Here is a 60,948-nt window from a genome sequence, read left to right as displayed (position 1 = left end):
TCCACGGAAAAGAAATGAACCCATGTTCAGATAAGAAAAGAAATTTCCAGAATGAATACAAGAGTAAATTGTCCAAAAGCTTTTTGTTAGGCCATTGTTAGCCTAGACGTACACCATTTGTTAAACTGTATTCTTCACAAGTTCTTCTCCAACCCACCGGCACAACAAACAAAGTAAGTGATAGAATACACTTAGAGGATGGAGGACTTAACCAGGGCAGCACAACGATTAGAAGAGAAGGGAAACAAAATATTATGTACATGCATCTATCCATGCTGCAAAAATATTCTAGAGACATGGAAGGCGAAAGCGAGACACCTCTCTCCCATTCATCATCGTCTTCCCTGTGACTTGCGAACTCTCACTGGCTCGCAACCGACCCGTCTTCCTTTGAATTTGCTTGATGTGGCATGAAGGGTATATGCCATCGGATTTCATGTCAGCACATTTAAACTGGCTAGTTAGGTTATGTGCATGATCTAGCCCCCCTGTAAAATAGTGGTTATGTGCAAAACCTACTCTTGTACTTCATCTTGTGAATTGCGATACAGTTAGTCCTATATTGCAATAATCTTGCATGCGGCCAGTTTGCTGCGCACACATGGAGTTCACCGGAAAAATTACGCTAGATTTATTGACCAACTTATCTTGTGAGGAAGTCACAAGTCGTCGCTCGATCGGTGCACTTGGCTTAAACAAAATCCGAATCTTTCAATCCGCTCGATTGTAAAAGCTCCATTAGCTATGATGAAGTCCACGGTTCTGTAGATCGGATCTAACCACTCCAATGCATGCATGACGTATTCATCTTGTACAGTATTCGTGAAGTACGGGTCTGTACATGTTACGTACTCACAAGATGATAATAATGTGGATATATTTCGTAAATATCAAGCACACCAATGTTTGACCTCCGGCTCCTGGCACCATAAATACGCAAGCGATCCAGTCCATTTAGCATCGATCCATCCCAGCACAGCACTTTGCTAAGTGCTAACCTCACACAATGTCTACCACTAAGCTTGTGTCGCTTAGCTTAGTTCTCCTCTTCAGCATTGGGTTAGCCAGCGCAGCCAGGATAGCTAGATACTCTACTTCTCAAGGAACAGGCACCGGAGGGGGGCAGGGTGGCGGAGCCGTGAACGGCGGCGGTGGAGGAAGCGGGGGTGGCCAGGGAAACGCTTGGAGTGGGACCGGCGGATCCCACGCTAGCGCTGGAGGCGGCGGCAGCGGCGGCGGTGTGGCACGGCCAGGTGGTTCTGGGTTTGGCAGTGGGTACGGCGGCGGCTCAAGCTCCAGCCAGACGAACCAAGGGTCGTGGCCTTATGGTGGTAATGGCGGGAGCTCAAGCGCTGGTGGTTCCGGCGGCGGCGGCGGTGGTGGAGAAGTAGACGACGACGAAGACTGCCCTGCTGACTCCGCTGGCTATGGCACCGGTGGTGGCACTGGGTCTGGCTCTAGTGAGGCAGATAACGGTCACACAAATGCAAACGCCTCTGGTAACGGGGGCGGCGAGGGTGGTGGTAAAAACGGTGGAACCGGCGGCGGCCAAGGCAGTGGAAACGGTTACGGTGATGCGAACCCTTAAGCTATTTCTTCACGCAAATAAACGCGAGCAAGCCTGCAAGGGCGCAAAGCCGCAAATTATTTTCTTTCACCGCTGTCTCGTGCCATTTTTACTTTTTGTGATTGTTTTTGTACGTTTCTATGTATTACGGCAAATAATAAAGTGAAAAGTGTATTTTTTCCCCGTCACTCAACTACAAAAATTAATGGACAGACTAACCCTCCAACTTTCTATGGATGGAGACATTACCAGTTGGATGAAATCCTAAAACAACTAATTTACGTATATGAGAAGTAGTAAGAAACAACTTTGTAGCTTTAAGGGCAGTCGGGCATGTTTGCTTCCCCTGAAAAAACTGACCAAAGACAACATGTCAATTTCACAAGTTTTAAATAAGTAAAACTAGATGAAACATGTAAAGTCAAGTGGAGTACTATTTGTAAAGCACTCACATCTCAAAGTTTGCCTTGATGATTTGTCATCTTCTTGAAACATCAAGCACGTCTTCAGTATTAATGGTAGAAAACATGTCTTGTTTCAACCTTTAAATCATTCCCAGCTTGTCCATCATTGAAGTCTAAGTAGCAGCACAAACAAAAGACCTTTTTTTCGAAAAGGAGGAAAACCCCGCAGGCTCTGCATCGATCAATGCACACAACCATACAAACAAAAGACCTATTGCATCTTGTCACTATACTCAAGCCAACTGTCATATTTCTTAAACCAATTTTGATAAATCTTCGTTGGCCATCTCCGATAATTTTTTTTTGCGAAGATGGCCATCTCCAATATACCTGAACGACAATTAATCAAATTCAGGAGGGGGCATGTAATGTGTCCCTTGGCTAAATATCTTCTCCTAATCTCATCTTATTTCTGATTTTCGGTGTATTCTGAAATTTTGTTCCGATCAGCACTCAGCAGGATCATAAGTACATCTAAATCAATTTCTCTCTGAATACTAGTAGTAGCAAATCGAAGGCTTTGAGATACTAGCACTAGCAACATTTGATTGCTTGCGTTGCCTTAATTGTGTCTGCATCATCATCTTCTGACGGTCGATTTCTTTTATGAAAATACTGTTCCATGACCCAGCTAGATGGCTAGATCAATTAAGGCTCTGGGTGAATCAACACATTAGGGCTAGAAAAGATTTGCACAAAAGGAAAAGGATCAGCTGATCAGGAGTTGTGTTATCATACCGATTTTGATTTCTGAAATCTGGATTGCAATTGCCGGCTTGTCGCTGACGCGCTGCTCTGCTGACTCCTGTCCGCCGGCGTCCGGGCGAGTGGGCGCCTGGGCGATGGGTGAGGAGTTATGGAACGGAGGGAGCAGGTGTAACCGTTTTGGTTAAGCGAATTGATTTTTTTAGCGAAAGCACGGTCTTTATTAATCAATTGAAATAGGTACAGCTAACTCATCCCAGGGCATAGATAGCCACAAAAAATGACCATGCTGAAGAGAAAGAGCACTCTTAACTAAAAACGACCCTGGGCGGCAGCGGTGGTCTGCCGTGACGGCAATGGTCACTACCAAGGTTCTTCAGCACGGTCGTTTTTGAAGCAATTACTGGCCCTCCTACTCTTGAGGCACTTGCTTGCTGTGAGGCTCTAGCGCTGGCCAAGGATCAAAAGGATTATAGAAGGATGGTTGTTTTTAGTTAAAAGTGCTCTTTCTCTTCAGCACGGTCGTTTTTTGTGGCTATCTAAGCCCTGGGATGAGTTAGTTGTACCTATTTCAATTGATTAATAAAGACCGTGCTTTCGCTAAAAAAATCAATTCGCTTAACCAAAACGGTTACACCTACTCCCTCCGTTCCATAATTCTTGTCGAAATATTATATGTATCTAGATGTTTTTTAGTAATAGATACATCCATATTTGGGCTAATTTGACACAAGAATTATGGGACGAAGGGAGTAGATTAATACCTGTATCAGACCTTTTTTTTCCCCAAATCAAGGTAGGGCGGGCGCCCCGACCTCGCCCTACCGAGAGCTCCACCCATGTATGGGAGGATCTCAAAGCTTTATTGTGTCACACTTTGACTAACAATTATTCAAATTATATTTAGTATTTGTATATAAAAGTTATACCATTAGAAAGAGTTTTTCAATAAGAATCCAACAATACATCTTTTGTGCCGCAATAATCTCATATACCAATGTATTTTTGGGTCAAAATTTGACATAAAATTCTGTGTGGGCCTTATATACCCAAGCAGAGGGAGTACCCAGGAGGATTGTAGCCGTTGGCTGTTATAGAAAAATGGCCAGTTCTCTGTTAGATCTTTTTACAATGTTTTTGGTTGCTAAACAGGTTGCATTCCCTTTTAAATACTTCTGGAAAATAAAACTTCCCCTCAAGATTAAGGTGTTCATGTGGTTGATTGATAAGAATAGCATCTTGACTAGAGATAATCTTCTGCATAGGGGCTGGCAAGGCCCAAAGGATTGTGTTTTTTGTGGAGCTAATGAGAGCATAGATCATCTTTTTTTTAGATTGTCCAGTAGCTAAATTCATCTGGCGGGTGGTTGGTTGCACGTTTAGTATGCATCTATGTCAGATATTCATACATGGTTTGATTAATTCAGTGGTACTAGTCGGCAAGTTGTAATTGTTGGGTCATCTGCTCTCTGTTGGTCCTTATGCAAAGCTAGAAATGCTATTTGTTTTCAGAATAAGTTTCCTGGTGATCTCACTAATTTAGTGTTTTCACTGTGTTATTGGTTGGACACCTCATCCTTATTGCAGAAACCTAATATGAAGATGCGGCTGTTGGGAGCTTCAGCTACATTGAGGAAGGTTGCCATTGATGTCTTGAACAAATCGTATGGTTGGCACTTATGCAAGCAATTGGAGGCTGGGTGATGACAAACTTTTATTATTGCTGTTGAAATTTGGTCTCTTGCTGGACATGTAATAGAAGTACTCCCTCCGATCCATATTAGTTGTCGAAATATTACATGTATCTAAACGCTTTTTAAACATAGATAGATCCATATTTGGGCAAATTTGAGACAATTAATATGAATCGGAGAGAGTAGCAAGTTTTATGGTGTTGTTTGTCGTCCAGGAGTAACTGGCGGCTACTTTTATTATTCGTTGAACTCAGGTGACATGAACTGAACTGCTTGATTTCAATAAAATCGGCTTGCTCCTTGTTCCACAAAAAGAGGTAAAAGCTTTCTCACTAGCAGATCCAGGAGTAAATGGGTTCAGCCCAGATTTTTTTTGTTAGGTTCAGGGTCAGGGTTTTCCTGTATTCGGGTTCGGTTACGGTTTTGGAAAACGCTGACAAGAGGTGAATTATGTGATCGAACTCCCGACCTGAGACCCGTTGGCACAACCTGATAAGCAACTTGGGTCACGAATATTTGTTAATACTTGCTAGGAAACAATGTTTTTTAAAGAAGAAAGAAGTCCATATTTCACCCTCAAATGTATCTCTTCGGACGCATAACCCTCTGAAATCGAAAACCGTCTAATTTTAACCCTTAAATCCTCAATACCAGATAAATTACACCATTTAGGGCATGTACAATGGTTGATAAGGCAGTCATTTCTTATGTGTTCCATGTCATTTAAAAAAGACAAGAAAACATATTATACAATAGGTCATCTCTTATTGCCTTATCTTACAATTAATGGTTAGATGTATAAAAATAAATAAATAAATGTTAAGAAAATGTGAAATTTAGTGACTTTTTTTTGTCTTATCATTGTTGTGAAGAGATCGTCTCTTAATTAAGAGAAGGCTTGTGTCTTTCTTAATTTCTCTCTCTTACACGTCAGATTTTATCCTATGTGCCATCGTTAAGAAAAGGCTGACACAACCCCACACGCTCTTAGCGGTTTCTAGGCTGACGTGGAACATTTGAGGCGGTTTAGAGGGTGATTACGCATGTTGACTTTTTTTTATCACTGACGGAAGGAAAATTAGGAGCTCAAAGCGGCCTAAAGAGTCGTACACAGGCCGGAGGACATACATGCTAAATGCCAATCCGGTCAGGTGCAGTGAAAAGATGGGCGTGATGCAAGGCACGGCGACCATGATTACCCTCGTTGAGTGTTCCTTCGAAACCCATCTAGCGATTTCTCCGGCTGCCCCCAAATCCCTTTGACCCGTCTTTCTCTCCGGCGTTGCCTAAGGCTGCAGCCACCAAACCAGAGAACGAACAACAACGGAAGGTTGTGGCCATGAGTCCAGGATAGCTCCAGGCTGAAACATTATGTTCAACCACGACGGCGGGAATTGCCCGTGGAGACGGAGCTAAACCATGGAATTGTCAAATTTACTCAGATTAAATGGACAAGAGGCAGAGAGGGACGTGCATATGGGAGGAACCGAGTTGAGCTCCGGGAGATCGAGGTGGCGGCGGCAAGGCAACCGGAGTCGGGGAAGAACGGCAGTGCGGTCCGTGAGACGACGAGTCATAGTGGATTTGTTCATCTCTCATATCACAAGCGCGCTGCATCGGACACCCTCTGAGCGCAGCTCCGGTCAAACTGCTCTCATCCGGATGAGATTGATCGGAGGAAGAACCCAATTTGCTTTTATGTATTTTTCTAAGGGGAAAAGGAAGCAGTAGACAGGGTACATCTGGAGCACCGCTGGGAGTAGCCTGGGGGAACAGGCAAGCCACGTCCGGCTGAGGGGAGAGGGTGGGGGCGCAGGCGTTCGAGGCGGCGACCCCATGGCGGACGACTGCTGGAGGAGGACCGGAGCGAAGAGAGCTCGTCGACGGTGGGCTGCGGCCGAGACAGAGCATCGAGGGGAAGCACCGCCCAGCTCAGAAGGTCGTCGTGGAGCTGGGTAAGCTGGCGCTTGAGACCGGGACGCACTGGCGGAGAAGATCGACGCGGCGGCGGCGGGCAGTCGGAGCTCGGGAAGACGACCACGCCGGCATCGATTCCTTGCCCCTCCGGTCAATTCCTTCGGCTGGGAGGCTCAAGACCTAGGCGGAGCTCCCGGGCTTTGCATCTCGGAGAGGGCTCAGCGGTAAAAAAAACGAACATGCCTAATCACGTTATAAACTGTCTTAAATGTGCCACCGTCAGTTTCGAAACCGCTAAGTGGGATTATTTATCTGGTATTGTGAATTTCGGGGTTTAAATTGGACGGTTTTCCACTTCAGTGGGTTATGCATACATTTGGGATGAAATATGTACTTACTTCTTTTAAGAAGGTTGGGTTTGCTAACTTGGGCCTATTTTCTTTTGGGCTTTTCTTGTTTGGGCCAGTTCTGATCAGCAGGCTGGGGCAAACGACGGCCTAAAAAGAACAGCAAAGCAAACTACAATTCTCAGAAAAGAAAAGCAAAGCAAACAACAAGCCGGCCGGCGACCCGCATTGCCCTAACCATTATTTGTTGAGTACTCTTATTTGTTGTCCAGCAACACAACGCTAATGTATTGTTTCATGTATATTGCTAATGATTGAATTTATGTGTGACAAAAAGATTATGTGTTGCTAAAAAATTCACGTCAAATTTGGTTGATTTGGTTATAACTGAAACCGAACCGAAATAAAATGGTTATAACCGAAACCGAACATTATTTTTATATGAAACCATATTAACCGAACTATACAAACTGTATAAACCGAAAACCGTATTAACCAAACCGAAAACCAAAAGCACACACTGAGTTCATGGATCTCATTACCTGTATATTGCTACATGATCATCAAAAGATCAGTAAATTTCAGAAAACCACATCTTTGGGGTTAGGGTATCACCGGACCATACTTATGACTAATAATTTCACAGAATCACAGTTGTTGGAGCAGGCGCATGCCTTCTCACATAACCCATATCGGATAATTAGGGCGTTTGACGGTAGGTGGGACCCACTAGTCCGGTGATATGTCGGAGGGGATTGTTTTCTTGTCAACACGTCAGCTTCCACCCCACCCCAAAGTGTTGAGTCCAAGCCAAAATGTCAGCAAGAATAGGTACAACACATTTGTAATCCGTCTGGCATTTCACCTGACAAGTACCTGTCGGAAATGTCAAACACTCTTAATTACCCAATTTAAGTTCTGTGAGAAGGTCTGCCTAAAAAACTGTGGTTTATGACACTATTAGTTATAACTGTGTTCCTCTAAAACCCTAACCCCAAAAAAATGATTTCGTGAAATTTACTCGACGATCTTTAGTGTCGTCTAAACCCGATCAGTATACTGTAGTTCCGCCCCTGATCCTGACCATACTGTCTCTGACGTTTAGCTAGCTTTCTTTGAGTAAATTATTAATCAATTATGTGTCCGTAGATTTCCCAACACAAGGACATTGTTGCATTTTCAAATCGTATTTTTATTGCAAAAGGAGGGAACATGTCCGGTGTCTGCATCGTTTGGTACACACAATCACACAATCCCATATCATTAAGAAGTAAGCTTTGCCAAGCCTATTGTTACCATATGCTGGGGATTAGCAGAGTACGTACTATGGTAACTTCAAACAAACTGCAATGGAAATCAAATTATAAATTCAGCAACATTCAAGCACTAACCCATAGATCATTGCTCGGCATGGAGGGAAACATATGCAGCAATATATATGGAGTAGATAGCTCCAGACACACATAAGAAAGTGTCGTAATCCTTTTAATTTGAACCTCAAGCCTGACTTAAGACGGTGTTTTAGGCCCTGTTAAAGACCTCTATGCTTACCTAAGACAATGGCTTAGGTCCCCTGAAATCCTTTGGACTGCAATACCAACACCAACACATTGACACCGAAGCCACTCAACTATTCTTTCACTATTATCAAATGTGGGATACACAAGTTCTTCTCTAGATAGCAATAAAGGATCTCATATAACAAGATTTGAGGCTCAAGATTTAGGGATGGAACAATCACACCAAAGCATGGTGAAATCACAACTTGAAGGAGACAATAAGCTGAATCTGAACTTCACTTCCTTGGCAGGAACTCACTTTGTTTGATTGCAAATTTCTTCATTCAATTTTCCTCTTCCTCCCCAATGTATTGGGTTTCTCTTTTCTTCTCCTCTATTCTCCCTTGGAGGCTAACATGAAATTTTCCTCCAACCTCTTGGTGGCTGTTGGATGGGGGCTAAACATCCCACGTTCACTCATGTTAAAGTCCAAAACGTCTTTAAATCATAACCCTATAATGGATAATGCCCCCCATCTTTTCGGCTTCAGCTTCTCCAGATATCAGCTTCAGGTGAATCATAACCCTAATGGATAATGAACTCTTGCACATGTTAATTTGGGCTGTCTAAAGGCTTTAAATGATCATCTCCTTGTAGCTTTCGTGTGGAGGATTTTCAACCAACATGTCACCTATCCAGGTAGAATAACTTTCGCTCGACCGTTTTCTATTGTACTTAACCCTAGCGCCCGCTGCATTAGATAGCTTTGCTTTCAGTTGGAATAAGCGGTCAGTGTTACGAGCCTGTTTGCTCACTGACTTAGTCATTTGCTTAGCGTGTAATTAGGCGCGGCTGCATCTGCTTCGTGGGATGGCACGAGCTCCGAAGGTGTAGCGGCATGACCGGCACGATCAGGCGTCATGGGATGGCATGGCAGTTAGGTCGAGCGTGGCCTGGTTTCTAGGATTGTTGGTTCAGGAAAGCTACCTGCCAACTGAATAAAAGGAGGAGAAAACCGAAAAGCTGCAATCAGTACGCAGCGCAAAATCTTCGTGTATTCTGTTTGTTCTGAGTGTTCTTCCTCCTTGCGCGTGTGTGTTCCAACAATTGGCATCAGAGCCGTTAGGTTCTGAGGAGTCGCCATGTCTGCCGACGGCGAACGCGCTAGCCCGGCGGCGGCCATGGGTGGCGACGCGCGCTCCGTTACGCCGCCACGAACACGGCCGTGTCCCCAGAGCCGTGGGCGGAGCAAGGCGCGCCATGGAGGCAACGGAATCGTCGTCCACGAGCGCACGGTGCAGGAGCGCATCGTCCCGAGCGGCGCCATTGTCTGGCCGATGCTCAACCCCACCAACTACGCCGAGCGGTCCCTGGTCATGCAGATGAACATGGAGGTGAGCTACATGTGGGACGCTGTGGAGGGGCATCCTGCGAGCGTCCGCGACGACAAGCTGGCGCACGCGGCGATCGTCCGCGCCATGCCGCCAGAGATGGTGAGCACGCTGGTGGTCAAGAGGACGGCCAAGGAGGCATGGGATACGGTACGCACCATGCGCATCGGCGTCGAGCGCGTCCAGGAGGCTACGGCCCGCGCCTCCGGACGGCGTTCGAGAAGATTGAGTTCCATGACGGTGAGGCGCTGGAGGCCTTCGGCATGCGCATCACCACACTCGTCAACAACCTGCGCACCCTTGGCGACATTGTTGAAGAGGTAAAGATTGTGCAGAAATTCCTCTGGTGTGTGCCTGCGCAGTACATGCAGATCGCCATGTCGATCGAGACTCTCTTAGACCTGAGGACGCTCTCGGTTGAGGATCTCATCGGTCGCCTGCGCTCTGCTGAGGAACGCTACCTCAGTGGGTGCATGGATGGAGCCGGGGGCCCGCAGCTACTGCTCACGGAGGAGCAGTGGAACGCGCGGCAGAAAGAGCGCACGCAAGGCCAAAGCTCCGGTGGCAAGGGCAATCGCCGCCGTGGGAAGCAGCAAGATCCCAGGCGTGGCAACGACAACCGCGGCGCCTGCAACGGCAAGAACCAAGATGGTGGCGCGCAAGGCGGTGAGCGCGACATGTCCACTGTCAAGTGCTACAACTGCAACAAGTATGCCGGCCACTACTCCAAGAACTGTCCCGAGCCTCGGCGCGAGCGCAAGGAGAAGTTGAACCTAGCACGTGCTGATGGGGACGACTCCGAGCCGGCACTTCTTCTCGCCACGGTGTGTGCGCCTACCACGACTGCAACCTGCGACCGCGTCGAGCAGGTGCATCTCAACGAAAGAGATCCCAGGCCAAGGCGCTGAAGACTGGCGAGAGCTACGACACCGCCTGGTACCTTGACACGGGTGCCGGCAACCACATGACCGGGCGGCGTGACATCTTCTCGGAGCCGGAAGGCACTGTCAAGCTCGGGTACGGCTCCGAGGTGCAGATCGAAGGGAGAGGCACGATCCTCTTCCAATGCCGAAATGGCGAGCACCTAACCTTGTCGTAGGTTTACTACATCCCGCGACTACGCAGCAACATCGTTAGTCTTGGCCAGATGGACGAGATCGGCTACGACACGCGCATACGGCACAGCTTCCTCAGTCTACGTGACCCTGCTAGCCGGCTCCTAGCCCGTGTCCAATGAAACAAGGGGCGCTTGTATGTGCTGCGCCGGTCGCTGGCCAGGCCGGTGTGCTTGATGGCTAGCGGCGATGACCCGACGCGGCTATGGCATGGTCGCTATGGCCACCTGAACTTCTGCTCGCTGCGGGAGCTCGCACGCTCTGACATGGCAACGGGCATTCCCCTTGTTGAGCCGGTGCACCAGGTGTGTGATGGCTGTGCGCTAGGAAAGCAGCATCGCCTCCCGTTCCCGCAGGTAACGTCGTACCGCGCCAACGTAATTCTGGAGCTGGTGCACACGGACTTGTGCGGGCCAGTCACGCCGGCTACTACAGGAGGGAATCCGTACTTCCTCCTGGTGGTTGATGATCACTCCCGGTACATGTGGCTGGAGGTGATGAAGACCAAGGCAGAGGCTTTCGCCCGCTTCAAGAAGATTCAGGCACGAGGAGAAGCTGAATCGGGGCGGCGTCTTCTGGCGTTCAGGTCAGACCGAGGCGGCGAGTTCAACTCGATCGCCTTCCGCTAGTACTGTGATGATGGAGACATCAAGCACTGCACAATGGTGCCATACACGCCTCAGCAAAATGGTGTCATGGAGAGGCGCAATCAGACGACGGTGGAGATGGCTCGGTGCCTGCTGAAAAGCATGGGCATGCCGGCCACATTCTGGGGAGAGGCGGTGCGCACGGCTGTGTACCTCCTCAACCAGGCTCCAACGTGCAGCGTCGACGACATGATGCCCTACAAGGCATGGCATGGGCGCAAACCTGCCGTGCATCACCTGCGCACGTTCGGGTGCGGGGCGCACGGCAAGCGCCTCGGCCCTGGCATCGACAAGCTGGCGGACAGATCAACACCGATGGTGTTCGTCAGCTACGAGGATGGATCTAAGGCGTACAGGCTCTATGATCTGGCAACAAATAACAAGCTCCACGTGACTCGCAACGTCACGTTCGAGGAACGGAGGAGATGGGACTGGACGCCAGGGCGCGCCGCAGACGTGCCTGCCCCGGATGAACACTTCGTGGTCGTGTACAACGGCGGCATCGGCGAGGGCGGGACGACGCCTTCCTTCTCCCACGCACGACGCCACCACGTCTTCGCCAGACGTCGCTCGCACGACGATCATGTCGGATCCTCGAACGCCGTCGCCTGGATCCGTCGAGGGCGGCTACGCCACGCCGCCAGCCGACAACTACGAACGGCACGACCTCAACCACACTCCGCCACACTATCGCAAGGTAAAGCATATCATGGCGGAGCTTGACGATCGGATGGAGCATGCAGGGCTTTGTCTTGTTGCTGCAGAGGAGCCATCCAGTGTCGATGAGGCTCTGAGCAAGGCTTGCTGGAAGAATGCCATGGACGCAGAGCTCGCTGCGATTCATGGCAACGACACCTGGGAGTTTGCCAAGCTCCCGGACGGGCACCGCGCCATCGGCCTGCGTTGGGTCTTCAAGGTCAAGAAGGACCCGGCTGGCAACGTCATCAAGCATAAGGCGCGGCTCATTGCGAAGGGGTACGCGCAGCGGCAAGGCGGGGACTTCAATGAGGTGTTCGCACCGTGGCGCGCATGGAGACTGTGTGCCTGTTGCTGGCGCTCGCGGCGCACACCGGCTGGTCCGTCCATCACATGGACGTGAAGTCAGCCTTCCTGAATGGCGACTTGGCGGAGGAGGTCTACGTCCATCAACCTCCTGGCTTTGTTGACGACAAGCACGGCAACGAAGTGATGTGCCTGCGCAAGGCGCTCTACGGACTACGCTAAGCGCCACGTGCCTGGAATGCGAAGCTCAACGCGTCGCTGGCATCCCTCGGCTTTGAGCGAAGTCCACACGAGCCCTGCTGTGTACAAGAGGAGTTCGGGGACGTCTGTTCTCCTTGTTGGCGTCTACGTCGACGATTTGATCATCACCGGCACGAACGGCAACGACATCACAGCGTTCAAGCATGAAATGGAGCGCCTCTTTGACATGAGCGATTTGGGGTTGCTATCTTACTACCTGGACATTGAGGTGGTATGGGCAAATGGTGCCATCACCTTGTGCCAGAGTGCCTATGCCGAGAAGATCATCGAAGCAGCCGGCATGAAGGGCTGCAACCCCTGCCACACGCTGATGGAGAACCGGCTGAAGTTGTGCAAGGGAGATTCCGGGGGAGCCGTGGACGCTACACGGTACCGGAGTATCGTCGGGAGTCTCCGCTACCTCTGCAACACGAGACCTGACATCACCTATGCTGTTGGGATTGTGAGCAGGTTTCTGGAGGCACCTGCAGCACTGCATTGGGCAGCGGTGAAGCAAATCCTCCGCTATGTCGCTGGCACGGCACGATCTGGCTGTTGTTACAAGCGCGGGGGGAGTGCGGTGCCTGAGGTGATTGGCTTCAGTGACAGTGATCATGCCGGCGACGTCGATGACCGGCGAAGTACCACTGGAGTTGTCTTCTTCCTCGGCACAAGTGCGATCACGTGGGCATCGCAGAAATAGAAGGTCGTTGCCCTCTCATCCTGTGAGGCTGAGTACGTGGTGACGGCGTCAGCAGCGTGTCAAGGCGTCTGGTTGTGCAGGTTGCTCGACGACATCCTCGGCAACAAGTAGTCGACGGCGAAGCTGCGGGTCGACAACATGTCGGCGATTGCTCTCAGCAAGAATCTAGTGCATCATGAACGGAGTAAGCACATTGATCTCCGGTTTCATTTCCTTCGTGAATGCATTGAGGGCGGCAAGGTGGAAATCAGTCACGTCATCACCGATGGACAGCTTGCCAACATTTTAACCAAGACGCTGGGCCGAGTCAAGTTCATAGAGATGCGGCAGAAGCTCGGTGTCATGGAGATCGTCAGTGGGCGCAAGGCTTAGGGGGAGCTTTGTTGTACTTAACCCTAGCGCCCGCTGCATTAGATAGCTTTGCTTTCAGTTGTAATAAGCGGTCAGTGTTGCGAGCCTGTTTGCTCACTGACTTAGTCGTTTGCTTAGTGTGTAATTAGGCGCGGCTGCATCTGCTTCGTGGGATGGCACGAGCTCCGAAGGTGTAGCGGCATGACCGGCAGGATCAGGCATCATGGGATGGCATGGCAGTTAGGTCGAGCATGGCCTGGTTTCTAGGATTGTTGGTTCAGGGAAGTTACCTGCCGACTGGATAAAAGAAGGAGAAAACGGAAAAGCTGCAATCAGTACGCAGCGCAAAATCTTCTGTATTCTGTGTGTTCTGAGCGTTCTTCCTCCTCGTGTGTGTGTGTGTGTTTTCCAACATTTTCTACTGGTTGCACCCATAATTTTAGATTGTCCAAAGGCGTGTATTTATATACCACATGTGTTTCAAACGTCAGAACTAATAGAAGCTAAGCGAACCGAAAAGGAGCTAGCTAGTGTTAGTAACACTCCATATTGTAACGAAACAATGAAAGATCGGATATTCGGATCTCGTCAAATAAGTTGCATGGGCAAATTAATTGGCAACTAGCCAGGATATGTTACAGTGTCACTTGCCCACCTTCTCGTTACTGTTCGATTTAATATGCAGGTGAATCGAAAATCTAGGTCTACTCTATCGGATACTATAGTTTTGGTGCCACCGTATCCACGTCCCGTTGAGATTTCTGGTCCGCGGCGACGCGCTAAACCTGAGGTTGCCGCATGGGTCGATCGACAGCCCAATCCGTGCAATTAATATCAAGGTCAACACTCTGGGTCGTCGTTTACCAGAGATTAACTTAACTCACCGAGCTGCAGTGCTTAAAGATGAAGGCGGCGCTAGCTACAGCTAGAGGCCTAGAGCTGAAACTGCACCGACGGAGCACAGATTGATCATTAGCAAATAACAAAATGCACTTTATGATTCGGCCAGATTCTACGAGATCTGTTGGTGGTATATACAGTAAGGCTCTACCTCCTACATTTCTTAAAAGTGGGCATATTAGATTTCATTAAGACAAGACATTGACCTCAAATTACTACGTTAAGATACTAGTGTATACTATTCACCCGGTTTTTCCTTTTCCGCACGAATTTATGGACTCGGAGAGAAACCAAGCAACAGTACTAACTTCAGACCCTCCATAGTAGATCTGCATCAGTTAATTAATAGTACAAGTTGAATAAAGAGAGAGAGGTTGCACGGGAATTTCATACAGTACAATGTCAAGTCGTAATGCAATGCAGTAGGATTATGTCTGAGAGTCTGGTTTGTAAACTGAAGAATTGTACTTCGGATATTGTCATGTTGGACTCTGATTACGTGGTGGGTGCAGTGTCCAGTTTGTGTTGAGCTTGTACTGTTTTTCCTACCGGGGCAGGTTAAGCTTACTGCTAGCAGGTTATCCATACAGATTGAGAGCAACTGCTGTGCGATCGTCCACTTATAATTTATATGCAATCACGAACAGATCTGTTCAAAGGCGTGTACTTTTGGACCATGCATGTGCGTTTCGAAAGTCAGAACTAGTAGAATCGAAGCGAACTGAAAGAAGGGAGCTAGTGTTAGTAACTGCATATTGTAAGTACACAATGAAAGATCGGATCCCGTCATCTATTCACCCTCTACTAGTAACCTTCTCGTCACCTTCGTTTTGGGGTCCTCGTTGTATATATGTAGGGGAGCCGGAAATCTATCGGATACTATAGTTTTGGTGCACCGTATCAGATCTCTCCTTGTTCGCGTAGTCGATCGTAGTTACATCGAGCTAGAGTGCTAGACTAACCTACTATACACTGCGATCCTCAGATTTCTGACCCGCGGCGACGTGCATATATTTCTGGCTAAACCCGAGGTCGCCGCATGGGGCGATCGACAGCTCGATCGGTGCAATTAATATCCAGGTCAACAATCCGCTTCGTCGTTTACCAGAGATTAATTAACTAAACTCGCCGATCGAGCTGCAGTGCTTAGAGATGAAGGTGGCGCTAGCTAGAGCTGAAACTGTTAGAACTTAATTATCATTAGATTAAACATAAACATGCACCGGTAATTAATTAGGGACTAATAGAGGAAATAAGGGGTTAATACATGCGACGGAAGAAGAGGACGCCATTGTAGTGGAAGTAGCCGAAGCAGACGAAGGAGTCGTATGGGTGAGGTAGCGGCGTCCCTCCGGCCTGTATCGGCACTGGCCAACGACGGGAGAGGATGCCGTAGTTCGTGGCCTTCCCGAGCACTCCAGCAGCCTCATAGATCGGTGGGGTGAACAAGAGTTGTTGGGATTAGACGAAATCTCACGTGAACTTAGGTCAACGAGAGAGGGCCGACTAATCCCTTTTTATAAGGCGCTGTGTGACGGGGGGCCAGAACTATCGAGTCGGTTGTCACCACCCCCGATCAGGGCGTGATCCGTTCGGGATAAGGCTCAGAACGTTGGTTCGTGGGCCTTATCCTCCCGTGCGTCTGTTTTGGTCAAAGCCGAGATCAACCAACATTCTCCCCCTTGATCGTTAGGCTTACTTACATTCGTCCTTTTCCACAGGAATGTCGTACCAAAGTAAGGTGTTACAATGACCGATAAAATGTCTTTGAAACTCAATACCTATAGTATAGCAGCCTATTTCCAAAGATAACCTTTTTTTCTTATTGGGAGTGGTTCCTTTTATTGGTCTCTTAAAATTTCCAGGATCATTCGGCTTCCAGTAGTCCCATGCCGGCAACATGATCACGAAAAATACTGGGTGGTAAGCCCTTGGTTAGTGGATCCGCAAGCATATGAGTAGTGCTGATATGCTTGACATCAATTGTTTGATCCTGGATTCTATCTTTCACAACATGATACTTTATATCAATGTGCTTGGCAGCAGCACCTGACGTATTGTTACTCGTATAGAAAACTGCGGGTTCATTATCACAGTACAACACTAGTGGTTTAGAAATGCTGTCTACCACTTTAAGTCCGGAGATAAAATTCTTTAGCCATACAGCCTGCCCAGTGGCCTCATGTATACATCTTCATTTCAATCGCTATTTAGAAATGCCGTTTTGACATTCATTTGATGTAGGTCTAGATCATAATGAGCCACTAATGCCATAACGATTCTAAAAGAATCCTTGGATGACACAGAAGAAAAAGTCTTCTTGTAATCGATTCCCTCTCCCTGTGTAAACCCTTTTGCGACAAGCCTTTCTTTATGTCTTTCGACATTTCCTTTGGAGTCATATTTAGTTTTGTAGACCCACTTGCAGCCTACCCTTTTAGCTCCATTGGGAATTTCTACTAAATCCCAAACATTATTTGTGTCCATAGATTTCAACTCGTCCTCCATGACAGTTACCCATTTAGACGAGTTTTCGCTTTTGATCACTTCCTTATATGAGGATGGGACCTCCACCTTTCCAACATCATTTATATCCTCACTCATAAAAGTGACATATCATCTGGGATGGCCTTCTTTCTTTCACGCTGTGATCTTCTCACAGGAGGTGATGGTGGAGGATCATTTTCTGGTTGAGAATCCTCATTTTCTTGGTCTCCAGTTGGCTACGGACCATCTTCTGTTTCAGCATCTCCATTTGTTTCAACGCCTGAGTGATGAACCTCAGGTTCAATATTTCATGTCACGTTAATATTTCGTATTGGGAGATAAATCTCTTGGATGGCCGGGGACGGGACACATACCCGTTTCTCCTCAAGATTAATTTTCCTTATTTCTGTGACTTCATTATCCTCAAAAAATATCGCTTGTCGGGTCTCCACAAATTTAGTGGTGTGACCCAGACAATAAAAACGGTATCCCTTTTTCCTATGAGGGTATCCAATAAAATGGCAACTTATCATTTTTTGTTCTAATTTCTTAAGTTGTGGATTGAAAATTCTTGCTTCTGCAGGGCAGCCCCACACACGCAAATAGTTTAAACTCGGCTTCTTTCCCGTCCACATCTCATAAGGTGTGTCTGGTGCTGACTTTGTTGGAGCAAGATTTAATATGTGCGCAGCTGTCTTTAGAGCCTCCATCCATAGGCAAATTGGCAAACTTGCATGACTGAGCATACTTCGCACCATATCCATGAGCGTGCGATTGCGACACTCAGCCACACCATTTTGCTGAGGTTCACCAGGCATTGAATATTGGGCAACAATCCCATTTTCAGCTAGAAATTTTGCAAAAGGTCTTGGAATTTGCCCATAAGGAACGTGCCTTCCATAATATTCTCCCCCACGATCAGAACGCGCAACTTTGATCTTTTCATTTAATTGATTTTCAACTTTGGCTTTGAAAATCTTAAATTTGTCCAAATCTTCAGATCGTTCGCGTATGGGTTAAATATATCCGTAACGGGAAAAATCATCCGTGAATGTGATAAATGAATCGAACCCGTCTACAGACTTAATATTCAAGGGTCCGCATATGTCAGTATGAATTAATTCGAGGAACCGTGAGGCTCTTGTAGCTCCCTTCTTAATCGTTTTTGCATATTTTCCTTTAATGCAGTCAATACAGTTGTCCACATCTGAGAAGTCTAATGGAAGAAGTATTTTATTTTTAATAAGACGTTCCATTCTCCCCCTCAAAATGTGGCCTAAGCGACGATGCCACAATTTCGAAGAAGTACTTGTGTTTTTCCATTTCTTCTCAACATTGCATTCATCATTTAAAACATTAACATCACTCACATTTAAAACATCAACCAAAGAATTAAGCATTAACATATATAATTTGCCTCGTCTGACACCGAGGCCAACGTCAGTATTACAATATTTGATAACGCATCGTTGATTTCCAAACAAACATGCAATAGAAATATCGTCTAAGCAAGAAACTGAAATTAAATTTCTACTCAATCTAGGTACGTAAAGAACATTATTCAAATGTAGATGAAAGCCGCTGTGTAGCTCCAATGTGAGAGTCCCCATGGCTTCAACATCAGCTTCCTTCCCATTGACGACTTTAATGCTTCTTGTTCTTGCCTTTATGGTGCGGATCAAACTTAATCCCTGCAAAGAGTTTGCAACATGAACGGTTGCACCTGAGTCAATCCACCATGTATTTCGAAAAAATCAACATACGATGATTCATCAACGAAAGTGACTTCATCATTACCTCTCTTCATCATCCATTTGAGGAATCCAGGGCAATTCTTCCGGAAATGGTCTACCTCCTTGCAAAAATGGCAAGTATTCTTCACATCTCCAGCAGAGGTGCTGGCAGCCTGGCCCTTGCCCTTTGGAGCAGCCTGAGTATCATTGTGGATGAATTGATTCTTTGGGGCCTTTGAGGAAGATGCCTGGCCGTTATGATTTCTCTTGGAAGAGCCAACATGGAAAGCCTGGTTCTTTGCCTGTTTCATGATCCTCTATTCTTCTTCAACAACTCGAGGAGTCATCTCCTCGAGCGACCATTTTTCTTTCAGGGGATTGTAATTGATCTTGAACTGATCAAATTCTGGAGGGAGAGACTCTAATATCTGGAGGATTAGGATGTTTTCATTAAGGACAAACTCCAAAGCCTTAAGCTTGGAAGTTGCATTCACCATCCTCAAGATATGGCCTCTTACATTTCCTTCAATCACATACTTCTGAAGAAGCTTGCCAAGAAGCTCACGAGAATATACTTTTTCCGAACTTTTGAATTGTTCTTCAACTGCTTTCAGAAATTCTTTAGCAGTGCCCTTGTCGGGGAGAGCCCCGATGATATCAGGGGAGATTGAAGTTTTCATAACAAGAAAGGCGACATGGTTTGAATTGTCCCACTTCTCCAGATTTATTTCATAAGCTTTCATAAGTTCATCATACCCAGCAACTCCAGTAGTTGGAGGCTTAGGTTTCTCTTCCCTGAGAGCGTAATCGAGTCCAATGACCCCCAAACTCATTTCGACGTGGGACTTCCAATTCTAGAAGTTGCTCACCGTTAGCACCTCAATGTTGTCATAGCGCATCAGTGTAGCGGCTGTCAATTATAACATACGAAAAATCATAAGTAAAATTGCATGATTAAAAATTTACGTTGGTAGATTAATAAACATGCAAAAGTATACAATTCTAAGTCATATCACCGTTGGGCAGAAAAGATAAAGAATTGTAGCAAACATAATGGTGTAGCTCATAAATTAAAACAACGTTGGTCAGAATTAATTTTAGAGTCAAAATATTTTACCAAATTAGACATCAAGAATATCCATTAAAAAGTTAATCATTAATTGATGCCTAAAAGGTAAACATCATAGAACAAATCAAATATTCTAAATAAAGTATCTCGTTGGATCAACTTTATTCAAAATAATTAAATGTCCAAATACAGTCAGCAAGAATAAATTTCGGCCATTTTTCATTAATTTACGGTGCAAATAAACATTTTATAAAGCATTAAGGCACTGGAAAAAATAGTAAAAACATTAAAACCTCATCTTGTGCCGAAACTGGGCCGGCCCACTTAATTTTCCCACGCGGGCGCAGCGGATAACATAAGAAAACACGTGGGCCATCTGAACCTGGGCTGAAGCCCATGCGCGAAAATGGCCCGTTACTCGCCCGAAGGCCCAGCTCATTTCCGCGTTGATCTCGACCGTTGAATCGAATCTGACGGCCCAGATCCTTCCCCGGCCCGAACAAACACCCCACCCGGAAACCCTAGCTGCCCACTTCTCATCCCCCACCCCGTCTTTTCCGGATTCCTCCACAGAGGCGGCGGCGCACATGGTGACAGACCCCTGCGACGGCGTCTTGGGGGGCATGGTGGCTGCGCTCGCCGGAGCAAGCCCCGCGCGCTCCTTCGTCGAGCGTCGCCGCCGGTGCCGTCTTTTCGTTCGGGTGGGTGGAGGGCGGAGCGGAAAAAAAGGGGGGCGGCGACTGGCCGGCCTTCCACACGCCGGCGAGGGCGGTGGCATCGCCGCGCGCCGGAGCGACGTGGTGGCGGCGGCTGCGCCCTCGCATGGTTGTGAGGCCATGCGTCTCCTCCCCGAGGGGAGGATAGGCGCCGCCGCGGCCCGTTCATGGCGGCCGGCGGTGGAGCATGAGGCGATGACGGCGAGGAGCAAACCACGCCGCCGTCCATTAGGTAAGTACATCTTCGAATCCCGAAACATTTTTTTTATTTGCATTCTAGGGTTCAGGATTTGGGGAATTTTTCTAGGGTTTTGCAAAACGTTTCCCCTCCTTCTAATTTCTTGCCGACAATTATGCGTGAGTGAACCCACGAAAACCCACGGCCAAAAAAAAATCCGATTAGGAATTTTACAGTGCTAATCTAACCGTAATTAGGCCTTAATCATGTGTGTTAGCAATGACAGAAAGTAATTAAGAAAAATTAATCTTAACCCTAATCGGAGGATTAACCAGTGAACAAAAATAGGCTCTAATATTACCAGATTAGGCTCTGATATCATTGTTAGAACTTAATTATCATTAGAGTAATTAATTAGAGCACTAACAGTAGAGGAAATAGGGGGTTCATACGTGCGATGGAAGAAGAGGACGCCATTGTCGTGGAAGTAGCCGAAGTAGACGAAGGAGCCGTACGGGTGAGGTAGCGGCGTCCCTCCGACCTGTATCGGCACTGGCCGATGACGGGAGAGGATGCCGTAGTTCGTGGCCTTCCCGAGCACTCCAGCAGCCTCCCATATCGGTGGGGTGAACAAGAGTTGTTGGGATTAGACGAAATCTCACGTGAACTTAGGTCAACGAGAGAGGGCCGGCTAATCCCCTTTTATAAGGCGCTGTGTGACGGGGGCCAGAACCATCGAGTCGGTTGTCACCCCCGATCAGGGCACGATCCGTTCGGGATAAGGCTCAGAACATTGGTTCGTGGGCCTTATCCTCCCGTGCGTCTGTTTCGGTCGAAGCCGAGATCAACCAACAGAAACTGCACTGGCGGAGCACACATCATCGACAATCCAACAAGTTCATGTGAAAATAACAAAATGCACTCTACGGTTCGGCCAAATTCTACAAAGATGTGCTGGTGGTGCAATAAAACAGTACTCGCTCCATTCCTAAATACTTGTCGCTGAACTAAAACAGCGACAAGTATTTAGGAACGGAGGAAGTACGGATAGTAGTCCGTACTGTATGTATACTCCCTTTTTCTTTGACAGCATCAAGTTGAGTACTTAGTGTACACTATATATACATCGGGTCCCTTTTTTCCCGTACCAAGTTGTATTATTATGGACTTTTGGAGAGAAACCAAGCAACACTAACTTCTGACCGTACCACAGGTTGTTGATATGCATCAATTAACTAATTACGTACAGTACCAAGTTACAGAGTATACGTGAACTAAACAAAGAGAGTAATTTCCACGGGAATTTAATGCGCGCTGTCTCGCTGCTTGATCGATGCAGTCAACCGTACTGGCACCAAGATTAGAAAATGTATCATCGAATCACCCACTTGATAATTCACAGCCCGAAGCCTTGAGATATTCAACCCGGCCCATGCATATGCCATCTGGTACTCCTATAAATACCCAGGCAACCCTCTCTGCTAAGCACCCAACTCATCTCACACTCTAGCTAGCTACCAAGGTTACTCACAATGGCTACTAGCACTAAGCTTGTAGCTCTTGGCTTCGTTGCTCTCCTGAGCATCGGGCTCACCGATGCAGCAAGGATGCTCGCTAGCTCCTCCAGCGCCTCCGGCGGCGGAGGCGGCGGGGGTGGTGGAGGCGGTGGCGGTGCCACCGGTGGAAGTGGCTTTGGTGGAGGATCCGGGGCCGGTGGCGCCTCAGGGTATGGTGAGACCTTCACAAGTTCTGGTACCCAGTACAACTACGCCCAGGGAGCTGGTGGAGGAGGAGGAAACGGTGGCGGCGGCGGGTCTCAGGGCGGGTTCGGTTCTGGTTCCGGGACCGGCTACGGCACCGGTAGCGGTTCGAGTGGCTCGGCGTCAGCCCCTAGCGGCAGTGGGTATGCCAATGGTGCCGGTACCGGTTCAGGCGGTGGCGGCGGCGGTGGTTCCGACGGGACCAGCGGGACTGGTGCCGGAGGCGGCCTTGGTCAAGGCTCTGGCTCGAGTAGCATAGCAACAGCACCGGCTCCCAGCACTGGCGATGGTTCCAGCTCCTCCATTGCCGGCGGTGGTGGTAATGGTGGTGGCGGTGGCTCCGGCGGAGCCGGTGCTCCCAGCGTTGGTGGCGGTTCTGGCTTTGGGGCTGGACAGGCTGGCAGTGACTCCACCACTGGATCAGGCTCTGCCAGTGGATCGGGTAGCGGCGAGGGTGGTGGTACAGCTGCAGGTGATGCTAATGCACCAAGTGTTGGAGTCGGCTCTGGCACTGGCTCTGGAGGAGGACAAACCAGCACCGGTTCAGGCTCTGCCACGGGTAATGGTAGCGGCACCGGCGGCGGCGGCGGTAGCAGCTCGAACGGTGGGTCTGGCAGCGGTGGAGGCAGCGGTTCCGGTACCGGTAACGGTGGGTTCCATTGAAACCCCATGGTTGGAACTTGGAGCAAGCTAGAGTCAGAGCCCCGCAAGCACTTAATTAGTCTCTTCATTCGTTTTGCTATTCCAGATCAATTTAGTTTCCTTTCCATTTAGTGTAATAAAGGGCTCAAAAATTCTAGTGCAGTTCATATGTAGTCGAGCAATCAAGTGAGATTCTTATAAGATGGTCATCTCGCATAAAGAGTTAAATAAAGCATTTGAAGAATACAGTACCTCTATCTTACATTTTCTCTGTCTTTCTTGTCTGTGTTAGACTTTAATCATGATTCTGATTCCGTTTTAGATTAAGTTTAGAAGAGTCCTGCGTCTGTTAAAGGATAATCCGAGTATAAGGAGAATCCCAATTGTGTGCGTGTGTTTAAACCTGGACGAAGCTTTCTCCAACAGGGTTGCGTCGTGTTGGACTCTAATTGGAGTCGTGTTGGGCGCGGTTTGTATCCTCATATATAGCAAGTAATGAGAAGAGAAAACGCAGCACGTTGAGCTGTACCAAATTCCAGTTTTTTTCATCGAGAGATAGAGCTTTAGAGTTTGCAGAAACTTCCGTTAAAATCGTGTTTCTATAGATCGGTTTCAAGCTTCGATCCAACAGTCTGGACGTTGTACTTAAAGTTTATGTTCATGCAAGTGCTTTTATGGTACCCTGGAATAAAAATAGAGTGATCCAACGACTAATCTTATTTGGTACTAAAAAATAAGTCTCTAGGGAGTACCACCTCCTAAAACCAATAACGTACAAAAGAGTGAGTTCATAATCCAATGGCTAATCTTACTTTGGGTAGTAATCAATCAATCCTCTCAGTAAGTACTCCTCATGCTGTCGACCTTTTCTGTGTTCGCAACGACCTTGCCGCGCGCTGCTAGATCTTCTCATCTGACGCCGACAACATTCCGCTCGAGCTTCTTATTGATGGTTTCTGGCACTCTCCAATGACCACCAAGCCTCCTTGTTGCCCTCGTAAAAACACTGTGTGTTGTCGCCGTTAATTGCTTCATAGGCATGACCTAGCTCCTCCCTCTAGTTGTGCATGCGTCATCGCTTGTGTCATTCAGCACCCGAACTGGATAGAAGCATTTAGATAGCTGCTCTTTTCTCTCCGAGAGAATTCCATATTTGCCACTCAAATTTTGCTCATATGTCCAAATCCTACTCAAAATTTCCTTGTTCCAAATTTGAAACAGGTTACAAATATGCCACTACCGTTAGTTGACCGCTAGTTGACCGTTAAGTAAGAGATAAAAAGACAATTTTGTCCCTAGGTAATATGTTGATTTTCTTTACAACAAAATACTTATTTCAGAGAACTTATAATTTCGGATTTTTAAAATGTCAGTAACACACTATATCGGAGTAAATTTCAGCAAAAATTTGAAATGAATAGTAGTGATTTTGGCATAAAAAGTTAAAATGAGTGATAATGATTACTGGCTCCCTCATGGTGCCACGTCATCTTCTCTTCCCGATACAATTTTTTTTAGAACTAAAGCTTCAGTCTCACGCACGTCCTGTGTCCGCCATGGGTTGTTCAGCTGCAATATGGGCCATTGAACACTTCTTCAGGCTTTGGGCCCTCAGCAACTCCACGATTGGCACATGATTGCCCTGAGATTTACTAGACCATATGGCTGTGGACCTTTGGACACAGACAATTAAATATTTTCTAGTTTGTATGAAAATTATATATGTGCCATTTCAAACCATAAAAATTGTACTTGTTTCACAAAATACTTCATTTTTCGCATTGAAAAATAGGAAAATCAGTTTTTGTATGAACCACCATGTGATATTATTGTTCTAGCACATTAATAAATAGAAATGAAGACTTCAGAAAAAAATCAACTCGTTTCGATTTTTTATGAATTAGTTATGATTTTTTGCAAGTTTCAGCTGTCTCTTGGGGATCAACAGTGGCGGGTTTTGGTTAACAAAACCAGCCACTGGTGACCCCTATCAGTTGTGGGCTGAAAAGCAAGCCAATGTTGGGAGTTACTATTGGGGGTTCACTAGTGGCCATGGACGCGTGGTGATTCTCTTGTCACTGTCTCCACCGCCACTGATGCTAGAGCACGAGTAGTTGTGACTTCCCACCGCCAGTGGTGGAGCACCAGTGGCCGTGATTTTTTTGTCTCACTCGGACATCCACTAAAGCTCATGCACCAGTGCCACATTCTGGCGTAGTGTGGATAGTTTACGTCAAATTCTATTGCGTCGGTAGTAGATTTTTGCAAAACATCACGTTAACATTTCACAAGTTTAAGTGTTTAACCACTGAGTGACTTTTTAATCGTTTAGATCTAACTTAAGAACATGATGTTTTGTAGATGGAGAACATGTGCATTCCAGAAGTCAGAACTAGAAGCGATCGAAATGAACTGATCTGAAGAGATCGAGCTGTGTTAGTACTATATTATTGTTGATTCTAGACCATTAAAGATCGGATCCCGTCAACTAATATGGCAACTAGCTAGGATCTGTTACCTTAATTCTCGTTTCTATCGATCTATTTGGGGCTCTTCTACACATGAGCTAGCTGGAGAATCGAATACCAAGTCCTAACCTGCAACTTGGACACTGCAATTTTCATCGATCGACATCTCTCGTTGTGTGCGTTGCCATAACTATTCGAAGATAGACTAATAACTGATACAGTGCGTTCCTGTCTGTACGGTCAAACTTCTGGACCCCTGGCAATGCGTAAAACCCTAGGTCACCACACGGTACGGTGTGACACAGCTAAGCGCAATTAATACCCAAGTCAACACTCTGCGTCGTCGTTTACCAACAGATTAATTAGCTCAACTCGCTCAACTCGCCGAGTAGCTAGCAGTGAAAAGGGAAACGCGCGGCACTACATTACTGCGGCGCTTGCTCAAACTTCATGCACCAATAATTGAAACACGGTCAATTGTATGCATTACTAGTGTAATTAAGTGCATGTAACGAATGAACTACCTTAGGATTTTAGGAGAATCGAAGAATATCTCCATCCATTTACCAAATCAAACTTATTAAGAAGAAAATATTATGTACTTCCTACGTCCAAAAAAGATGTCTCAAGTTTGTCAAATTTTGGATGTATCTAGACATGACTTAATGTATAGATGCATTCAAATTTTGACAAACTTAAGACATCCTTTTTTGGACGGAGGGAGTACAAGATTTGTTAATAAGTTACATTAAAAAACTACACAGTACTGTCTACTCGTTTTTTTTTCTAAAGAAAATCACGGATCTATTAATAATCACCAACATGAGCCTTACTTAATTAAGTACTTAGAGACGACGTCGAGCGTTTGGAGAGTCTTTGTACAATGTCAAAGGATCCTATAATCCGGCCGGCCGGGTGATTTGAATCGCGCGCCTAGCTAGATCGATCCATGCATGGGATCCACAGCTAGCTTGATGCTTGCGCCAGTGTGTGATCGATCATGAGCTCATGACCCCATGACATCGAGCGAGTTAGCTAGAGAAGCCATGCACGCACGTTCTTTCACGTGGAAGAGTTATAAAAAGCTAGCGTAATACGTTTATATATGTCAGGAGATGGGAATCTCTAGCTAATTAGGCTTCGAGAGAAACCAAGCAACAGCTAGTAATTAACTTCAGATCCTTCCGCACTCGATAATCAAGTCTTGATCTGCATAGCCCAGTGAAGTGCCAATAAATCTAAGATGTGAAGAGATGTGCAACAGTGCAAGAGAAAATTTAATGCTGTCTAGTTGCTTGATCGATGCAGTCAATACTAGTACTGTCACCCTGATTAGAAAAATTATCACTCATCGAATCACCCACTTGATAATTCACAGCCCGAAGTCGTCCCGAAGCGCGCGGTCGCCTCCTTGAGATATCCAACCCCATGCATGTCATCTACCACTATAAATACTCAGGCCACCCTCTCTGCTAAGCACCCCACCACCTCATCTCACACGTACTCTAGCTACAAATTAAGCTACGTCGGCAATGGCTACTAGCACTAAGCTTGTAGCTCTTGGCTTCGTTGCTCTCCTGAGCATTGGGTTCACCGATGCTGCAAGGATGCTCGCTAGCTCCTCCAGCGCCTCGGGTGGCGGAGGAGGCGGGGGTGGCGGAGGTGGTGGCGGTGCCACCGGTGGAAGTGGCTGGGGTGGAGGATCTGGGCAAGGTGGCGCCTCAGGGTACGGTGAGTCCTACAAGAACTCCGGTAGCCAGTATAACTTTGCCCAGGCAGCTGGTGGAGGAGGAGGAAACGGTGCCGGTGGAGGGTCAAAGGGCGGGTTTGGTTCTGGTTCTGGGTCTGGCTATGGAACTGGTAGCGGTGCTAGCTCGGCATCTGCCCCTACCGGCAGTGGGTATGCTGGTGCTGATGGTACGGGTTCAGGCGGTGGTGGAGGTGGTGGTTCCGAAGGGACCAGCGGGGCTGGTTCCGGAGGTGGCCTTGGCCAAGGATCTGGCGAGAGTGGCGTAGCAAAGGCACCGGCTCCAAGCACCGGCGATGGCGTCAGCTACTCCGATGCCGGCGGCAGTGGTAATGGTGGTGGCGGTGGGTCCGGCGGAGCAGGTGCTCCCAGCGTCGGTGGTGGTTCAGGCTTCGGGTCTGGACAGGCCGGTAGTGATTCCACCACTGGATCAGGCTCCGCGAGTGGAGGGGGTAGGGGTGAAGGTGGTGGTTCAGCTGCAGGTGATGCTCATGCTCCAAGTGTTGGAGTCGGCTCTGGCATGGGCTCCGGAGGTGGACAAACCGGTACCAGTGGATCCAACGGTTCAGGCTACGCCAGTGGAAGTGGTGGCGGCGTTGCCGGAGGTGGTGGTAGCAGCTCTAATGGCGGGTCCGGCAGTGGTGGAGGCAGCGCATCCGGGTCTGGTAGCGGTGGGTTTAATTAAATTAAATCCCGTTGTTGGAACAAGCTAGAGTCGATCGGAGCCCGACGACAAGCACTTTTAGTCTTTCCATTTGCTATTCCAGATCAAGCTCTCTTTTTTTTTTCTTTCCATTTTGTGTTTCTTATTTCTAGGCGGCTCCCAATAATAAAGGGTTCCACGAATCTAGTGGAAGTTCGTAGGTAGTCGAGCAATCAAATGAGATGTAATTTTGCTATCTACAAGTATCTTTTGTTATAAAATTTCACTATTAGCAGATGTGGTCAGGGATGGATCAGCTACTCCCTCCGTCCAATAAAGGATGCCTCAACTTTGACTAACTTTAAATACATCTATATACTAAGTAATGTTTAAATACATTTAAATTTTGACAAACTTGAGACATCTTTGTTGGACGGAGATAGTATATTTCATTGGCGTCAAGCGTCAGTTGTTGACACCAGTGACTTTGGTCCTGAGCTTCTATCATGTATAATATTGAGTTATGAGAACAGTACTAACCAAAATACACTACTGACCCCTCCCCCGACCCCCGCGTCGTCTAAGGGCGGCTCGGGGGAACCCTAGGCCTGCTGCCGCTGCTACCCTCCCTCCCGCCCTACCCCCTGCTCGCCGCCGCCGGATGAATCCGCGGGGCTAAGTCCGTGCGGACGACGGTGGCGGCAGGGCTCTTCTTGCTCGCAGCGCTGAGGGGGAGGCTCGGCCCCCGTGCCTGCGGCCAGCGTGGCAGCGTTGGCAGCTGTCCTCCACGTCCTTCCGGCGGTCCTCTGCAGCGGCGCGGTGCCGGGCGAAGCTCCTGCTCCCTCCTTGGTGCGGCGGCGTCGGCTCTGTCCGGTGTGTTGGGGTGGGGTGGCGGCCCCCACGTCCTGCTCCCTGGTCGTCATGGCACGTGGCGGCGGCTGGCCGGCGGCCTGCTGCGTTGGCCGGGGTCCCGGGGTGCCAAATCTGGTCGCTGCGTTTGCCGATCTGGCCCGTCGGCTCGCTGGCGGTGAGGTTGGTGGCTCTTGCGTGGTGGTGGCGCCGTTGCCACGTTGGAGGTGCTTGGGGTAGCGGGGTTGTAGGCCGGCGGTGCTGCTGGTCTTCCCCGCCTCTGTCCGGCAACGCGGGGGTGTGCGTAGGAGAAGGTTTGCTCTGGGCGAAAGCTGATGGCGTGGCGTCCGTGGATGTCACTCTCCTCTTGGGGGTTGTCATGGAGCATTTCGTCGTTCTCAGCTCTCGGGTCTCATCTTCGGGTCAAGGCCTAAGCCTTGCAGTGCAGGGTCGGACGATGGCGTCCTTTTTGCGTCGCTTCCCCTCCTGAGGGCGTCGTCTTGAAGATTGTGTTTCCCTTCGTGCTTTCCCGGGGCTGGCCATGCACGGCTTCGCGGTTGGCAGGTGCCCAGCCGGCGTTGCGAGTGTTCCGTTGGCGAATTTTGTGGCAGCAACGACGGTGTTGACCAAAAGTTAGGCTGCGGCAATGGTTCTGGAAGTCAGTCCTTCCGACGTGTCCGCTGGCCTTCCAGGTTGGGTTTGCTTCGTTGTTGGGGAGTCGGAGTCGCCAGCTCAGAGGAGTGATGCGTGATGACGATGACTTGGTGTGAGGTGACCCGATCTCTGAGTTTCTTGTTCGGCGCTGGCGTTGGATATTGCCTCTCCGAAGCTCACCATTAGAATCGGCGGCTTTGTTCGCTTGCGAGGATGGTTGCCTGTTTGGCATGGGCCGACACGAGTTTGCGTGCCTGCAGTGGAGGAGTCATTTCTTGGGCGTTGGTGGGGGAAGTTGGAGTTGCCAGCTCAGGAGGGAGTGTTTATGTGATGACGATGACTTCTGTTTGCAACCTCGACGGCTCTCTTCGTCTCCGTGCATTGAGTGGGTGTGGGTGACCAGAACAGCCAAGGTGCTCTTTAGTGCAGTCATGTTCCATGACGGTGCTATGAAAATTGTAACGATTTTTGACCGGTTTTCCGTTAATTAACTGAACAATTCTATTCCTCTTTGATTAATAGATGAAGTCCTTCGGACTCCGGTTCAAAAAATATTGAGTTATAAATCCCAAGAGCATGATTGTTCAATAAACCCGCAACCGTTGTAGACTTGCACGAGGTAACGATCCGCCACGGCCTAGTGGAGCGCCAGGGCCTCGCTGATGTTGAGGATTTCCCCCATCACCATGAGCTTGACCAGCTCCACGCCGGAGGAGTCCAGCGCGCGGCGCATCCGGCGCGGGATATCTCCAGCAGCTCGATGAGCGGGTGGTGGAAAGCAGGGAGAAGTCAGGGGCGGCGAAGGCCGAAACGGGGAATTGGGCAATTGTGGAGTTACTGGACTGGGTGGTGCGGTGCCAAATGGGCTGGTTGGGCGCATGGGCCCGTCAAGAGACGCCTCGGAGCCTGGGCCGTGATTTTAAGCCCGAGCTGCCCGACTGCCAAACGACCTGGATTCTGCAGAATCGGCCGAGTAAACAATCCCTCGGCTCGGGCTTTTCTGTTGATGGGCTCGGGCCGAGACGAGCCGCCGGTAGCTCGGGACGTGCCCGACAGTCCAAGGCGCCAGCAATTAACCGAGGAAGAACATGACGGCGTTGTTACAGTTTGGCAGACAACAAGAAAAGATTGACTTCCTCTCAAAAAAAAAAAACAACAACAAGAAAAGATAGTCGGCCATGCGGTTAATGGTACGCCTGCTCCGTGACACTGACACACATCGTTCCTACACTACTGAAGAGTGAAGAGAACAGCAGGATTGGGATTTTTTACGGGATAAATCATTCCACCACATTTCCGCTCGGCGGAAATCACTGGCTATCAAGTTTGAAATACAACGTGTGGCATCTACGACCCATTACTCCAATCAAGCATAGCAAGTTCGTCCTGGGACCCTCGGTGGACTATATCCCTTGCTATGTTTTCACCATCGGTCAGCTCTAATGGATTTGTCCTTCTAGTATTCCATCTTGGCCTGTACGTATGCAAGCCGTATTTTTTTGTCCCAACGGTCATTTGGTCCATCACATGATGGCAATAATTTCGGTGACACAAATTTTAGTCCAGCAAACTCACTCTGCCACCGATTTTGGCCCAGCTTCACAGGTTCTGACATGGACCAAAACCAAAAATCAAAGCCAATTTTACTTTGCAATAATTTCGGTTGCACAGAACAAGCTTGCATATTTTTTGACAGATTTGGTTGCACGCATAGACATGAATTTCAATCTGATTTTTAGTTCATCGTCTAGTAAACCAAAATCAAAGCCAAGGACAGATCCCGAGTCAAAATTTTGAGAGAAACAAACAATTGAACTCAAACGAATGGCTAGCTAAGGCCAGATCCCGAACGTTGTGAACTACAAAAAATTACAAACCTAAATCAAAGATAGATCCGGAGGCATGAGTTCACCTACAGAATACAGCAATGGAACTACAAATCACGGGGCTCCAGCTCGCGCCAAGATCTTCGTGGTGGGCGCCGGCGACCGGATCTTCGAAGGGGAAGGCCGCTTGGAGAAGACAAACTTCACGGATCCGATGATTCCGGTGGCGCCGAGGGGGAGACCGCAGCCTCTGAGGATACGGCGACCGGAGTTGAGCGGGTTGGGGGAGGCGGCAGCAAGAACCGGCGCACCGCACATCGGATCCGCCGCCTCCCGGGCGAACGAGCGGCGACAGAATCTCCACGATGGGATCGGTGAGCTCGGATTAGGGTTGGTGGAGGAATGGATTGGGCAGATATTTTACTGGATTGCATCGAGGTGGACGTGGGGAGGGGACTTTTTATGTATTTTTTTAAAATAATACAATTTTTTTAATTTTTTAAAATAATACGCGTTTTAAAAAAATTCAAAAATACCCTCGGCCAGGGCCAAGCTGATTAGGCCCAGTCGGCCTGGCCCAAACCGATTAGACCCTTTCGGCATCGTCTAGGCCGACTGGAAGCCGGCCACCCCGACCCCAGGCCGATAGGCCCCTATCGGGCTGCACTCGGCTCCGCTAAGGCCGAGAAGGTCCAGTCGGCTTCCCTGAGGCCGATAAGCCAGTCGGCTTAGCCCAGGCCGACAGGGTGCCGACCGGGGGCAGCCGAGCCCTCTTCCCTTTTTCTCTATTCCTTCTCTCCTCCTTCCCTTCTTCCTCCCCAGCCAGCCCGAGCAACTCCATCCCGTGCCTCCCTGCTATTCTACTTCTCTCCTTCTTCTTCGTAAAAAATGCCCCGAATTTCTAGCCAAAATTAGTAAGGTTTGATCCCATTTAACCCACAAAACTGTATCCCCTACCTAGTTGGCACCCAATGACACCTTGATCTACTGTTTTCATAGAACATGTAGAGCAAATTTCGTGTTGCTAAGTTGGGGCAATGGTGGAGCAATGGTGGTGGATTGGAGGTGATGGTGGGTACTTATCCGGTGACTGGAGGCTGCTCGACGTAGGGGATTTACATGCTTCAAGGGTAAACTCTAATCCCTTGCGTATTTATCCTATAATTTACTCCCTCTGTCCCGAATTAACTGACGTGGATTTGTATAGATTCTTATGCAAATCCACGTCAGTTAATTCGGGACGGAGGGAGTATATGTTTATGAGTGTAGATGTGTTGTTGTAGATGGTAGTATATTTTTAATATGTGATACTATAGGTTTATGTCGTACGGCTTAGCATTTGACGCGTCTAAATATTATAGGCGGTAGTAATATGTCTACATAGGCTAAATATTTGGTTTATGTGGTACTTCTTAGTATTTGACGCATGTAAATATTATGGTCGGTAGTATTATGTTTTTATAGGCTAAATATTTGTTTTATGTGGTGGCCGGTAGTAATATGTTTCTAGAGGCTAAATATTTTTTAATGTCATACTGCTTAGTATTTGATGCGTCTAAATAATTTTTAGGCAGCAGAGATGTACGATGTAGTGAAATTTGTTCTTTACTATATGGTTCAGATACTGTCATGACAAATGAGCATGGAGCTGATCTGAGTCAGTTTAAGTATGTGGAGTTTGATCTAACGGCCTCTCAAACATGGACCATTAGTCAGTTGCAGGAATGCTTGGTACGTTGTTTAGGGCTCAGTCCTAAAACATACACCGTCGTTGTGCAAGCATTGTGGACCAAGTCAAGTTCAAATATTTTCTGGGTTTTGAGGCCGATAGACCGCACATCAAGGTGGGTGCGCTGGTTACAAAGTTGCGAGCACAGGGGAACTACACCTATCGCCTTAATTCAGGTTGTCGCTAATGAGACCAATCCACCTGAAGGCGGGGGTGAATTAATTAAGTTATGACTTGTCTAATGCAAACTCCGTGTCGAATGCTAGAGGTGGTGGTTATGAATTAGGCCAGAGCGGCAGGGCAGGAGGAGAGGATGAGTACAGTGGAGAGGCAGATGCGGACGAAGAAGATGGGCACTTGCAGAACCAGATTGATGATGAAGATACAGATGGTCGCAGTTCTTATGATGATGAGTATCATGAGTCGGACGAGGAGGAGGTGCCGATCCCTGCATCATGGAATCAGGACTTCTCTTCAGCTATGACCGTGAACGATGGGCATGACTCTGCATGGCAATATATCAGAACAACATTGCGAAGCGTGCCAGATATCCTGAGAAGAAACATTTGCAGGATGCAACAATTGCTGGGGCAATGTACACGCAAAGGGTTTTCAAAACAACAGTTGATGAGGACATCCCTAGTTCACCTCGTTCGTCATCTTCTCCTCATGAAGAATCACCGCTAAAAGTTGAAACATCAACAAAGAAGACATACTTGGGTCCCATGACAAGGAGCCGTGCTAAACAAATACAACAGGAGGTGAATTCGCTCCTTGCTGCTCCTAATGATAATATCAATGAGAACTTTATACTACCTAACTCCCGCGTGCTACTTGTGCTCAGGTTCACAACACGAAGTCAAACATGCTGCCCCGACCATCAAACGACGCACGAGCAACTCCAGAATTCGTCCCCAACCTTGCTTCAACATTGCACATGATTATGGACGTCTCAAGCACATTTGGAGGTTAAAGATGGACAGCATATGAAGTCTACTTTCAAGAAAATCAAACGGCACATCATTTGAAGCCTTGAGTCAAAAGATATGTGAGTTTCAATGCAAGTTGTTCAGGGCATCAAATGCTGCGTGAGACTCCATGTGGCTGCCCCCTTCTCCAAGCTGGTTACCACCCTTTTGAGTCCACACTTTGGACTGGTTTCACACCTAAGCTAGGGGGGTGTTCCTAGTATAAATACCCCTTCACCCTCTTCTTCCCCAACTCTTTGGCAATTTGATTTCAGAATATGTTAGCTATGAGCAACCCGAATCTTGTTTGAGAGTTCTCTACCACTTTGCTCCTGTAAAACTTACCTTGTGAGATTGCAGAAGCGGTCGTTCGACGACAGCCTCTCCGTGCTTCCAACTTTGTGTGTGGTTGTGTGGATTGGAAACTTAGAGTGTGGTTGGGCGAATACTTATTGCAGGTCATTGCATAGGCGGTGGTTGGCCTCAAGATCGTCAGGTTGCACTATCATCTTGGCTATTTGCAGCTAGGAACCCTAGAGTGTCGTTGGTTGGAGTCAGTGTTCATCACCGTATCCCTCAGGTGGCGCTAGTTATTGTGCTCGTGGAGATCCTACGTCATGAAGATCGGGCGCCCCCACATCAACAGTGTCCTCACAAAAATATTTGACAATGGAGTGCGAACAAGTAGATTGTCCCGGGAGGGTGCATGGCTATCTCTCGAAGTATGACACAGATTGGATTGTGAGTGACTTGGTGTTCCACACATGTGTCATTCCCAGTATCCCTCAAGACCATCGTAACCTCTCGTCGACGCTTCTTACTCGGTTGCTTTACATGGAGATAGTGGAGAGCAAAGCACTGGAAGTGAGAGCAAACCACCGCACCTCCGACACATCCGACATCCATGTCTAGCAGAGCAGTCGACGCCCAGGCCACCACCTCCTGAGCAGGTTGGAGGTTTGTCGTGGCAGCAGCCGCATCTTCTTTCGACTATTGGCAGCAGTAGCCCCCTTTTCATGCTGGAGGTTCAGCGTGGCAGTAGCAGCAGAGTCCCCTGATGAACTTTGAGTTTTGTCCACAGACCCAGCCACAGGGTATGTATATTTCTATCTAGGTTTTTATTTTTATTTTTGTGCCCCTCCTTCCTTAGCTGTACTCAGGAATACCCAGGCCTCATAATTATGCTACTCATAAAAGGAGGCCCAAGGCTTCCACTAGAGAAAGATTCCGATCCGATCCAAGTTTGAGAGGTTGGCATCAGTGATAGGCAGGCATAGGTAGTCCGAGGTAGGAGAAGGGTTGGTGTTCCGACCGCCAGAGACGAGCAGCGTCTGCTTCTCCCTCCTCCCCGGGCCGCCGTAGTTTAGGCCAAAGCTCGTCGCTCCTGCTACTCGTTGTAACCTTCGCTTGTGCCATCCACCACCATCTATACACACAAAGAAGGACGTAGGTTATTACACCTTCGGGTGGCACGAACCTCGGTAAAGGAGGTGTACACACTCTCGGTATTACACCAAGTCTTTACCAGTGAGGCTCGGAGCACTCTCCCCGGCTCGCCGCACCCCACTCTACCTAAAAAAAAGGGGGTGTACGCACTCTTGGTGTCCACGTTTGCACACGCGACATCTAGCGTGCCAGATAGGGGGCACGCGACATCTGGCGCGCCAGGTAGGGGGTGCAAGTGTCTCCGAATCTTCACCAATTTCAACTTCGGTTCCATCCTCTGCATCAACCTTGACGATGGCGCCCCACTGCAAAGGAGTGTCATCGCGCGCCGCCACCAGGGCGAGTGCCCTGCGTGGAGCGCCGTCAGCCCAGCAACAGGGGAGTGGCGGCGTGTCCAGCCATCGTGCGTCGCGCATGCCGAGCCTGGCGGCCCCAAGCCTCCACCCTTCGTGTGAGGCTGAGCCCAGCGCGGCTCACCCGTCTCACGACCCGGTGCCGAGCACCACGGTAGGTCCCAGCGTGCACCCGTCATGGGAGCCCAACCCGAGCATCCGCTCGTCGCCGTCGCATCCACCGACTCCATCGCACGCGCAGCTGTCCCACCCACCCTCGTGACGCAGGGGCTCGTGTTCCTCTCCCCGGGACGGCGAGCCCCGCGGCAGCCGAGCGGGCACGACCCGGGGCACCGCGGTGCCCCCGGCGCCACCTGAGCTCAACTCCACTTCAGAGGCCTAGGCAGCGATGGATGCGATGCTTCGTTTCCCGTCGGCCAACGACTCGCGTCTGCAGGATGATTCGAAAGCGCATCTCTCGGCTCTGCTCGCAGTCTCGCGGGCGCAGCGAGCACGTCAAGCCCAGTCACGCAGCACATGAGCAATGCGCACGGCGGGGACTGCGGGAGCGTGAGGGAGTGCTGGGGCTCAGCCCGCGTCCTCGCGTCCGAAGACCGGCGACAGGCGCGACGTAATGACCCATGTCGCCGGCCAAGACGACCACATCTCCATCGGTGACCTGCACGCGCACCTCAAAGGCTGTCTCGGTGAGGATGCCCGCGTCTGCATCGAGCACCGTCGCGAGAGGGAGAACGAGCCTGCGGATTCCGGTGAGCTCAGAACTGCCATTCGTGGAGCGGGGTGCCTGGCGGTCATCCCGGAACTGCACCAAGTCATCTAGCCGCCGAAGTTCTGCCTGGACTTAGGCCCCAAGTATGATGGTACAACCGAGTTGTACCCCGCCGACTTTCTGCAGGTTTACTCTGGGGCGTGCTCGCTGCCGGGGCTGACGAGAACGCTATGGCCAACTGGTTCGCCCTGGCCCTCGAGCCAGAGACGCGTTCCTGGCTCATGAACCTCCCACACAACTCCGTCAACTCCTGGAGTGACCTCTGCTTGCAGTTCCTCGGTGCCTTCCAGGGAGGGTTCAAGCTCCTGGGGACAGTTAGCGACCTCCACAGCATCCTCCAGAAGCCCGGGAAGTCCCTGCGCAAGTTCATGGTGCGCTTCGGCAAGACTCAGCACACCATCCCTAGCGTCTCCCCGGAGATGGTCATCGCCGCGTTCTACGCGAAGGTGCGCGATGCTCGGATGCGGGAGAAGCTGAGCATGCGCACTCTATGGACCACCGCCGCTCTGACTGCGACTCAGATGGCGGGAAGAAGAAGAAGGCGCGGAAACGCGAGGCCAATTGCGTGCTGGCCGCGGAGTCGGGAACCACACCCGCGAAGAAGGCCAAGGGTATCGATGCCACCCCGGACCCAGGGACCGGCATGTGGTGCCCCATTCACAAGTCTCCTACGCACAACCTCTAGGATTGCAACAAGGTAAAGTCCATGGTTAACGACAATCGCTCTGGACGCAGGGAGTGGAAGAACCCAGTTGACGGCAAGTGCTTTAGCTGCGGCGAGCCTAGGAACTTCTCTCGGGAATTGCCCGCAAAGGAGAACGCCGCGGGCAATGCCGGGGCTGGGGCGGGGGTTGGCCGCGGTTGGTGCGAAGGAGCACGTGGTGGTGGCCATGCGGGGCGCACCGCACTTGCTCAAGCTCCCTCGGCCGAGGACAACAATGACGACTACACTGCTGATGAAGAAGGCGAGGGTGCCGGGTACCAATCGGCTAACGAGGTGGTCTACATCCATGGGGGAGCCTCAGCGTTTGCGTCTCACCGTGAATTCAAGAAGCTCTCCTAGGAGATCAAAGCCCTGGAGCCCGCGCGCTCTGCCCAGAAGCCGTTGAGTTGGTCAGCAACGCCACTCACTTTCGACGTGAGCAACCATCCCGAACGCGCTACGGGTGTGGGCATCCTGCCCTTGGTGGTCTCTCCGACCATTAACAACACCCAGGTGACCAAGATGCTCGTGGACGGGGGCTCAAGTCTGAACCTCCTGTCCGCGGCAGTCATGAGGAAGCTGCAGATATCCCAGTCCCGCCTGCGTCCCACCATGTCCTTCCAGGGGATCAATCACGGGGAGACGCAACCGCTGGAGCAGATCACGGTGCCGGTCACCTTCGGGTCGGCCAAGAACTTCCGCACTGAAAGCGTCATCTTCGACGTGGCGGACATCCCTCTACCCTACAATGGCATCCTTGGACGCTCGGCGCTGGCCAGGTTCCGGGCCGCGTCACATGTCGCCTACAACGTCTTGAAGATGTCAGGGCCCGCCGGGGTTATAACCCTTCGGATGAGGCATTCGAAGCGGAAGGCCATTATCCCCAAGGGGGTTGGCGTGGAGCCGCAGGTCGATGGCAAGGCCCCTCTTCCCCGCGTGGCAAGGGAAGACGGTCGGCCCGCCGGAGAGGCGATGGATTGTGATGCCCCCGCACCCAGCAAGGCCGGGGAAGAACACAGTAGGTCAAAACCTTCCCCCGCGGAGGCGAGTACTCGGCTGGAAACGGTCGAGGAAAAGCAAGAGCCCGCGCCCAAGGAGCCAATCGATTGTGATGCCCCCGTGCCTAGTGAGGCCGGGGAAGAACACAGTGGGTCCACGACTCCCCCCGCGAAGGCAATGCAAGCCCTCGGCCGGAAACGGTCGGGGAAGAACGAGAAACCCGTGCTCGGGGAGGTAGAGAAACGTATTGCCCACACGCCCAGTGTAGTCGAGGAAGGTCATGGCGGGGTCATGTGTCCCCCCGTGGAAGAGCCCCCTGACTGGAAACAGTCGGGGAAGAGAATGAGCCTGCGGCTAGGACGGCCATGGAGGAAGCCCCTCTCTCGGGAACTTGGAGGGAAGAAAAGAAGCCCCCTGACCGGCGCCTGGCTCCAAAGGGGCACCCCTGAAAGAAAATCTCAGGGAGAGCAAGAAGTTCACCAAGGAGGTGCCACTGAATGTGGATGGGAGTCATCCCGTCTCCATTGGCATCACCCTGGATGCGGATCTGGACGAGACCTTCTCCAACCTGCCCTGGATCAACCTCAAGCTCAACCCCGAGAAATGTTCTTTCGGGGTAACGTCAGGGCAGCTCCTCGGGTACTTCATGTCCCATCGGGGAATCGAGGCCAACCCCAAGAAGATTGCCGCCATCGAAGCCATTCAGGTCCCGCGGTGCCTCAAGGATTTGCAGCGCCTTAACGGGTAAGTCACTGCCCTGGGGCGTTTCATCTCCAGGCTCGGCGAGCAGGCCCTGCCTTTCTTCAAGTTGCTCAAGAAACCCGGAGCCATCGAGTGGACTCCGGAAGCGGATGCTGCTTTACAAGATCTCAAAATGTATCTGGCATCGCCTCCGATCCTGGTTGCCCCACGACGAGACGAACTGTTGCTACTGTACGTGGCCGCCACCACGTGCGTAGTGAGCACAGTCCTCGTTGTCGAGCAGGAAGAAGATCGGGAGGCTTCAGCTGGAGGGCTCGGCCGTCACCACCTTGTGAATCCCGCCCCAGTGCGGCCGGAGAACAGCCCCAAGTACCAAAAAAGAGACTTGTTCAACGCCCGGTGTACTTTGTGAGCTCCGTTTTGCGTGATGCTCGGGAGCGTTACCCGGAGTTCCAGAAGCTCCTTCTGGGGATTCTCGTGGCCTCCCGGAAGCTCCGCCATTACTTCGAAGCTCACCCAATCACAGTTGTCACGCGTTACCCGCTGGATCGTGTCCTGAGGTGCCCCGAGGCCACAGGGCGCGTGGCGGAGTAGGCTACCAAACTGGCCGGGTTCGTGTTGCGCTTTGTCAACTCCACAGCGGTCAAAAGCCAAGCTCTGGCGAAATTCATCGCTGAATGGACGCCTACCCCAAGCGCCGTCGAGATTGAGGAACTATCAGCTCTTCCCAAGGAGGCGGTCCCTGGGAAGTGGGTGATGTACTTCGATGGCTCCTCCATTCGTGGAGTCGGGGCCGAGGTGTACATCGTCGCCCCGACCGGCGAGGAATTCTGGTACGCCATTCAGATGCTCTTGCAGCAAGGGACATGCCACCAACAACAGTGCCGAGTACGAAGGACTCTTCGCCGGATCCGGGAGCCCTCTGTGACCTTCGCCGTGTTGGGAATGTGCCCTAGAGGCAATCATGTATGATGTAATTCCCAATGTATTCATAAATATTATTAAGTTGTCCTTGTTTGAACATCTGATATGTATCATTGAATATGTGATTTGATTGTGGAACTATGTATTCGTGTTGTTCATACTAAATTGTCCTTAGTCATTGAGGTTGTGCTGGACACATAACCTAGACTAATGTGAAAGTTGGCTGATGACTCGGTTCCACTTGTCATGGGCATGGTGATGTCATTCCAGCTTACACGGACTCGGCTAAAGAGTTTAGCGAGTCGGACTGACCCATATTGAGATGCAACGAGTAGGTCGTCATTTGTATGTCTCAATCAATGTAATCCTTAGACCTGAGGTTATCGTACAATCCGAGTTGTGGATCACCAACTTAGGTTCTGTCAAACGTTGTTCCGTAACAAGGCAGTTATAAAGGCAGAGTTCGGGTTGACTGAGAATCAAGCTGTGTGATGTGGATAACCAAGATGGGATTTTGCCCCTCCGACTGGAGAGATATTATCTGGGCCCTCTCGAGTGATATGATTTGGGAAGCATGGCCATGCGCGACTTGGTTAACTGTTAACCGGGTCGATCGACTAAGAGTTAGTCGGATGAATCGTATATCACAGATCGAGAAGAGAGTTGAACTATTAAAGGGATGACGATTAATCGCCTATAGTTCGACAAGGTATATCGTGAGGCAAAAGGGACTAAGACGTATGTCACATTGGAAGGTACGTCGTCATGACTCGATGGTACTTGGGAGTCGGCACGTTCTGCTAGGAGCCGCTACCGATTGATCGATTGTGAGTCAGACTCCAATCGTGTCCAAGTTGCCATGAGCCTGCGGGGTCACACACTTAAGAGCGGGAGCAAGTATTTGGTCGGGTTGGACCCGAACTGGAATTGGGCTGACAATGCGAGTTGGACTCGCAGGGTGGATGGGCCACAAGGCTTGGAGCCCACTTCCACTCGGTATATAAGCAGGGGCGTGGGATGCCTAAGGGGCACGGTTTTTTCCACTCTCATGCGTTGAGAACCCTAGCCCGATTCAGTTCAACCGTCGCACCGGACCTAGCAGTCTGCCGCCGGAGCTCCTCCTCGCACGTGTGGATACCGGCAGAGGTGCTGTACGTTCAGCACTTCGACGATCGCGGGATTGGATCGGCTGGATCGGATCGAGGGACTGCACTGCATCAAGGCGCCGCATCGATAATCCGCAACTGCGCGTCTAGTGGTAATCCTCGTGGCCTTCTACCTCGGCTAGATCTTGGGAGTTCGCGTAGGAAAAGTTTTGTTTATCTCAACGCGTCCCTTCACGCCGCCCCTGAGGATAGCCTTGCACCGACAATACCTGCTGTCCCGGGGGTGGCGCCCGAACCCGAGGCGGGAGGAGCCAGCCTCGGCCGGGGCTCCCCGGCGCCGACCCTTGTCCTGGCCTTGGAGGATCGAACTCCCGCCTGGGGACAGGGCCTAATGAACTACCTCCTACGGCGGGCCCTCCCCGACAACAACGAAGAAGCAGAGCGCCTCGCCCGGCAAGCCAAGATGTACGTGCTGGTGGACGGGGAGTTGTACCGGAGGCGCCCCAACGGGGTGCTCCTCCGGTGCATATCAGAGCAAGAAGGCCGGGCACTCCTGGCCGAAATACATGAAGGAATGTGCTCCAGTCACATCGCCTCATAGGCCCTTGTCGGGAAGGCTTTCCGGCAAGGCTTCTACTGGCCTACCACATGCTCCAATGCGGTAAGCCTCATGAGGACATGTGATGCCTGCCAATTCCATGCCAAGTCCATCCACCAGCTGGCCCAGGCACTCCAGGTCATCCCGCTCTCCTGGTCGTTCGCGGTCTGGGGGCTGTACATTGTGGGGCCCTTTCCGCGCTCTACTGGAGGGTACCTCTTCCTCTTCGTCGCCAATGAAAAATTCACGAAGTGGGCAGAGGCAGAACCCGTGCGGAAGATCACGATGCAGGCGGCCATCAAGTTCCTCCGAAGGATCGTTTGTCGTTTTGGTGTGCCCAACCGCATCATTACTGACAACGGTACCTAGTTTACCAGCGGGGCTTTCCTTGACTATTGCGAGGAGTTGGGCATGAAGATCTGCTTTGCATCCGTGGCCCACCCTCGCGCTAATGGTTAGGTGGAATGGGCCACCGTTGAAGTTCTCTGGGGTTTCAAGACGAAGACCTTTAACCGTCTAGACTCTAGAGGCCTGCGGAAGTACCACTGGTCCTCTGGTCGCTGCGCACCACCCCATGTCGAGCCATGATCGAGGGAGACTCCTTTCTCCCTGGTCTACGGGGCTGAGGCCTGTTGGGGAATGCGCAAGGGTACGCAAGCACAAAATAAAATTTTCCACCAATTTCGCCCGGACCAATGCTGTAGATAATGGATCACGAGATTACCACTAGACGTGCAGACCCGTAGCGGAAGTAGAGTCGGTGATGCGTGTCGATGCCGAGTAGTCGATCAGCCTGTTCCTCCTCGCTGATCCCACGAACAGTTCGTCCAAGTGCCGTAGGTGCAACGCTTCCGAGGTGTCCACACGTACAGGGAGGAACTCCGTGAGGCAGACTGCTAGATCTGATCGCAAGGTTTGGTCGTGAAGGTGTGACGGCCGAGTCTGACTCGTGCCTCGAACTGGGGTAACCCTAACCGGGTATGCCTCCTCCACTTATATAACCCTAACTGGGTTTCAACACTTGACACCCGTTAGGAGTCTAAGCCCGATACGAGTTGGATCCGATCCAATTCGGTCCCATCCCCTTAAGTGTGCGACCCTACAGGTTCGCGGTCAGACGGACACGACTATGAGTCCAGACTCAGGTTCCGACCCAAGTCGATAGTCAGTAGCGGCGCCTAGCAGCACGTGCCGACTCCCGTATAACCACAAAGTATATTGACGAACCGTACAATGTGTCCACATGCAACATTCCTTTTGCCTCACGATATGTGTGTCGATCTCAAGGCGAGAACTTGTCATCCTTGTGAATAGCTCGACTCTCTTCACGATCTCGTGATACAGATTGCCGAACGGGTTAACCCTTAAACCAAGTCGTATGGACATGCTTTTCTGAATCTGATCACTCAAGAGGGCCCAGAGATATCTCTCCGAAAGGGAGGGGCAAATCCCATCTTGATCAACCATGACTCGCAGCATGCTTCTCAACAAACCCGAAAGCTACCTTTATAACTACCTAGTTACGGAGTAACGTTTGGCAACCCCTACGTAAGCCGATTTACATCCCAAGCTCATGCGATGACCTCAGGTCTAGGACTGGCATAAACATCATACTTGAGACTAACAAATGACAATCATCTCGTTGTGTCTCAGTGCGGGTCTGTCCGACTCGGCAATCTCTTGTCGAGTCCAATGCTATCAGTTGGCAACACCTTGCCCTATGACTTGTGAAACATAGTCATCATACTGAGTCACATTACTAGTCTAGGTTGTGTGTCCGCATAACCTCAATGACTAGGGACCATTAGAACATCATCATACATAGAATATATAGTCTCACAAACAAATCACATATTTATTGATACATATCAATGATGATGTTCAAGGACGATAATACTAACTCATGAATACATAGGAAATAACATCATCACATGATTGCCTCTAGGGTATATCTCCAACAAGGCCGACTTCCCACCGAGCTCACCGTCGGTTCTCCCCGGGTACGCGCTTATGATGAAGCCACACAAGAGGAATGGAGGTTTGATGACGTCAACTTCCTGGAGGAAACCGTTGCCGGGCTGCTGTGCGAGCTGCTCACTACCAGCAGGGACTGTGCCGTTACAATGACCGCCACATCCGTCCCTGGGAGCTGCAAGCCGGCGACCTTGTCCTACGGCGGATTCAATCCAACCTAGGGAAGAACAAGCTCACACCTAAGGGGGAAGGACCTTTCCGAGTAGCGAGCGTCTCCAGGCCCGGAGCTGTCCGCCTAGAGACAGAGGGTGGGATTCCGGTGACTAACTCGTGGAATATCAAGCACCTCCGGAAATACCACATGCGCAAGTTTTACCCGTGAGGAGCCTGTGTGACTGTATCCGGTCCTGGCCCGAGAACAGCTGAAGTCTTCCGTACGGCTCTGTTTCGTATGCGAGCAAGTGTGACTTATCCAGGTTTGGCTTGAGAATAGCCGAAGTCTTTCGTACGACACTGTTTCGTACGCGAGCGCGCAAGTGATGTAACACTCCCTTTTGTTGTGAATCAATAAAATCAAGTTTCCTTACACACTTGCACTAGTGCTCAATCCTAGCCGGGGGGATGCCCTCGGAGCATAGAACTGGGGAGCCATTCTTGGACATAGGGGATTGGGGGTAACCATGGCTAGAGTGCTGGGCACCGCCTAAAGTCCAACCCGGATAACCGGTCAGTCTGGGCCAAGGGATAACCACGCCAGCACGACCCGGAGAGTTGGATGGTTAGCCACGTCACTGTGTCTCATTATGGACAAACAGATCTATGCGCCCAAGAATAAAGTAGCTTGCATGCATAATAAGACTGAAATGTAACTGTTAAAACTTAGTCATCCCTCGGTAACGATTATGCATTGTTTGGTTGAACAGGTACAAAGGAGTCATTCTCATGGCTAAAGATGAGGATACATGTTTCCCTGTTACAAGCTGCAAAGGGCGCTAAGAAGCCTAAGCAAGGAAATGATGAAGAGGATGCGGGCAGAGAAGGCAGCACCGGCGTCAGGACCTTCGTCTTCGGCGCGCTGAAGGGAATTGTGCCAAAGCAACGCGTCCATGGAACACATGGCGGAGCGGCGACTCCATCGGCCCGGGCTCCGGCAGGAGGCCGATTCCCGGGAAGCATCTTCTTTGGGCGACATCTGCTTCATGCCATTCGAGCCCGAAGTCTACCCGTGCAAGAATGGGCATGCGGCGTGCGGCAAACCGTGCGGTTGTCGGCGCCGGACGCGCATTTCTCGCAGTGGTCCTTCGAATTGGATGCGAAGCAACCTTGTAAAGAGGGCCGCAGGCGCACCAGGGGAGGACCACCTTGCCGGTGGCCGGCGGGCACCTCGCTTACTCCTCGCGGGGAAGTTGAGGAGCCTCCGGGAGGTAGGAGCTCAGGGAGGCGACCCCGGCTCCTACCCCAAGACCCATCTTGCTTCCGAAGCAACATTTCTAGCGGCCTCGGACCTCTTCATCTCCGTCCTCCTCTGACCCCAGACCGGCCCGCAGCGGACCGACGAAGCCCCGGGCAGGGACAACCAGCGTTGGGCGGCGGGTCTGGCGGTTGGAGGTCCCGTGCATCCGCGCTCGGATACACGGAGGGTATCTCGTTCTTATCTACATCAACATGGTGGCGTCTACTTCCACCATTTGGGAGTGCCAACTCGACCTTCATCCTATTTGGAGCACAGCGGGAAGTATTCGCCCAGAGGGGTCGCACGGGCAAGTTCTCTTCTTCTAAAGGGGAGCGTCTACACCTTGGGGTAGGCAGAGCAGAGGGTGGAGCCATGGAGAGTAGGGAAGAAGGGTGTGTGGATGAAGAGAGGGCAGCACCCCTCCTTTATACCTAAAGATGGCCACTCGCCCTTCACCTACCCCATTAAAGAGGCGCCCTCCCCAACGGGCACCGCATTAACCTCCCCCCTACCAACCACCACCACCCCGCAGTAACTCCACCCACGACCACAGCGGCTCTTCCCACAAAGCACGGGAATCGAGACCGCTGTACGAAGCAGTCAAGGCCATGTCCAGTCGTTGCAGCTCATCTCCACTACGACACGCCAGCGACCACACACGTCGCCTGACGAGCGTTGCAGTGGGCCCACGCCTCTCGTTCCTTGGCGGGGCGAGAGGTCCTACATCGGCACTTGCCTCTTGCCGGATCAATGCCCTGGGGGCTACTGTCGGCTCCGGGGATACGGGGGTATCCCGGATCTTAGGAGCGCGAGACACGGCCCCACCATGTCCGTACTAGGCCCCCCAAGGACGGGGTACCCCGGGGATTGCCTTCTCGGGATTGGCTTCCCGGGAGACCTATGACTGTTGTCTCCTTCCTCGAGCCCGGAGCCGGAAGGCTCTGCGTGGGTGCCTAGTCTGGTACCCGAGGAGAGAATGCATCAATGCTTACCTCAGCCGGTCTTGAGCGGCTACTTTGGCACCCACGAACCTGGGCTGGTACGAATCTGCCCGTTCAGAGGGTGCCCTCGGGACTGCACAACTGCTACGTGACGATCGCCGGCGAGGACGTCAGGCGGGGCACAGTAGGTTCCCTTTACCTTTTGACCGGTCAGCTTCCATGCCGCGTCAGGACTATCACTGTTTCGGCCCAGACAGGGCCGAAAGCTTCTCTGCGCCCAAGGCTCGGTACAGATCGCTTTGGGCAGGAGCCACAGAGCAGGCGGACAGCTTCATATTCGTCTTGTAGCGAGGATGTTCTCCTGTAGCAGCACGCATGCCGTGTGCCCTCAGTTCGCCACTGTGGTGACCACTTGAACTATAAAAGGAGGCCCAACAAGGCTTCCACTAGAGAAAGATTCCGATCCGATCCAAGTTTTAGAGGTTGGCATCAGGGATAAGCCAGGCATAGGTAGTCTGAGGTAGGAGAAGGGTTGGTGTTCCAACCGTCGGAGATGAGCAGCGTCTGCTTCTCCCTCCTCCCTGGGACGCCGTAGTTTAGGCTAGAGCTCGTCGCTCCTGCTACTCATTGTAACCTTCTCTTGTGCCATCCACCATCATCTATACACACAAATTAGGACATAGGGTATTACACCTTCGGGTGGCCCGAACCTGGGTAAATCGCCGGAGTCGAAGTCTTTACCGGTGAGGCTCGGAGCACTTTCCTCGCGCCCCACTCTACCTAAACAAAAAGGGGGTGTACGCACTCCCAGTGTCCGCGTTCGCACACGCAACACAAATCATAACCATAACCAATTAGTTTTGAATATGATTGCAGTCATATGATTTTTATTTAAAAAATAGTATTTATAGACTAATTTTGGGTCAAAGACTCGATAAAAAATAATATACGCCATAATTCAAGATACTGCGGGAATAGTTTATGTAAAACAACAACATTTAAATTTAAACTTCCGAATCAAGATCAATGGACCTACCATGAAATATATTTTCATAGTGAATTTGTTTTAAAATTATATATGCTAATATTTTAGACAAAAAACTTGATCAAAGTTTAGAAAGTCTGATTGTATACACCTTATATTTTGAAAAGGAGTGAGTACCATAGAATTACTTCCAAGAAGTTAAAAAGAAACATAAAGGCGAGAGTAAAATGCACGTCGGGTCCCTTAACTTGAGGAGCATGTGCTATTTGGTCCTCAAACTTAGATTTTGGGCGTTTTCAGGAACTAAAGTACCTTAATGGCCAATATACGGTCCTTTTATATTTCTATACGCACACGAAGGGGTATCTTCTAATCTGGACCGTCAATTAACCAACGGCTTAGATCTGCTCTCTCTTTTCTTTCTCTGACAGCCGAGGCCCACCTGTCAGGTCATCTTCCACCCCTCTCCCCTCTCTCTCTCTCTCTCTCTCTCTCTCTCTTTCCCCCATCCAGCTCGCGCCCACATCGGCCCCTGCCCGCGCTGCCGCTCGCCTCCATACCGCGCACCCCAAAGCCGCCCACCACCTGCGCTGCGCCGCCGCCACCGCGGAGACCCACGAACTCCCAGGAACGGGGCCACCACCCCTCTGCGCGACACGTGCCGATTGCATCTCATTCGCCACGGTGCTCTCCCTCCTCACGATCATCCCGCGCCTCCTCTGTGCAAAGCTCCGGGAGGTCGCGGGCAGTGCGACGACGAGCAATGGCTCATCGGCGGCGGCCAGTACGCGTGCACATGGGTAGAGAGCTACAGTGAACCAAAACGGGCGGGGCAAAATGCAGGAGGACAAGATGATCATGTAGATCGTGATGGAGAAGACGGTTGGCGTCGAGGATTACTTGGCCGGCCGGAATTTGGTGGAGGAGCTCCGTCGGCCATAGAGGAAGAAGACGAGCTAGCGCTCATCGTAGTCGTTCACGGTCCAATTCCTCGCGCGTATGAGGACGAGTCATAGCTGACGACATGCGTGGTTCGTCGTGGTTCGGTCGGAGGTGGTGGCTCCACGTGATGACGCTCACGGTGGCCTTTCAGAGCTTGGCTGCACGCAGTAATTGGCCACGGGTGACTACGGCACGGGCTCGTTGGAGTGGGCGTTTGGGAGATGGTGAGCATGTGCGCGAGCCGGTGCCGCTCGGCACGCGTCGCGCAGAGGGGCGGCGGCCCCGTGCTAGGGAGTCCGTGGGTCTCCGCGGCGGCAGCGCATCACAAGTGGTGGGTGGCCTCGGGCTAGGGCCACAGGGTTCGCGGGATGGCAGCGAGCGGCGGAGCGGGCAGGGGCCGGCGCGGGCGTGAGCTGCAGGAGGGAAGAAGAACACAGAGAGATGGAAGACGACCTGACTGGAAGGCCCCGGCTGTCAGAGAAAGAGAAGAGAGAGCAAATCTAAACCATTGGTACAAGATACCTCTTCGCGCACGTATAGATGTATAAAAGGACCATATATTAGCCACTTTAGGTACTTTAGTTTCTGAAAACGCCCAAAAACTAAGTTCGAGGACCAAATAGCATATGCTGGGATCGGATGTGCATTGCTGTTCTCTGGGACCCCATAATAAATATTGTCCGTCCATTCTTAAAGATCTAACGGTCCAATTTATAGTATACTGCAACAGTAAAAAGAGCAGTATATGGCACTGCTGGACCGAATCTAATCTGCTGAGCCCATGTCTTCTCACGCACGGCCCATGTGGCCCACCACTATCCGACACACTTGAGTTGTTACCCTTTCGTTTCCCATCCTCTTCACCCCCAATCCCAGCCGCCGGCGCCTAGCCGAGTTGTCACTGACGTCGTCGACAACCGCCTCAGCTCCGGCCGCTGCACCGTCTACCACCTAGGCCACGCCGCCCGCCTGTAGAGGCTACCATCTACTGTGAGGAACCCTGAATTAACTTCCAGACCCTCCATGTGTTTAACTTCATCACTCCAGGATCAAGCTGATGAACACATACAAAATGAGTACCATTGCACAACAAACTAAAGATAAAATAAACTTTATTATTAATATGCCAAAATACATACAAAGTGCAATGACTCATGACATTATACAATCACCGGAAATAAAATGCATAGAGACTCCATCTTAGCCACAGGCAGTCGAGGTAGTCCACGTGACCTCACATCGGGATCCTCCTAGTAGTTGTAGTTGGCATCCTCATCTTCATAGAACTCTGTATATCAACAAAATGCAATTGCCATGAGTACATTATGTACTCAGCGTGCCCCCTCAGGAAACCTGAATAACTACATGTATGACTTCAAAGGATGCTATATGGTTCTTTTGCATAAAAGCGATTTTATTTGAAATACAACCATATTTTGATGAAAGCGGTTTTACACCAAAAACAAATTTTATATGGTATCAATCCAATGACGTTCAACAACGACACCGAATAAGCGGCAGGATCCTCATGACCCGGCGGCACAATCGACCTCTGTCGATCCAACACACTCACACACCAACACCGAGAAATAGAGAGATGACAGATAGATGACCCAAAGTGTCACTTCACTCATCCATTAACCGCGGACACGGTTATTCGAATAGTTTTGACTCTGCAGAGTTTGTACACTGGACCCACATGAAACCGACGTGTTACCCCGCTGCTGTCCTCCCTTCGAAGTAGCAATGGCATCGATTACATGACCTTTCAATCAACGATACATGGTATTGTCTCAGCCCGCTAAGGTTTCCCAGTCGGAGGTGTGTACGTCCACCTACTAAAGGCCCCTCTTGCACCAAACAACGGCCACAGCCGCCAGGGATAGCAAGTCCTTCAAGTCTTTCCGAGACCCAATCCACCACTTGGCTGAGACGCCACCAATTCACGCTAACCTAGTTGGTACGCCGTACCCATATAGGCATGTGGTTGCACTGGTATGGTGAAGTTAGCGGTAATCGGGCATTTTCCCTTATAGGGTACAACGGCAAACAACACACTTGAGGGACTCCAACCCACTCCACCAACAATCTGATGCCGCCATACCCTTGGTAAGTTCACCAGAATAATTTTAAAACACACCATCGGCACTTGTCGTACAAGTCCGACCACACTCAGCATCCAACATGCTCACAATAATTCAGTTTTAAAAGAATAACTCACACTTGAGATGACATACTCGAAAGAATGTGAACTAAATTATTAAGCAAGGCTAAGCAATTCTACTTTGTGCAAGAATACTAAATAAAACTATTTCAGGTATCAGGAGAAAGGCGACAAACAGATTATGGCATCATGATAGTGTCAATCGACACGTTAGCTATAGAAATAAAATAGCATGGAAGTTTATAAAACAATAAAATAACTAATTAATGCCCATTTGAAAACAGAGGTGAAATATGTTCAAAGAGAGGGGGGGGGGGCATGCGTCTGTTGATGAATCTTCTTCTTCAACCTTTTTGTCGTTGTTCCGCCTCGTCACTCTCTATTCGTCGTAACGATAACAACAACAAACAAAATAAATACAAAATCGATAAAGCCAAAGAAATAGAAATAAGAGAGCGAATAGACAACGAGGACAAGAATAGGTTTGGAAAGGATATGAATAACTTGGATAGGATTGGATGGTGAGATAGATTCTACCAAAGATAACTATATACCCGAAAGGAAGGAATATAACTCTATTGGCCATACCCTAAATAATAATAAATACTGAACTATGAAGCTATGCTGCCACTAACCAAATTTAGCTCAAGTATATATGTAAATGCACTCTAGGACAAATTGCAACACACATTATTATGCTAGCATGCAAGCAACAAACAAACTCCTAACTCCTATCATACTAGTGAAACAAGTAACGAGCATAATATACAAGCTAGCATACAACAGCAAGGATGATAGCATTACAAAAGATAAAACTATACATATCATTCTAGGTATAGATCAAAAATGAGGTTGAATAATAAGCATGATTCAACAAAGGTAATCATAAAACAACTGATATGACAAAGACTCAATAGATAAAAGAAAAGTAAAGCATATCACCATGATTCTATACTAGTTAAACAAGTATATAATATATACTAGTGGCATGAGCATGACTAAGAGATGCATCTTAATTATATGCAACTATACCAGCAGATCGTTATTTGTAAACAAGGATCTATATGATAGCCGCAACAAGAAATAATATTATTACGTAATAATAATTAACAGGGACAAGACACTAGCATGCACATTCTAGTGACAACAATAACAAAAATATACTAATTAAGTACTCTATATTACAAAACCAATAATAAAGCACATGCATATCATTTCTATCTATAAATACAACCAAGATCATTGCATTGGAATGGTGGTAAAAGTTCAACTAAAGCATTCATAGAATATTTTAATAGATACAAGAATAGCTACAGCAAAAGCATGACGATTGTACAAGCCTACTATATGCAATATAAGCAGTGGATAAATGCAAATATCATACCATGACATATGAACAGGATGGAAAGTATCAAAACACCTAAGTATACTGTTGGAATGGTACAATAAGAAAAACAATAGTATATTCATTAACAATCACTTCTATACACTAAACATGGTATTCCTATGAAAACAATAATGTTAAGAACAAACTAGCACTGCATGAAACTATGTTCAAATAATTGACAGCAGCATATACGAGCAAACAAATTAAAGCTACAGATAATCTGAAATAACCAAAGCAAGTATCATGCATGTGTATGCGCTAGTAAACAAATAGAACACAAGTAAGAATGCTACTGTAGTCAGGAGATAAATTCTATAAACTTCCGAAACATTTATATATCAGTATACAAGTTGTCACGGGCTAGAAGTATTACAAGCAGCCCACAACATAAATCTAACCCGCGGAAATAAGATATGCCCAGCACATGCAAGAATGACCATTCAAGCATCTACTATGTCATGCGATGCAGATTTATGCAGGGAAATACATGCATATCAATTTCTGATCAACCCGATGAAGTAGAATGCAAACATTGGTTTTTAAATAATCAGAAACATGCCGAAACATGGAGATTCGAAGGTGAATGTCTAACTAACATGGTTACAAGTAAAACTAACTAATAACATGATCTTAAAGACATTTATGCAGATTTTTACACAGAAAGAACAAGCATGATCAAAATAACTATTGCACATGAAATAACAACCTTGCAATCTCAAGATCCTCAGATCTACAAGTCCAGAACATGTGAAACTATTTGTATGCAAACTACAGGAATGCTAGAACATGATACACACTATAGATGCAGCAAGTTTGAATCAAAGAAAATAAATCGAGCAAAAGATATGAACTCAGCCATTTTGACGCTAATAAGCAGGACGGGCTGATTTGAATTTTATTATTCCCAACCCCTAATCGATTGGTCTAGGACCTCTAATCAGTGATAAAGACGACCAGAGATGGTTACTAAAGCAAGGAGGCGAGATTTGATCAGTGGAAAATATTCAGAAGTCGAAGAAAGAGGATTTGGTGCTGTTAGAGAAATTGGTTCAGAATTCCGCTGGAAATTGTGGATGGGCTGGGTATAGAAGCAGTCAAAAAGATGATGGTTTGATCAGATTCTCACCAAATCGATGAACATCAGTAGATCGAAGAGGAAAGAATTTGCTCGCTCGTGTAGTCGATCAGATGACAGTCCTTTCTTCCTACTGCATGGCGCTTGGCCTCCCTTCTTGGCATGGCCCTCCTGACATGATCGCTGGCGCTGCTCTCCCTTGTCACCTCTTCGGTGCTGCACCATGGGGGGTCTTCGGTTCGAGAGTGGAGAGGGGAGAGTTGAGTTAGGGAAAATTGGAACGGTGTGGTTGTTCTGGCGCAAGGGTTCGGTCTGCAGCGCTTTTATTCGCAGGATTCTGCCGTAAACATCAATGGCGATTTGGTGGGCAGTGGGGCGCAGGCAGGGACTTGGCGATGCTGCGGGTGGAATTCAAGCTATGGCGTGCAAAAGCAGCAGGGAGGAAAGGAAGGAAGGGCAAGATGGGGTTATTAATTTGATGGCTGTCGGATGACGTTTCTTGTTGCCGGTTTCTGGCGTCGAGGAGACGGCAGTTCTCCTTCGTCCTTTGGAAATTAAACACACGCGGGAGAAGATAGAAGCAAGCTAGGCACGGCAGTCTGGAGCAGTTCGGCCAGAAGTTGGGCTACGGGAGAGAGAAGAGAGAGATGGGCTTGGCCAGGGAAGGAGAGAAAAGGAAATGGGCTATAAGAGATTTCAACAGCCCAAAGGTTAAGAAGCTTTTCTTTTCAAACATAAAGCTTCGAAATCCAATCATATACCAAATCGAATTAAAGCCTGAAAAATACTAGTAACTTTCAGAGATGCATATTGGGATATGCGGAATCCAAATTAAATACAGAACAACGACCAAACGAGCGAGTATAAATCAAATTGTATTCTTGTTGGTGTTGCTTCAATTCAAAGCCAAAGAATCAAGAAAATTTCAATTAAGCTTTGATTAATTCCACGAAATTTTCAGGTAGTCAATTTTAGGAAATAGATTTTGGAACTTCGAAAACCGGTATGTTACATCTACGCGCGTCCTGCCACCATCCTCACCAAGGCCGACACCCCCGTGCCTGCACCCTCCAAAGCGATGTCGTGCAGCGGCGGATGAGGTGGTGCTACATCGCGACCGCTACGCCTACGGCGGGGGCAGCGGCAGCAGCTCGCAACGCAAGCAAAGCAAGCCGGCCTCAATGCCGAGCTTACACGCGGCAGGGCACGACAGCAGGCGTCCTGAGTCTCCATCATGACCGCAACGGCGAGCTAGCTCGGTTCTGCCTACGAAGAACTCACGCCCAACACTGCCGACAGGCGTGGTGGCCATGGCAAGTGAGTAATGCCAGCTCGTTTCTCCATAGACAAGTTGTTGTTTTCTTCAGCATTCGTTTCGTTGATAAATTTAAGCCGGTAGCTCAAGCTCCGACATCATGGCTGGAGGTAGTGTTGAAACATGTTACCATTGATTGTAAGTCTTCTTTCATTTTCATTTGATATCTTCGATTTCGAAAGGGAAATAAAAATAAATTTCATCTGAATTCAAAGGGCAGTGAATTCAGACAATAGTACTACATCTGAAAATATCTGATGCGATGAGATTGTCTAACACACAACAATCGATTCAATGGGGAACACTCTGATGACTCTGACGACGGAGACGGCCGGCGGCGCGGGACTTGCCGGCAAGGTACACGACGGCTGGTGGTGCATGGCTTGCTGGTGAGATCGACGAGCGGCTGAGTCCGGAGGCCAGGCCGAGGTCGACCAAGGGCTGATTCCGGGGGCGCGTGCCGGGGCAAGATCCATGAGCCGGGCGAGGTCGAAGAGCGGCTGATTCCGGAGGCCTGGGCGAGATCCGATGGGCGGCCGGAAGATGAACATCACGGTTCCAGAGCAACTCCAGAGCGAGATGAGGAGGAAGGGCCAGCAAATGGACTTCAGCGGTTCAGCCCATTAGGAATTACTACACGAATAATTTCATCGTTAATTCTGAATATCTATAATACGCTTACGAAACCAACGGCCGAGATTTATATACTCCCTCCCTCGCCTCAGCAGTACAGGGGTACCGTAAAATCAGGCGGCTCAAGAACACTGGATCGCAAAGTCAAACCCTGGACTACTAAGTCCACTTCAGTTTGCCAGCTTGGCTGTTAATCCAATCTGCTCTGTATCTGTAATCACCACATCCATGAGAACTGCTTTGGCTAATGGAAATTGTTCTGCGTACGATGGTTTGTTTCCGATAAGCGGGCCCATGAAGAAGGCCCAGTCCAGATCTGCCACATAGTGTTATGGGTTTTGGATGAAAATTCGTCGCAAGTATATCACCGTTGTTTGCGAACTGCTTTCTAAACGTTGGTCAAATTAGAAGTATCTGTCACCCTGTCATAGAACAATACGTGTGGTCTTCACCACTCAAATATTCCCCTCCTTATGAAGCGAATACTCCTCCGTCCTGTATTAAAGGACTCAAATTTATCCAAATATGAATGTATGTATACATAAAAAGCGGCTAGATGCCCTTAGTATAAGACGGAAGGAGTACATGTTTATCGTAACACACATCCTGGTTTGCAAAAGGATTCATACATATGATAGGATTAATACTACAAACGACACGCCAGACACCTTACAATCACGAATCAAGTAAATAAAAACACACAAAACGATGGTCCACGTACAATACATGGTTATCTGGCTTCAGGTAGAAACAAACCCACACAAAGCCTACACCATAGCCACATCTGAGCGTAGCCATCAATCCAGTCAAATTCATCACTGGACGTCAAAACCAACCGGTTTTATCAAAACCAAAAATGTTCAGCAAGACAAATGATATACGCTGTCACCTGTCACCTCCTATATATTATATATTAAAAGTACATGACGCAGAAACCACGAAAAAATAAAGAGCCTAAAAAATCACAAAAAAAAACAAAACATCTGAAAGTTGATTAGTGTGGGCCCTCCGGTCATAATGGTCTAGATTAAATAGGAGGCCCTCCACGATTAAACAACCAAAGCAACATTACGGTGGTACCAGGTTCGATTCTCCACACCGTCCAAAAAAAAACATGGTCTGATTCTTCATGTCATGACGTTGCATGCGCTCCAACCCAACTCCAATAAAGTCATGCCGCATGCTCATTCCCTCTCGGTAATTAATCTCATCAACTCACTCTATTAAATCTGATTGATTCTGGCAGCAATCTTATAGCCAGGCTGGGTGAAGCTAGGTCGTAGGTAGGCAGCAATCTTATAGCCAGGCTGGGTGAAGCTAGGTCGTAGGTAGTTAACACACAGAGAATAGAATTTGTCCTGTATAACCTTTGCATGATTTCTGCATACATTTAATGCATATAGTTTGCTAATTAGCTGCACCTACCATTGTGTAGCCAATGCATTTTTTGCGCGGGGCCAATAATATTGATTCCATCTTAAGAAAAAGCCGGTGCTCGATAAAGAAGAGATTAGTGATTTTAATATAAGGCGGCTTGCTCGAAGTTTGTCTTTTCAAACAGATTAGAGATTTACTCATGTGTTGTTAAATATAAGATTTTTTATTTTTAGTAAACTTCTTAAAATTTGACCAAATATATATTATATAATGTACAATGAGAGACATCGAAGAAGTACGACATTAAGCCACATCATCTGAATTATTTCAACCATCGGTCTTATATTTAACAATAAAGATTTAATGACGGAATATGTTAGTTGGACTATCATCAAACATCAAATTAGTTTAGGGCCTACCTAAGCCCAATATACTAGGGTTAGTGTTATGGTGGACGTCTAGCATTTAACTTATAAATGGAGGAGCCGGATGAGGTGGAACACACACAGCCTCCTGCATCAACGGATCCTCATCTTGATCCAACCCAGATCTGTCCAAGCGATCCCAACCGAAATAATGCTTCTTCTCGTCATGCTCCGGAAATCACACGACAACGACAGCACATGACGTGCCCGCTCTGCCTCTTCTTTAAGCCATCACGGTAGCTCGTGGAACCCCTCAATGACCCCCTCGGAGACATCAGGAATGCCTCTTTGGCGCAATCTGTCGAGCAGGTGGTGGGCACCGCGGCGGACCCAGAATTCATACTGACCAGTTGGGGCATACATGACACGGGAAGCGAGGGAGCGGAGCTGGAGCAGGTCGTGGAGTGGGGCGGAGTAGGACAGGAAGGACAGTGCCTGGGACTGGAGCAAGGGAGAGAGGGTCCGAAAGAGGACGGCGGGGCGCGTGGGCGTCGGGGAGAGAAGGATGCGGAGGAGGGACGCGGCAGGAGGAAGAGAACTGTGGGCATTGGTCGGAGGACGAGAAGGCAGGGGCGTTGGAAAATTTCCTGACCGGTGGGTCCCAAAGAGGATACGGAGTACTTTTCAGTATTTTTATTTTAGTACTTTCCAGTACTTCTTATTTCTCCACCGCTAGATCAACTAGGTTGGACGGTCGCTAAAATCGTCAACCATTGTAAAACTTGTACTCCGTACTATAAATTTATTAGCAGAGTGTTCATGCGTCGCTACGGATTGACAAACTAATGTGCAATTCTTTAGTGTATCTCACCACAAATTAATGAAGTCATCATGAGCCATGTGATAGGGTACCCATTCGCGTATGTATATATACACAATGAATATTTCACGATATTTAGCACATATGTGACACGCTACACGCTTGTAATTCCCAAATCCATCACAACAAATGTTTTGTCTTTCTCTTTTCTGGCAGCCACCATCGGAGTCTCCGAAGGCAAACTTTGTTGTTCTGGAATTTGCAAACAAATCATTCAGCAAATACACTGTAGATTTGGAAGGTTATAGCAACAGCGGCTTCCTCAAACTATGGCTTTCAAAATTGGCACATTTAGGAAATGAAAAGAATGCAAAACTGAAAGAGGCATCTATTTCTGGTATCATATCGGTTAATCGGTGTATTCTCAGTTTGATTATATAACGGTACTAATTTAATTAAACAGTCTGAAATACTTGTATGAACAAACCAAAAACGTCACAGTTCATTCAAAGACAGTACAGACTTTTTCTATAGACATCAGACAACAAGCTGCATTTTAAAAAGCTGAAAAAAAAACAAAATAGCTTCCAGCTTCTTCAGAAACCAGCTTCAGCTGAATTTTTGAGAGAAACTGCAGCTGAAAAGAAAGAGGCCATATATAACTCGTAGGATCAGAATTAACACTGATAAAAACTTTCAGTGAGTTTTAACCTTCCTCTTAGTTTTGTTCTGTGCTCCCCGTCCTCTCTTGTTTTTGTTTTCCTGAACTTTGTTCCCGGACCACTCCACGCGACCCCGTTTGACAATAAATGGATCGCTATGTCCGTTTCATAAAAAAAAAATGCATCGACAGGCACGGGCTAGTGATCGAGAGTAACCGACAGCGTGATCCCATCGCCTGAGTAATATATCAGCGACTTTAATTCCTCCTCGGTCTCGGGCTCTCAAGCAGCTGATCCCTGCTGCGCGAAGCCGCGAAGTATCTGCCGGCCGGTAAAGGAACCCCGTATATAGAATCACAATCAGATTTCTTAAACTACGCAAGTACGCGAGCAGAAGCATCAAAGTTTTGACGGGCCGTACGATACGTAGCTTGATTATCTCTCTTCTGACAAATTTTAGGCTCAGTCAGTGGTTAATAACAACAACCACACGTTCATGAACGTGAGCCATATCTTCCATAATCTTCAGTGCTTAATAATAATTACAAGCTCAACATGACAGAATCTTCCATAATCTACAGTTGTAAAAACTATAATCACACGCTCAACGCGCAAGGTAATTAAAAACTACTGACGTAGCGCTATAAGTAACAACGTAGCGAGCTTCCGTTCATCACTCACCTCTCGTCTTGCTTGGTTCCACTACGTACTTAGACATCTAGCTAGCTAGCTACCTTTAATCACCACAAGATGGCTACAACCAAGCTGATGTGGTCCGTTGCCGTCGTCGTCCTGCTAAGCATAGGATTGGCCAACGCCATCAGGGTAGTAAGACACGACGGCGCCGCCACCGCCGATGGCCAGGGTAGCGGAGGCGGAGGCGGAGGCGGGAGATCAGGACCCAGTCAGGGCTCCGGGTTCGGTACCGGTTCCGGTTCCGCCGAGGCCTACAATGACAAAAACTACGCGTATGCCAGCGGAGGCGGAAGCGGATCCGGCCGCTATAGAGGCCGGGACGAGACCGCCTCCGGTTACGGTTCCGGGGGCGCTTCCGGCATAGGCCACGGTGATTCCAGTACCTCGGACACCGGCAGCTCGACTACGAACGCGAGCGGAGGAGGAGGCGGCGGTGCCTCTGGAGGAAGCAAGGGGAATGGTAGCGGCTCTGGCACCGCCAGGGGAGGTGGATCAGGGATAGGTGATTCCTATGGTCCATCCGGTTCCAGCTATGCCAACAGCGGCGGTTCTGGAGGTGCTGACGGCAGCGGTCGTGATGGTGGGTTTGGCGGTGGTTCTGGAGGAGGATCAGGGAGCAGCAGTAGTGCAACAACAGGGAACAGTAACGATGGATCAACCCCTTAAACTAGTTTATGTTTCTCGAAATAATTCGGCCGGCTAGCTCGATATCTGGTCTCCGGCCACTGCCTATGGTTGTTCTACTCTATCTAGCGTGTGAGTGTCTAAGTGTGTTACACTCTATGTTCTTTGTATACACGTTTGTATTCGGTTTTTCTTGTAAAAGTTGGGCCAATGGCATTACTTCTAAACAGAATATTTACGTCCGAAAGGAATTCTCGGACTATGGCCTAGTACAGCTCAAAGACGCTGATCCTGTGGCGGTTCATGGTGGCTCTTCTATGGGCTATGAAGGGTTCTCCATGACTCGGTGCCCATGGCTGTGGGCGGCCCAATGCGGTGTGATGCTCCGAGTCCGAGAGCACATAGTCTGGCCAGTTGATTCTAAACAAAGAAAAAAAGAAAAAACATAGTCTGGCCAGTTGATGCAGTTAGCCTAGTGATAGATCTGGCGATGTGTATCTGCGCTAATGCCGCTGGTGCAGCCGTACGTGGTTTTCTCACTCGTGACCCTGTGGTGGTGCGGCGTGGATTTTCTGACTTAAGTCATCTGTCTTTGTGGGGCTGAAATGTGGGTCCCACTTGTCAGCCTCATAAAGACAGGTGACTTAAGTCCCACATTTCAGCCCCACAAAGACAGGTGACTTAAGTTAGAAAATACTTGCCGGTGGTGGTGGAGTCATTCTCAGCGTCCAAAAGTGGAGACAGAGACGTGTTCACGAGTATAGCCAAGTGGAACCCCGCACACTATGTTATGTGACATCTCCCTTTGTCGCATTTGGTTGACCTTTCACTACCAGGATTCCAGAATTTGGTGTCGGCCCAAAACCGTCAGAAATAACCAAAAAACCGATAGAAATATAATTCGTGTCGGTCAACAGTCACGCAAATACCGTCAGAGCTGGATCGTCGGAGAAAAACCATTTGCTTGTCGGTGACCCGTCACAAATAATATTTCTGGCAGATACTTCTGACGGTGCCTGACGAAAAAACATTTTGGCGTCCGGTTTCGTCGACTTTTAGTTTGACGGCTAAACCATCAGAAAAAAACGACATGAAAACAATTTGTGTCGGTTGAGCTGACATAAATATTTATTTTCTGCGTCGGTTTATTTCTGACGGGCGACCGTCATGTTTAATGTTTTTAGCACGACGGTAATTAAGTTGACAGTGGGTTGTCAGAACATGGTATTTTTCGGACGTTCTAGTAACCGACAAAGGAATAAAAGTGCCCTCAGAAAAAAGTGCTTTGGGACGTTGCAATAACCGACACAAAAAATGGACTACCGTCAGAAAAATGAAATTTCACAAACTGGAATAAATGCTTTCTGACATTGCGATAACCGACAGGAAAATGGACAACTGTCAAAAAATAGAATTTCACAATTATAGGCTAAAAGCTGCACAAATGAAACAAATAGCTCCAAATCATAATATATACAAGCACATCCATTAATTGGATGCATGACATCCACACAACATAGATTCATCATCCAGATCATAACATATTCCACACATAAGTCTTGAGTCCATACTGTTGGAAATATGCCCTAGAGGCAATAATAAATTTGTTATTATCATATTTCATTGTTCTTGATAAATGTTTATTGCCCATGCTATAATTGTATTGATTGGAAACTCAAATACATGTGTGGATAAATAAACAAATACCGTGTCCCTAATACGCCTCTACTAGATTAGCTCGTTGATTAAAGATGGTTAAGGTTTCCTAACCATAGACATGTGTTGTCATTTAATAACGAGGTCATATCATTAGGAGAATGATGTGATGGACAGACCCAAAACTAAACATAGCTTTTGATCGTGTCACTTAAGTTTAAGTTGCTTATGTTTTATTATGTCAAGTATTATTTCTTTAGACCATGAG

The 60,948-nt window shown here is 48.9% G+C and overlaps 5 protein-coding genes across 5 annotated transcripts; 4 read left to right on the top strand and 1 right to left on the bottom strand.

The window, feature by feature from the left end:
- The first annotated feature begins 933 nt into the window (after positions 1–933).
- Positions 934–1,755, top strand: LOC100846936 (putative glycine-rich cell wall structural protein 1). Its single transcript, XM_003573947.4, has one exon. It carries the CDS (start codon positions 1,007–1,009, stop codon positions 1,586–1,588), a length of 582 nt encoding a protein of 193 aa, XP_003573995.1. The 5' UTR covers positions 934–1,006; the 3' UTR covers positions 1,589–1,755.
- Positions 1,756–19,079: 17,324 nt separating this feature from the next.
- Positions 19,080–19,595, bottom strand: LOC104584150. Its single transcript, XM_010238297.1, has one exon. The coding sequence runs from the start codon at positions 19,593–19,595 to the stop codon at positions 19,080–19,082; it is 516 nt and encodes a 171-aa protein (XP_010236599.1).
- A 2,607-nt stretch (positions 19,596–22,202) lies between these two features.
- LOC100846626 (putative glycine-rich cell wall structural protein 1) lies at positions 22,203–23,389 on the top strand. The gene has a single exon (XM_003573946.4). The coding sequence runs from the start codon at positions 22,258–22,260 to the stop codon at positions 23,146–23,148; it is 891 nt and encodes a 296-aa protein (XP_003573994.1). The 5' UTR covers positions 22,203–22,257; the 3' UTR covers positions 23,149–23,389.
- Positions 23,390–27,053: 3,664 nt separating this feature from the next.
- LOC100846321 (putative glycine-rich cell wall structural protein 1) lies at positions 27,054–28,282 on the top strand. The gene has a single exon (XM_003573945.3). The coding sequence runs from the start codon at positions 27,128–27,130 to the stop codon at positions 28,025–28,027; it is 900 nt and encodes a 299-aa protein (XP_003573993.1). The 5' UTR covers positions 27,054–27,127; the 3' UTR covers positions 28,028–28,282.
- A 30,101-nt stretch (positions 28,283–58,383) lies between these two features.
- On the top strand, positions 58,384–59,296 carry LOC100846015 (putative glycine-rich cell wall structural protein 1). The gene has a single exon (XM_003573944.4). The coding sequence runs from the start codon at positions 58,455–58,457 to the stop codon at positions 59,064–59,066; it is 612 nt and encodes a 203-aa protein (XP_003573992.1). The 5' UTR covers positions 58,384–58,454; the 3' UTR covers positions 59,067–59,296.
- The last annotated feature ends 1,652 nt before the right edge of the window (positions 59,297–60,948 follow it).

This window comes from Brachypodium distachyon, chromosome 3, assembly GCF_000005505.3.
Source record: "Brachypodium distachyon strain Bd21 chromosome 3, Brachypodium_distachyon_v3.0, whole genome shotgun sequence".
NCBI lineage: Eukaryota > Viridiplantae > Streptophyta > Magnoliopsida > Poales > Poaceae > Brachypodium > Brachypodium distachyon.
Note: the sequence above shows the minus strand (reverse complement) of the source record. Positions and strands in the feature narration are given on the sequence as shown.

What these genes read in the sequence shown, in the direction of transcription:
- LOC100846321 (XM_003573945.3), top strand. Translation starts at nt 27,128, where the DNA reads ATGGCTACTAGCACTAAGCTTGTAGCTCTTGGCTTCGTTGCTCTCCTG.
- LOC100846936 (XM_003573947.4), top strand. Translation starts at nt 1,007, where the DNA reads ATGTCTACCACTAAGCTTGTGTCGCTTAGCTTAGTTCTCCTCTTCAGC.
- LOC100846626 (XM_003573946.4), top strand. Translation starts at nt 22,258, where the DNA reads ATGGCTACTAGCACTAAGCTTGTAGCTCTTGGCTTCGTTGCTCTCCTG.
- LOC104584150 (XM_010238297.1), bottom strand. Translation starts at nt 19,595, where the DNA reads ATGAGTTTGGGGGTCATTGGACTCGATTACGCTCTCAGGGAAGAGAAA.
- LOC100846015 (XM_003573944.4), top strand. Translation starts at nt 58,455, where the DNA reads ATGGCTACAACCAAGCTGATGTGGTCCGTTGCCGTCGTCGTCCTGCTA.